At 53.6% G+C, this 70244-nt stretch overlaps 3 long non-coding RNA genes across 4 annotated transcripts; 2 read left to right on the forward strand and 1 right to left on the reverse strand.

Annotated features, from left to right (window-relative positions):
• Positions 1–4877: 4877 nt before the first annotated feature.
• On the forward strand, positions 4878–8604 carry LOC116664407. Its single transcript, XR_004320942.1, has 3 exons — positions 4878–5910; positions 6293–6408; positions 7820–8604. It is a non-coding gene; the product is annotated as an uncharacterized LOC116664407 (long non-coding RNA).
• A 12948-nt stretch (positions 8605–21552) lies between these two features.
• Positions 21553–29638, reverse strand: LOC116664408. Its single transcript, XR_004320943.1, has 3 exons — positions 29506–29638; positions 23663–23667; positions 21553–21563 (listed from the first exon to the last, which is right to left on the reverse strand). It is a non-coding gene; the product is annotated as an uncharacterized LOC116664408 (long non-coding RNA).
• A 9188-nt stretch (positions 29639–38826) lies between these two features.
• On the forward strand, positions 38827–44982 carry LOC106729542. Of its 2 annotated transcripts, XR_004320941.1 has the most exons (4): positions 38827–40683; positions 42578–42900; positions 43287–43471; positions 44540–44982. It is a non-coding gene; the product is annotated as an uncharacterized LOC106729542 (long non-coding RNA). The 2 variants fall into 2 exon arrangements; XR_001365966.2 differs by having other exon boundaries at positions 38832–42900.
• The last annotated feature ends 25262 nt before the right edge of the window (positions 44983–70244 follow it).

A 70244-nucleotide genomic window follows, 5' to 3' on the forward strand; every position in this document is an offset into this window, starting at 1 on the left:
TGCATGTGTTTTATTAACAGCGTCTGTAATGTGGTCTACTTCTTTCCAGTGTAGAATCCAGCCTTCGAGGTCTCTGGGGAGGTCGCGTCAGCCCCTGGAGACCCAGTACCCATTCTGGCCCCGGGACTGCTCAGAGATGTTCAGTAGAGGCTGACTACGCTGCTCACGTCTTACTGACAACGCATGTCCCTTGGGCCACCTTTTCATAACAGCAGAAGCACCTTGGGGGGCTTCTTGTAGGCAATACTGAGTATCAGGCCTAGCGCTCGTTCCGGCATCATCTCCACTCCGGGTCCTTGAGGGGTTTCTCTGCTGCGTCCGCTGCGCCTGTAGCAGACGGTGCTTGGTGGCCTCTTCTCAGTAATGCATCCAGCCTCGAGGGCTTCCTGAAGGCGATGCTAACGAGCGGAAAGAGACGCCGGTTCTGACATCAGCCCTTTCCACGGTACCTGAAAAGATGGTTGACCATAGAACATGCGCTGGCTCTGTGTCGTATGTAATATGGTCCACGTCTTCTCAATATCAAATTCAGTCGCAGAGGGCTTCCCAGAGGCAGAGCCAACTTCGTGGGAGACACATTGGTCTGGCCTCAGCACCATCCCACAGTGTGTGGAGAGATGGTCGACCATAAAACGTACGTGTTGTTTATGACGTATGTCACATGGTCCACTAATTCTCAGCATCAGTCAGCCTGAGGGGACATCCTGGAGGCCATGCCAACTTGAGAGCAGGGCCCACGTGGTCGGCGCCATCCAGCACAGATCACGTGCTTTCTTTCTGACCACTCGTTCCTCCAACCGATGGTCACCACTCAGTCCCAGACTTCCCGGGCATCCTGGCGGTGGCAGCGGCTCTGGGCATGGGTTTTTAGTTATTGCCACATTTGCCGTTGGCTGGTAATTCACGAGGCATCTTGCAAGGGCCCCCTCGAGGTGACCCCAAGTTAAGGGAAGAGAGGCGGGGCCAGTGTCACTTCCTGGTATTCGTGGATGCGGTCGACCATGGTGTGCACGCTTTGTTTGCGACGTAGGACACATGGTCTACTTCTTCTCGATATCACACCTCACCTTGGAAGACGCCCAGGAGGTGACGCCGCTTTGAGGAAGAGCTGCTGCCCTGGTGTCAGCACTGCTGCCGGGTACTTGGAGAGAGGTGGTCCGTGGCGCGTTCGCTTCATTTATGGCGCACATTACACGGTCGACCTCTTTGCAGTATCTAATCCCGCCTTGCCAGCTTTCCTGGAGCTAACCTCAACTGGGGGGGGGGACGCTAGGTCTACACTCAGTGCCACTCAGCGAGGTTTGTTCGTGATGCGTTTGCCTCTGTGTGTGACGATCGCCCACGGGTGGCAGCCCTTCTCAGCAGAGCGCCCTGGCTCGGCGGCTTCAAGGGCAGGGCTAGCTGGCGGATGAGGGGAGTGGCGTCAGCACATGCCTGGGTACATGAGATGGTTGACCAGAGAGCACACGCTTTATTTGTGCCGTTTGTGACCTGGTCCACTAACCCTCAGTATCTAATCCCCCCTTGGAGACCTCCCGGAAGAAATGCCAACTCTGGGAGAGGAAACGCTAAAGCAGAGCCAGCAGGGCTCCGCCAGCCGTGGAGGAGGGAGCGTCCACGAGGCGCTCGCTGCACCTGTGCGGGGTGCGGCACACTTAGACCTGTTTTCAGTAGGACCTCTTTCTTTGGAGGGCTTCCCAGATCTGAGGCCATCCAAATTCAGGGGAAGGGGCATGCTGTCTGCACCACCCCAACGTACTCAAGTGATCAGCTGACCAGCGTATTTGCACTTTCTTTATGACCAGGTCCCCAGGCCCCACACACCTCAGTACCCAGGGAGTCCTTGGGAGGGTCTTCGGGGGAGCCTGCCTTGGCTTGGGGGCATCTCTGCCTCTGTGGTAGCCGAGAAGAGTTTGCCCTGGGGGTTAACCAAAAATGTGACAGCTCTTCTGAGCAGGGTTGCTGTAGTATCACTACCCTCTGGCCATGGTGCCAAATTCAGGAAGATCAGGAAGCCACCGGGGTCTGCCCCACTGGGGTACTTGGACGGATGGTTAACGGACAGCATGCATTCAACTAATGGCTTCCACCAGCAAAGCGACTAATGCACGGTGTCCAATTCCATATTAACAGGACTTCAGGACTGAATGTCAAGTCTGGGGAAGAATCACTGGTGTTTTTGTCAGTCTTACTCCGTGGTACCTGAAGAGAGGTTTTCTGGGTTTCTGTTTCTTTAATGAGGATGAAACACACCTGGTTAACCTCTTTTCCAGTATCAAATCCCATCTTGAAGGCCTTCTGGTCCAGACCTCAGCTTCAGGGAAAGGCGTTACTGTCAGCTCCCGTCCAGTGGACAGAAATAAGTGGCCACAAAGCCTGTGCCTAACACTGATGATTGATGTCACCTGCTCTCCTAACCGCCCGTGTCCAATCCGTGTAAACAGGACTTCCAGGACTGGATGTCAAGTCTGAGGAAGCATCAGTGGTGTTCCTATCAGTGTAATTGGTGGTACCTGAAGAGAGGTTTTCTAGGTCTCTGTTTCTTCAATGAGGATGAAACACACCTGGTTAACCTGTTTTCCAGTATCAGATTCCACCTTGGAGGCCTTCTGGTCCAGATCTCAGCCTCAGGAAAGGGGTGCTGTGGACATGAGTAACTGGTTGACCACAAAGCCTGACCCGTGTTTCTGACTTTCATCATCTCTTCCACTAATCATCAGTATCTTATCCATTCTTAGGAGTACTTCCAAGGTGATGCCCACCTGGAGGAAGACAGTGGTCCCCATGACAGCTCCATGCCCAGAACACGCAGGTGGGCTATCTGTGGTTGCATCTATCTTGGAGTAACCCATGTTGGTGAATGCCTATTGCATGGAGAACATGCACTGAGCAGACAACGTAGGTGGCCTGGACCACTGCCCCCCAGCCCCTGGTTTATTCTGAAAAGCTGTTCTGGACATAATGACATCTTTGGGAAGAAAAGCTTGTTCTGAGATCAAGATGGGGCTTTGCGGGGGGTCCCTAGAATTGGTCTGGGGTAGGACCAGTTTATTTCCAACCGGAATTCTAGGCTGAACTGTTTTAAATCTGAGGGAATGTTTGATATTATGCCAATTTAGGGGAGAGGACTTTGTCATCACCCTGGGTCCGGGAGAAATGAGCAGATAGCTTGCTACAGGCCACGTGCTTTACTGGGGACACCCCTGGTCCACTGACCATTGTATCTAATTCATCCTTTAGGAGGCGATGGCGTGTTTCTGTAGGCAGAGCTTCTCTGCACTCCTCACGGAGAGATCTCCTTCGTGTGTTTGATTCTTTTATGACAAATGGTTCACGCTGACCCCTCTTCAGTGTCAGATACCAGCTTGGAAGACTCCCTGGATGAGACGGAAGTTGTCAGCGCTGGTCCAGGGTGAGTGGCCGAGACGCTTGCTTCTCTTGTGCCTGTTGTGTCTGATACTGATGCTGCTTGCCCATCCTTTTCAGGAGGACTTCCTGGAGGCGACGACAACCATTGGGAAAGGAAGTGGTTCTTGCTGGCCCTAAAGTGAGGGCACAGAGGTAGGTCGTTGGCAGTGCACTTGTTTTGACGGGAGTTGGCTATGATGCTGGGTTCTGGGCTTTCCCGTGGCATTTGGGGAAGGGGCATCAGGTTCTTAAGAAGGACGAGGTCTTCCCACTTCATTCCCACTTGATTTGATTAGAGCCAGAGCAGAAGGGGTGGCAGCCATGACCGACACAACTGTTCTTTCATTTTAACTGAGGCCCAGACATCATTCCTTCCACCCAAAGAGCCCTGAGCGAAAAGAGAGAGAAAGGCGAGGAAATGGGATGGCGGGGAGGTGCCATCACCTCTGATGTCCCCGGGGCCAGTGACTGCTGTGTTCATGCAGACCGCTGGGCGCTCTGGTAGGTAAGCAGGGGTCAAAAGATAGATCATAAGGGTGTAGGGAAGCCGCATGGCCCAGTGACTCTCGTTGTCCCCTGCTCTAGAGGCCAGCTTAGGAGAAAACCTGGAGTTTTCTTTCCTTTGACGTTTGACACCTATCTCTCCAGTGCTGCCGGGGTTGGCCTCCTTCCCCACGGAAATGAAAAAGAGGCTGGAGATACCAGTATTCCTCTGACAGTGACAAAATTAGGGTCAAAGGAGCTTTGCAGCAAAACAGAAAAGCCAAGCCAGATTTGGCACAAACGTTTGGCAAACTGGCTTCAGGAAATGAAAATTGTTTTTATTCCTTAATTCTACTGAATTAAATGGAAGGCAGCGGAAGGCATTCAGCAGTGTTCATCTGGAGGATGGAGGCCTGGCCCTCTTCCCAGCTTTCCCTGCCCCACCTCGGCGGGAGGTTGTAGAGGGCACTTACTTTATGCACAACTAACCTGACACCTACATCTGTTTTCAGAACCACCTCTTGCCTGGAAGACTGCTTGGACCCACAGCCAATTCCATGCGGGGGCCTGGGTGGCAGTCCAGTGCAGACCACAGATCCGTGAACTCTCTCCTGAGGCACTGACCTGGGGATGCACAGCATTGCTGGGACACTTCCTGAGGCCTGATGGACTTCCAGAAGGAGACTGTGGTTCCACATCAGGAAAGCCCCAGCCCCTGGAGAGAGGTTACACACTGAGTGTTCTCTGTGTTGGTGAAAAACATTTCACAGTGACCTCTTTTCAGTATCAAGTCTTAAAAAAGTGTCTTGGCTGACCTCCAGAAACCGCTCCAGGACACTGATTCAGACTGTCCACTCGCAAATGCCATGTGTGTCTGGTCTGCCCAGGGCCAGGTGGACTTGTGAGAATTCCCTGGAGGGGACACCGACATCGGTGAAGATTCGGCGGTTTTGGTTTTGGTTTCTGGTTTCGTTTTGGTGTTTGATCCGTGCTAATCTTCGATACTCGAAGGAGAGGTTGTCCGTGTTGTCTTCTCTTTATTTATGATGAAACATACACGGGAAACCTCTTTTTTAGTATCAATTCCTGCCCTGGAGGCACTTCCCGTTCCTGATGCGGCCTTCAGGGAAGGGACGTGGCCAGCTCAAGGAAGGCGGACTGTGTGTCGCGCGTCCCGGGGTGGGGTGGAGGATGGGTACCAGGGTCCAGCCCTCCGTGGACAGCTCCTTGGAAGGGAAGCTGAGTTTGGAGAAAGGCCCGTCTTCCTGCGGTGGAGGGAGGTTGCTCCTTGTGGTTGGCACCTGGCTGATGGCTCATGGTGGGTGGTAACTTCCTCGTGAGGCCCTGCTCCGATGGCTTTCTGGACACAGCAGCCGCTCGCCAGGGTAGCTGAGGGGATGGCAGACCGGTGACGTGCACTTGGTTTATGATGTAGGTCACCCGTTTGACTATCCATCAGCACCCGGTCCACCTGCGGGGTGACGTCCCGGTGCACGTGGCGGCTGTGGAGAAGACATAGGAGGATTTGGGGCCAGGGTGGATCTGCAGCATTTAAAGAGGGGTCACCCTCTTTGGGGCTCCCCCTCCTGCCTTTTAAAAATGAATAGAAGCAATTGTCCGTGAATACTCTCTTTCAGTGTCGAATCCTTCTCAGGAAAACGGTTAGCCTGCACAGAAAATGCTAAGGAAGTGGCCTGGGTATCAGGGCCTCTACCAGGGGAATGCCCACCCCGCTGCACAAGTTGGTTGCAGGATGTGTGTATTGCCTGGTTCAGGGGTCTAACTATCCTCAGGAAGGGGTGTGTGTGTGTGTGTGTGCGCGCACGTGCGCAGTGGTGCTTCTGTGGCTGTGACGTCAACTATTCTGTGGGATCTGGAGACAGACTGTCTGGTGACCTTGTGATGTAGAAGATGAATGTCACATGGCCCATCTCTTTTCAGTAGTAAATACTGCCTGGAGGGTTTCCTGGATGTGAAGCCGGATTCCAGGCAAGGCCACTGGTATCTGCACCACTCCTGGTGAGTGAGTGGGTGGGGGCTGGTCCTCAGTGTCCTTGCAGAGTGGCTTTGATGTGCCCCTTCTGGGTCATTCCCACTTAGAATCCAGCCTCTCCGTGGGCGGGTTTCAAGTCCATGATCATTCCTTGGGGAAGGAGGCTTTGTTGTCCTCACTCGTCTCTGTGTCTGTTGGCCAACTTTGCCTGACTTGGGAAGACCCACGGGCTGGGTGCTGGGCGGTGTCCGATCCTGCTGAAGATGCATTCTGGGAGTGATACCAGCTTCAGGGAGGGGGCGCTGGACTCACCATCAGTGAAGGTGTGGGTGTAGGCGTTTCACACACATCCTGCTTAGCACACGTGTCTCCTGGTTCACTAATGCCTGGTATCCCCTCCACATCTAGGACGACTTCCGGAGATGAGGTCTTCTCTGGGGGTGAAGGTGGGACTTCGTATCCAGCACCCTCCTCTCGGACTGGCCAGCGTGGTGGTCTCACAGTGATGGCTGGGGCACAGGAAAGTAAGTGGAAACCCAGAGGCTGCTTAACACTGAAACCTGGAACTGGCACATCTCACTGGCAAGTCATGCGGCCAAGGCCAAAGACAGGGGGTGGGAGGTACCCGCCACTGACAAGGAGGCTGTGGTGAAGATGCGGAGCCACTGAGTCAGTCGTCCACACAGGTCACCAAAGACTTGAATTCCATTCATTATTCCTCAGTGAATCATTAGCCTTCAGTGTCCTGTCCACCATGGGAGCACTTCTGTATGCTAGGGCTGGTCAGCCACGGTGACACTGTCAGGGCCGAGGTCATTGCGTTTCATTTGCGGTGTTGTCCATCAGCCAGCTGCTGTGCTTTGGCAATCGTGAAACGTCCCTCTGGTACTCGTTTCGTGAAGACGTGTTGCCTGGTGCAGGAACAGGACCCTGTGGCCCTCAGGAAGTCCACCACCGTGACGCCACCGTGGAGAAGCGGAGCTGCTCGAAGGCCCTGACGTGCGGTACTTAGGGAGAAGTTGCCCGTGTCTTTTTCGCTGTATTTGTGACGAAACATTCGCGGTGCACTTCTTTTTCAGTATCCAATTCGGCCTCAAGGACATCTTGGTTCTGGCGCCAACTTTAAGGAAGGCATGTTGGCACTTGTAGTGGACTTTGGGCAAGCTTGTTGCCACCCTGCATCCCCAGTTTCCCCTGATTTCTCTCATGAATGCTCCCCTCTTTCTGCCACGTGGCTTAGGTTGTGTTGAGCTCCCCCCCACCCTCCTCACACACACACACACACACACACACACACACACACACCAGCTGAGGGTTTAGATGTCTCTTTTATCTCTGAGCCAATGAGATGCAAGGAGATGTTTGCTGAGGCGTCTGGGAAAGGAAATACTTCTCCCTTTCCCTGAGAGCTGCCCCAATAGACTATCTGTGTTCCCTTCAGCCTTGAAGCTCCCACAACTATTTAAAGACCAAGAAAAGAGAGTGCCTGGGGCTATGTGTGTGGGAGATACAGACCCACTAGGGGAAGCCTGTCCCATGAAAGTGATATTGGGGAATAGAAAGGACCTGGGTGATACTGTGTGAGCCCCTGGATCAAACCCTACCTGAAGCTTACCCTGCTTCTGCACTTTTCAGTTGTATAAGTCTAACAGTTATATAAAGCTTATAAATCCCTTTATTGTTCAAGCCAGTTTGAGTTGGGTTTTATCTTACTTGGGCCATGGACAGATGATACCATACCGCTGTGGTAACTGGGAAACCTGCATTTTTTTTCAGTGATATGTCTCTTCAGTGAGCTGTCCTCAGTATCCTAACACAGGTTTTTGGTGAAAGGTGACTTTTTATTGTGGATTTACAGTGTTCTTCAAAAATGTTGTCCTCGTGGTTTAAGTTACGAATCATAAATAATACCTAATGAATGTGCTTTATGTCCAGGGAAGAGCCATTGGCGTGGGCCCCTCTCCAGGAGACCTGAAGGACAATGGACCCTAGAGCATCTGCCCTGCCTCATTTCCTCCGAGACCCTGCCCCTGGGAGGACTTCCCGGAAACGATGCTGACTTTGGAGAAGAGATCGCTCCTCGTTGCTGCTGCTCTCTGGCTCTGTGACAGGCTTGCTGTATTTGTCACGAGTCATCCCAAACTACCAGCGACTTAGAACCACACCACGCCTCGAAGGAGTCAGGAGTGCCGTGAGGAGGGGGTGCTGGGGCTGGAACTACGCAAGGCACGCAAGTGGATGGGGCCACAGAGCCTGGGTGCTGCTTTGTTGGCCGGTTTCACGTAATTCAGTGCTCTCTGTTTCCTGTCTCAAGAGGAGGCCTTACCAGAACCGCTGACTCACAGAGGAGATTTTATTTCAGTGTCCAAGGCTGTCCATCCCATTTTCTCTGAAATGATGCTCTCCATGAGCATTTGTGGAGTTGATAGCAAACATTCCAGAACACGTCTGCCCTGATTATTGAATTCTGCCCATGAGCACTTCCCAGAATCCAGAAGCAGAGGGAGTCTGGGATCGGTCAGCTTCGTCCTGACAATGCCCACAGGATCCATCTCTGCGCCATGTCAGCCTCGCCTGCGAGGGCGTCCCGGACAGGAGGCTGCAGGCAAAGAGCGACCGCCCACCTCCTCCAGGGTCAGCAGATGCCTGCTGCTTTCGAGCTCACACTTCACATTTGGTGCTTGCCGCGGCCTCAGCACCGTGCCCTGAGGCTCAGTGTCCCTCCCACCCAGGTGGGCTGGCTGGCGGCGAGCAGCTGCCATCGCCTGGCCGTCAGTGCTGATCTCTGGTACCTGAAAAGAAGTCGCCCATGTTATTTTCGCTTGATACGTGACGAAACAAACATGGTGCACTTCTTTTCCGGCATCAAATCTCACCTCCCAGAGCTCCCTGGCCCCAGTGGAAGTTTGGGGAAGGGGCCTGGGCGTCACTGCCTCTCTTGGTACGTACGTGGGGCAGTGTCCCTTGTCAACTGTGTGCTGGCGGGCTCGGGGACACTTGGGGTCCAGCCATCAGTCCAACCTCAGGCAATGCCCACCTCTAAGGGCAGGCGTTGGGGGCGAGGCCTGGGTCCCATGCCCACTCCCCCTGCAAGGGAGGCTGGGGAGACACGTTTCTATGACCTGTAGTAAAGAATTTCCCCCACATTTGAAAGGAGTTCAGGTGAGAGCAGTACCCCCCCCCCCAAATATGGCTAAGCAGCAGCCTGGCTGCCAGGCGCGTGGGTGTCGTCTCTGGTTGTCTCCTGGCGCACTGTCACCCTCACATCCGTGGTAGAAGTGACAGAGGACAGCAGCTGTGGTGGAGGGTCCCGTAGGTTCTGGGAGAGGGCTTTTCCTGGGGCAGTCACGCATTGGGACTGATCCCACTCAGCTTGCCTCTTCCCAGGGTCCAGTCCTGCCCCGGAGGGACACATGTCCGGATGCCATCGACAGAGAAGGGACGCTGGTGTCAGCTGCCGGTCCGGATCAGTGAGTGGATGTGACTCATGAAAGACTCCGCTGTCCCGTCTCCGCCCTCCCCGTCCCGTCCATCCTGAGGCCATCTTCCCGCTGGAGGTGCCGTGGGCCCCGTGGACGGTTCCGTTCTGTGGTACTCGAGGAGAGGTTTTCCCGGGTGGATTCGTTTTATTTATGACAAATCATTCTTGGCCGACCTCTTTTCAGTATCAAACCCGACTTGGAGGAGAGGCTGTGAGAGCTGGGGCTCCATGGCGTCGGCAGCTCTGCAGGGTGAGTGGCCCTTGCCGTCTAGAGAACACGCGAGGAACGCCCTGGTCGCCCCATCGCTAACGGCAGCGTCTCTCTTCCCTAGGAGGTGTGCGGAGCTCCGCCGGCCAGGACCGGAGGCCGTGGGGTTGCTCCCGGTGCTGCATTTTGGTACTAGAAAAGAGGTTATCCGTGTTTCTTCGCTTTATTTATGACGAAAAATACGGGTGCACTTCTATTTGAGTATCATACCCCATCTCCGGAGCCCAGCACTGACTTCCGGGAAGAGATGCTGACGGCAGCCCCGACTGCAGCGTGCGGGCTGTGCTGGCCTCAGTGAACGCCTGCATAGTGGCTGGCTCCTGCCCCCGGCCATCCTCGCCCTTCAGAGACCTTCCTGGAGACAAAAACACCTTCGGAGAAGAAGCAGCCACCACGTGAGGTCCATCGAGAATGGCTTTCCGAGATGAGGGTCCGCACGGCTTACCTGCATCGCTCAGTCAAGTACTGCTCCTTTTAGACGACGGGGCGCCTCCCTGAGGTTCCTAGAGAGAGGCCGTGCATCCTGTGTCAGGCACCTGCCACCTGGCCACGGAGCCTCAGCATCACCCCAGCCCCGGAGGACTTCCTGGAGGGGGTTCCAGTTCTGCATCTCCTGTGGAAGGGGCAGGACTATAGTCCAGTGACGCCTTAGTCTTATGCCCAGGGAGACGTGAAAGGTACGGTTCTCTTTCAGAACCGAGCCTCCGTTCCCACCTTGGAGGCCATCAGCGTCATGCTGCTGACGTCAGGGAGGACCACAGTCACCTGCACACCCAGGCACGTCCAAAGAAGGCTCCCAGGGAGCGTCGCGCCTCTGATGGTGGCTGTTCTCCATCCCTTAACGCTCACCATCCGTTTCCTTTGCAGGAGGACGCGTGGCGGCTGGAGGAGAAGCGTGTCGCAGAAACTGGTCTGAGATGTTCGAAAGGAGGTTGTCCGTGATGTATTTGCTTTATTTGTGGCAGATATTGCACGGTTGATCTCTTTTCATCATCAAATGCCTTCTTGAAGGACTCTCTGCGTGCGGTGTCAGGTTCGGGCGCGGAGCGTGTGTGTGCGTGAGCCCCTCTCCGAGGCAGTGTGAACAGATGGCTAGCCAGATGGCGAGTGTTTTCCTTTGTTTATTTTTTGTTTGGAGAATGGAGAATTTATTGAATGAATTACCACATAATCCTGTTTCTTAAGCTAAATCTCTAAATGTGAAAAGTTAGGTTGTATAATGCCAATTTTTTTTTTAAATTGACAAATAAATGTGAACAAAAACATGTTTAACAAGGTTTTCAGATTTTTAGAAGAATCCTGGAATGTACGCTCTCCCAGCCCTTGGCTTCCACAGCTTAACCTCTAAAAGAGTAGATAAGACATGGATACACACTGAACAAATTATGATAAATGTGCAATGATTGTGGGAGTTTTTATGAGTATGCATCGGCAGGTGTACCAATGTTTTAGTACATAACTTACTTAAATATTTTATTTTAATAATAATTTGATTTTATTAATATTTATTTTTAATCACTTTTTATTTTAATAACTTCATTTTAATAGTAACTTTTTAAAGGGAAAATGTTCTTTTGGGGAAAGTTACAGAGACTCTAAGACTTTATACATTTTTCAAATGTCCCTACATCTTGTCTACTTGTCTCTGATTTATCTTTCTATGGTTTCCCTGGAGGCCAGACTGCTCTTGTTAAGACATACTTTTGTCTTAGACTTGGAAGGGGTTCCTCAAAGTTTGTGGGCAGGTGGTTTATTCAGGAAGAGCTGTCCGGGAAGGCCGGTCCAGGAGGAAATGTGGGCAGTGGGGGAAGAAAGGGGGTGATGCCAGGCAGTGAGCAGACACAGTTACCAGCTCCCTGGCCCTGGTGCCTGAGCTTGCCATTTGGCCTTAGCAGGACACAGAGTGATGCCAGCTTCTTGGAAGAGACAACAGGCAGGTTGACGTTGCTCTCCCAGGATCCCTGAAGAGGAGTTCCTTGCTAGTCACTACGTCTGTGCCAGAACTTGCCTGGCTGCCCGCATTTCAATTAAAATTGGAAACCCAGCTGGGACTTTTTCCTTGCTAGCATACTCCCCTCATTCATGGCCATGCTTGTAAGAACGACTCATGGGTACGTGAATGATGCTGGCCACAGGCTTAGACCCTCTGATCCCCAAACCAGCCACGTCTCATTTCTTAGGGGCAAGGCTTCATGGGGAAAATACCAACCTGGGGGGCGTGGCACTGCTCCCACTGGTACGTGAGAAACACTGGGCCCAGTGTGTTTGCTTTATTTATGACAGATTGTGCTTGGGGGAACTGGGGGGTCAGGGTAGCTTCCTTGCTGAGCTGTGGCTGTGGGGCAGGGGCTCTGGCTCTGTAGGAGACAGGGTGACCTGGTCCACTCCCCTTGGGGTCCATTCATCTCTAGGAGGGGTGCTTGACTCCACCCTTGTGACAGCCATTGCTCTTGCAGGATAAGGCTTTTTTGATCAATTCCAGCTTCAGAAAAGCAGGATTGGTGTTGGTGCCTCTTTGTGGGCTGTGGGTGGAGGGTGGGCCACAGGACATATGCCTTGTTTCTGAAGAATGCTGCTGGGCCCATTTGTCTTCAGTGTTGAATCTGTGTTTAGGATCCTGGAGGTGGTGGCAACCTTGCAGATCAGGGGCTGAGTCAGGATTATTGCTGAGTCACTGTTTGCTTTGGAGGCACGCCTTAGCAGGGACTCACAGCACCTATTTCAGTAAGCACACCCCCCGTCCACCTGAAAAATGACTTTTCTGGAGGTTGTGTAGTTTTTAGTGGTTGGTGGGGGGGTGCTGCTGGTGAACATCCTGCCTTTCTGCCCCTCATTGTGTTTGAAGGAATATTGTTTGTGATCTGTTGTCTCATATATCCCAACAGCCAATCGCATCAGACTCATTGATTCCTGCCTGTTGAGACCTTCCAAACACAAGTCTCATTCTCTGGAAGGTTCTTTGATGTCTTCATCCCTCCAAGGTATGTGAAAGGATGCTTGACTGTCCTGCACACTTTTCTGTGCCCTGTGCCATCGGTGCTTCAGGAGGGCTTCACAGACTTGCCATTGATTTAGGAACTTCACAGAGTTTTCTCTCTGTCTGTGGCATTTGTGTAACTTCAAGGGTGACTATTCCTGCTGCACTTGCTTTATTTATGGTGAAGTTTTGAAGTACATCCACTTCTCCAGAATCAGATTCTGCTTTGGAAGTACTCCTGGCCATGAAATCCCCAGTGGGGAGGAGACATGAGGGTTCCCCTGAGCAGGGGAGTGACTGCAGACAGACCCCAAACCGTGTGCCTTTGAATCCGGTCCATCATCTGGACCCAACAAGGCCGGGATGTGACGTCAGGGTTCCTTCATGGGACTTAGACAGGGCTCGACTGCCCTGAGTGGCTTTGATTCTTGCTGAGTCGTGTTCTGGCTTGGGCTCCCCACGGCTGCTCAGTGTTTAGATATTCAAAAGGTGGATATTCCTTCTATGTTTACAGGATTTATGGTTAATCATAGAGGAAAATCCACATTTTCAGTATCTAAAGTTGCTTTTAAAACATCTCTGAACACAAAATCCCCTACTGGGAAGACAGAGAAAGATTAACACCCCACCGCCAATACACACACACACACACACACACACACACACATACACAGACACATACACACACATACACACACACACACACACACACACACAGGGAGAGAAGGGAAGGTGATCCCAGCCCACATCTCCCTTGGTGAGGGGACAGGTGTCCTCCTGGAGCTGACAGTCCCCGCCGCCCCCCGCCCCCACCCCACCGGAGGCCCACGCTCAGGGCGCCTGTCCTGTGTTACCAGTATTTCTGACGGATTGTGTTCAGGTTCATGCTTTCCGGGACTAAATCCTTCTTTGGTATTTAAAAGGTGGATATTCCTTCTATGTTTATGTCATTTATGGTTAAACATAGAGGAAATTCCACGTTTTCAGTATCAAATGCTGCTTGGAAACATTCCTGGACTGAAACCACCGTCCGGGGAGCCAGGTTGGGGGAAGCCCCTCCAGGGTAAGTGGAAGACGGTGGACCCCAGCTCATGTGCCCCCTTTGTGCCATATGTCTGTGGACCGCCCCTCACCCCATCTTGGGGAGACCCTCCCACCGAGCTGCCGACTCAGGGCGGAGGCTGGGGTCCGACATCGCAGTGTCTCCGGGGCAGCTCCGCAGGGCTTTGTGCTGTGTGGAGGGACTCGTTTCCGACGCACTGTGCGTCGGGTCCACCTTTGGTATTCAAAAGGTAGATTTTCCTTCTGTGGTTACATGCTTGCTAGCTAATCACAGAGGAGAATCCGCATTTTCAGTATCAAATGCTGCCCAGGAAGCCTTCTGGGGACTGACCCCGTGGTCTAGGGAGCGAGGCGGGCCGAGCCCCGGGCGCGGGGGCCGCAGGACACGAGCTTCATTCCCGCCGCAGCCCTGCCGCGCATCTCCCTCAGCGGCCCCTCTCCCGCTGAGGAGCCGGCCGGGCCGGGAGGCTGAGCCGTGTGGTCACAGTGGCGCCCGGGAGTGGGCGCCGCTGGCTCTGCTGTCTTGCTTCCGTGTTTGGTGAATTGTGGGTAGTTTTGTCCTTTCCAGAATTCAGACTTTCTTTGGTATTTAAAAGGTGGATATTCCTTCTATGTTTACGTGATTCAGAGATAATCATAGAGGAAAATCCATGTTTTCAGTATCAAATGCTGCTTGGGAAGTATTTTGGGGAGAGACTGTAGGGCTAGCCCCACCCCTGGGCCCCGGGGCCCGGGCAGGTGAGTGCATGTTGGGTGGACCACATGCCGTGTCTTAATGAAGGACGGAGGCCTGGAGCTCACCCACACTTGAGAGCCACGTCTGGCCGAGCAGCCCTCTCAGTGAAGACCACGTTGTGGGTCTGTTGTCTGCATATCTGTGGAGGTGTGTCTGTCCTACGTGACTTTCATTTTTGGTGACTCACGCGCAGGTTCGAGTTCTCCTGGACAGAATCCTTCTTTGGTATTTAAAAGGTAGATTCTCCTTCTATGAGTACATTATTTACGATTAATCATAGAGGAAAATCCACGTTTTCAGTATCAAATGCTGCTTGGAAACCTCCGAGGATGGGACGTCACCATCAAAGAAGAGAGGGAGCAGGGACAGACAGTGACAGAGCTCGCGCTTTGCAGGGGATGAGTCTGGCTGACTTGCGCTCGGCCTGTGCTGGGTGGTTACGAGGTTGTGGTCTCAGGTTACGTCATCGGCCTTGAGTGACTCCTGTTCTCCGTGTGCTCGCCATGTTGATAACGCATTTTCCAGAATGCCCTCTGCAGTCATCTTAGAGGATGCCTGGGCAGGCGGTCAGTTTTAGGAAGGGGCACTGGTCGGGGGACTGCTCCCTGGGATGTGGAAGGAAGAGATGTGTGATCCACCCACGGGTGCGAACTCCGCACGCAGCGGTGCGTCACTTGCCCGCTAACCCCGCGTATCGGATCTGTTTATCTTAGGCTTGCTCCTGGAGCTGAGGCCAACTTTGTCCCCGTGAGAGTGGCTCTCCCACCAGTGGGGTTGTTTGCTACTTGAAGAGAGATTTCCCTGCCTGTGTTTGCATCATTTGTAACGCATGGATAAGGGCGGGCTCTCTCCAAGGAGCAAATCCCGCCTGGGAAAGCATCTGGAAAACAAGGCGGACTTCAGGGAGCATCAGAGGCCAGGACTGCCATGGGGTAGGCAAGCGCATGGTTGACCGTGGGGCACGTAGCTCTCTCTTACTGTTTGTGACCTGGCCTCTCGCCCTCCTCATCCCCTGCATCCTTCAGAGAACTTTCGGGACGAGATGCTGACTTTGGCGAGGGCAGTGTTTCCTTTTCCAAGCTGCTGTTGTGTGGAGAACGTTGATGCTTAACTTGATGACGAAGTGTCCCCGAGCTGCTACTCTGGCACATCTTCCCAGACGGGGTGCCAGGCCCAGGGAGGAGACCTCACGGTCAGCGTACGTCCCAGATATGAGAAAGAAGGGTCAACAGCAAGTCAGTGTCTAGTTTGTCCTGGATGTGTTGGGGTCCCAGGCCTCCATCCCCAGGGCATCCTCGGGCTGGCTTCTGGGCTGTAACATCCACTTGAGAGAAGGGAAGTAAGGGACCGGGGTGGCCCCAGGGTGCCGTGTTTTTATGGCACTTGCCCTGGGACTGTAAGCCCTGGTTCTCGGCCCACGGGCCTCCCCTTGGCCTTGTTGCCAACAGTGACGGGAGGACCCGGGGCTACTGATGCCATGATCTGTTTGATGAGAGCTGGCCCGTGGGGATTCCACTTTCCTTTGGTGAACTTTGCTCTAGATGAGTGCTTTTGAGTACCAGCTCGGTGGTCTTCTGGACAGAATGCCAAGTTCGGGAGAAAGGACATTCGTCTTAACACTGCTATGCAAATTGTGAGCGGGCAGTGGATCCAGAGTGTGTTGGTTTTCGCTTATACTGCTTTTCTTTAACAATGCATGCTCTTGTGTCTTCTAACTCCCAGCAGCCACTGTGTCACCAGGGGGACTTCCTGGAGGGAGAGGCTTTGGGCAGAGGCAGTGGTTTTGCAGGCCAGGAAGGGTTGTCAGCATTGGACATTTACTTTGTATGTCTGGGAGACAGTCCTGTCTTGGAGAGATGCTGGGAAGCCCAGCCCAGTGCGGGCCGGGGCGCCGTGTGCAGGGTCAGTGTTGTCACCGGCCCCTCCCCCTTGGTCTCAGGCCCGGCAGGAGGCGAGCCCCCTCTGGGGAAGATGCGGCAGTGGTGCTCCCTGAAGCTGCTCTTTGGTACTTGAAGAGAGGATACCCTTTGTATGTTCACTTTATTAATGGCGAATATACAGGGGGAGACTCTTATTTGCGTATCAAACTCTGACCGGGAAGGCACTTGGACTCAGCTCCGTCTTCGGGACAGTGATGCTGTTGTCAGCCCCTCTCAGGTACGTCCTAGCCTCCCAGGCCCCAGCGTGGGCTTCAGCTGTAATGCAGGCCCTGGTCCTCCTCTGGGGGACAGCCCAGAGGCCAGGCCGTGCCGGCAGGGCCGGGGGCAGGGGCGGCTTTTGTGTGTGCTGTCTGTTGTCCACACTGACTGTGGTGGTGATTTGCTTTTTCAAAGGTGATTCGTATGTGGACCTGCCCTTTGTCACCACCAAGTCATACCCAGGAGGCTTCCCAGGACAGCGTCAAACTCAGGAGAGAGACCCTGATGTCAGACCCTTACAAGGGTGACGGATGAGGGAAGGTGGACCACAGAGCTCTGTGTTAGTGATGGTTCTAAGTCAGATGGACCAACCCCTGCGAGTTCACCCTGGAGGGCTTCCTGGAGGTAGCATCCACTTTGGAGAAGAGGCTGAGCTTTGCCTGACAGTGCTCCTCTCCGGTGTTTGGGAGAACACTCTCCTGCTCAGGGTCCCTGAGACGAATCTGTAAGAACTATTCTCTCTGTGATTTGCGGTTCGAGCCTTGCCTGGACGGCGTCCTCCACGAGAACCGCACGGCTCTGGGAAGGAGGCCCGGGAGTCGTCACCCCGGGCCAGGTACGTGGATGCGGGAAGGTCAGAGGGAAGTATTCCTGTCTCAGCGTTCGTCCTCTGGTCCTCTGACCTTCCTGCATTCCGTTCATCTCTAGGACGGCTGGAAGAAGACGGCTTTGGTTCTGTATGAGGACATTTCTTGGGCTGTGTGACCATCTGCCTCGCACAGCCTGACCGCCGTGGGGTCCTCTGGCCCTGAGGCCAGCATCAGGGAAGGGGTATTGCAGCGGCCCCCCGGAGGAGAGCAACTGTCGTCTGGGAGAGGTGAGCACCTCACCTGGGGGGTGAGTTAGGTCACCTGCTCACCTGTGGCCTCTAGTTTCTGCTTCTTCACAGGGGCCCTCTTGAGGGCAGAGGCCGCCACAGGGAACTGGTCGTGGGTCTGCTGTCTCCGTTCCTGGGTGGTCCATGGAGTTTGACTCCTTTTCAGTATGAACTCTTTCCTAGCATGGCTTCCTGGGGGTAGGGAGGAGGCTGGTGCTGGGGCTGGACGTTGACAGCTATGCCCCTGTGGGAGGAATGGTGGGATGGTGACCACAGGGCATTTGCTTTATCTGCGATGAAAATTCATCCAGTCCCCTTCCCTCTGTGCATTACCAGGAGGACTTCCTGGAGGAGGTGCCCATGTGGGTCCACCCCCAGGGTTGTTCTGCAGAAAGTGAGAAGCTGAGTGCTGGGCGTGCCCTTGAAGGCCATGGGGTCGAGCTCCTTTTCAGGAACAGATCCTAATTGGGAGTGATTCCTGGAAATGATGCCGATTTTAGTGAAGGAGCACTGGCTTCCGTCCCTCCTTGGGCTCCGTGGGATGGAGAGCAGGCGGGTGGGCACACACCTGGCAGGAAGTGTTTGCCCCCTGGTCTGCCGATCCTGCATCTCCCACCCCCTAGGATGCTTCCCGGGAGACAAGGCCAGCTCTGTGAGCGGTAGCGATGGACCTGCCCAATGCTATTGTTTGGTACTTAAAGCGAGGTTGCCCTTTGTATATTCGGTTTTTTGGCATAGAATATACAAGGGCAAGCTCTCTGTGAGTATCAAACCTTGGACCCAGTCCACGCAAGGGATTCGGTATGTGTGTGCATGACCGTGTGTGTCCATTGGTGTGTGGCATGTTGCTTCAGGGTTACCACTTTGCAGAGGTGCCTTCTCGGGCGCACGGCTGACTTGAGAGAAGGCGGTGGTCCTGGGAACAGCACCTCTCCCGTTTCTGCGGCGGGGCGGGGGGCCGTCAGGAGGCATGCACCGTGTGTGCGGTCTGGGTCTGGAGACCCCTAGGTCGGGGTGGGTGTGGGCGGCGGTTACGCCATCACTGCACGTGTCTACACGGCGCAGGTGGACTGATCCACTAACCCTCAGCGTCTAATTCGTCTGCAGGACTGCGCCTTGAAGACCTGCCCCGTCCCTCCAAGGCAGCGGCTTTTTCCGTGCTAACCTTTGGTACTTGGAGAGTGGTTATCCCTGTCCTGTTCGTTTTGCTCGTGTCGAATCGTACAGGGTCATCCACTTTTTCAGTATCAAGAGCGCAGACCGAGGAGTCCGGCTTCCTGCGCTTGGGCCCCGCCTCTGACGCTGACTGACCCGCCCCCTCGGGCAAGGATTTCGCCGAGCGGTGCCCGCGGGCTCTCGCGCGGACTGGGGACCAGAGGGCTGCTGGGGGCTGGAGGACTTGAGACTTGTACGTGGCTTAGAGCAGAGCCTGGCGCTCGGCCCCTCCCAGGTCGTAGCCGGGATGCTCTGTGCTAGGGGACTGTTGTAATGGCGGTCTTGTTAAACTCTCTCCTTGGTGTTTTGGAGCTATGTTGGGGTGTGGGCGGCAAACCCTCCCTCAGGTATGTGAGTGGATTACCAAGCCCAGAGCTGGCGCTGGGGTTCCCAGGGGGTGGCGAGGCTCTTGAAGATCAGCAGGACAGCCTTCCCGTGATGGCTTTCGGAAACTAGGCCAAGTGCAGTGGGGGCAGGAGGCCCATGACAGCGGGGCCACTGAGAGCATTTGTTTGCTCCGGGTAAGGGGGACAGTCCTCGGATTCCTGGCCTCAGCAGCCGTCCGCCCTCTGCGGGACCCTCGGGCGAGGTCGCCGAGCAGAGCGAGGGGCAGCGCCGTGCCGCCTCCCTGGTGCTCAGAGACACGTCGTCCGTGATGCATGCGTTGTGTCTGCTGTGCACGTGGTGAGTGTGCACGTGGTGTGTGTGCACACATGCGTGGTGCGTGTGCGTGCACCTGGCTTTGCTGAGTTGTAGTCACTGTGCAACCTTGAGCCAGAGACCTGGAGGTGCCGGTGTTCCTGCCACGCTGCTGTTTCATACTCGAGGAGAAATTATCCTTGGTGTGTTCGCTTTCTTTGTGATGCATCATACAAGGACAGTTTCTTTTTGAGTATCAAATCCTGGCTCGTCGGCCTTCTTGGACCCCATGACAAGCTCTGTAAAGAGACGCGTGTGTCGCCCCTCCTGGGGCTCGCGCCTGGCCGTGGTGCGGACACCAGCGCGCTAGCCTCGGGGCCCTGGAGGCGGGGCCAAGCTTGGCAAGGGGCCAGTGGGCTCCCTGGTGCTGCCACTAACCTGCATTGGTCACGAGTGTGCTCTGTGGGTGACCCAGCATTCAAGGCTCATCGAATCCTGTTCCTTGAAGGTGCTGCTTGGACAGGAAGCCAACTTTAGGGTCAGGTCATTGGTATCGGTTCCCCTTCCCCTGCCCGAGGACATGCCTGACCCCCGAGCATGTGGCTGAATCTCGCTGTGTGACGCTGACCCGCTAACCTGCCTTGTTCAGACTGCCTGTGGAGAACTTTCTGGAAGGGACGCTGACTTGGAGAAGACGCCACGCTCTTCTGGAGGGCACAGCCTTGTGGTGTGTAAAGAACAGCTGTCCGTAGTATGGCCTCTCTACTTATGGTGATTCATCCCAGACAACCACTGTTTCAGTATCCAGATTCACTTCACAAGCTTCCTCAAGCACGGTGCCTACTTCAGCAAGAGGACCTGGGCGCCTGCCGCACCACGGAGCGCAAGTGAAGGGCTGTAAGAACTAATTCAGTGACCTCAGGATGCAAGCCGTCAGTGTGACTTCCCTGAGCGAATCCCAGCCTCGGGAGGGGACACAATTCCGGTGCTCAGAGCTGTTTGGAAGAGCTCGTTTGTTACTTGTCCGTCTTTCTCTTCTTGTTAGTGAATCTCAGCCACGAGGAGCTCCTTGGAGATGCTATTGTCAAGTGTCTCTGGGCGGCTAGACAGTGGACTGGGGCATCTGGGTCCCACACCCCCTGATCTTTGGCGTAAATTCTGAGCATGGAAGACTTCCTTGAGGAGATGCAAAATTAAGGAAAGCACAGTCCATTTCCTGCAGCCACTACCGTTTGGTCCCTCTGAGGAGCTGTCTGTTGACTATTTCTTGTATTCCTGATGGACACGGCACGGTAACACGCTTCTTTTGGACTCATTTCATCATAGAGACTCTCACATGGAACACAGACCCTGGGAATCAGACACTGGGGTCAACGGCATCTCTGGGTTGGTGCGTGCACGCGTGTGTGCGTGGATGTGTATGTGTGTGCGTGTGTGTGTGTCTGTGTATGAATTGTTGGCTAAAGCAGTGTTTCTCAAACTTTAACATGCTTCTAAGATTTTCATCACCTAGGGATCTTGTTAAAAGGCAGATTCTGATTCAGGGACCAAGATTCTGCATTTTTAGCAAGTTCCCAAGTGATGCTAATGCTACTGGCCAGTGGACAACGCTCAAAACAGTTTGGGGCTGGAGATGGTGTGCTTGATTTGTGATGTGTGTCCCCTGCTCCCCCTCTTCCACACGCCGCCCATCGCGAGAACACTTCCCAAACCGACACCCTGCTTTTCAGTTCGTGAACAATGGTTTTCTGCGATGAGCTCACTTATGCATAAACGTCATGGGATCACTCTCCCTTATAATCAAATCCTGCCTCCGAGGGCTTTCCAGATACAAGGCCTGCATCAGGGAGAGGCCACCTGTGTCAGCCCCGTGCAAGACTGAGTTGCCAGGTGCCGGGTCAACAGCTGGAGCCATCGCATCTGTGATCCTCCATTTCCAGTCAGTCCGAAGCAGTGTTCCTGGAACTGAGGCCATCTTTTGGGGAGCCCCTGTCTCGGGGACCTGTGATGCACTCTGTTTTATCAAAAAAGGTATTATCATGACGGCTGTGCTTACCTGTAACACGAATTTATCTGTTGGCCTCTTCCAGCCATCAGACCCCACCTCCTAGGAATGCCCGGAGGAGGCTTTGGTGTGTGTGTGTGTGTGTGGGGTTGCATCTGTTCTGGGAGGCTTTCTGTGCACGGTGGTTCCAGTCTGGGTGTTTGGACTTTGGGGTCGGGGCCAAGCCAAGGCCCGGGGCCCAGGGTATGGGAACGGACGACTGATGCTGGCACGTGGGCTCTCTTCGCAGGATGTGGGCACCTGGCTCCCTGGCCCTGAGATTCAGCTCATGCGGGGAAGAAGCTTCCGGAGGCAAAGACGACGGTGGGGAAGAGGCCGTGGTTTTCGTTTCAGAACTATTCAGGGATATTTGAGGAGAGGTTATCCGTGTCATGTTCGCTTCGTTCATCATGAATAATACATGGTTAACCTCTTTTTGAATATCAAACTCTGCCTCGGAGGGCCGCCCGCACAGGAGACGTGAGAGCGTGTGCCTTGTGTGAGCTGGGAGCCCGGGGCCCGGCTGGTGGTGGGAGGGGCCCGGTGCTGCTTTGCTGTGGTTTTGCAGTGACCTGGATGTGTTTGGATGATTTGTACAAAGCCACCCCCCTCTCCGCCCTGTTCCGTCCGGCCTGCCTTGGAGTGCGGGTGTGATGTGGGGTTGGGGGGTGGTGCTTTGCGGATCTGTGGTTGGAACTTTCTGAGTCCACATCACTGCATGGCCGGCCAGTCAGTGGGGCCTGACCGGTGAGCCCCACCCCGGGGCTGGAGCTCTCCTGGCTCTGGTCCTCCAGTCCCAGTCCTTTGCAGGGTGGCTCCAGCCTGGTGGGGAGAATGTGGTTTCCGCCCTGTGGGACACTCGAGGAGAGATCACTTCCTTCACAAAGACTTCTCTGAGGACAATCTACTTCCGAGGGTCAAGCCCCATCGGGGGCAGCTCCCCGGGCACAGAGCCACCATCTTCCCAGGTGGGTGAAAGGCACTCTGATTTCTGCTCTGCCTCCCTGTTTGTCTCCGGGGTCACTGACCCCCGGGTCCACTTCTTCCCATAGGTTTCCACAAGGTTCTGCCAGCAGAGCCAGCGGGGTTTCCTGTCCCACCACCGGGCCCTTGAAGAGACTGGCCCCGACCCGCATTCCCTCCCTCGCTCGTAAGGAAGACTGCTCAGCCTCTACACCCGACAGCGCCTCCCGCGCAGAGCTGGCTTTGGGATCAGCCCTGGTTACGGGGACAGGATCCCAAGCTTGGTGAAGGGTGGCGCCCCTGGGCCCTGCCCCTTCCAGGATCCTCTCCATGTTGACACCTGGGGGTGGCTGCAAAGCCCCGCAACTCCCCATCTTCGTGGCTCTGTTCTCTTTGTGGTGACAAGCCCAGCAGACGAGTCCTTTTGTAGAATCAGTTCAGGACAGACGCCTGTTGGGGACGCCAGCTTCACAGTAAGAGCCCTGTCCACAGGTATGTGACTGCACAGTGGGCCCTGGGCATGCACTAGATCGGTGGACGTGCCCCTGGTCCACCAACACGGGAATTTCCTCCGTCCTCAGGTGATTGCGCAGAAGTGACCCGAGCTTTGGAGACGGGACGCAGGTGTGCTTGTCGGCGTTGGCACGTGAGGTCTTGGGGATGCTCTTCGTAACCGTGTGGTGGATGTTCTGGCACCGTGGAAGACTGAGAGGAGGTGTCCCGCCTTCAGGGCAGGGTTCTGTGCCCCCCTCACTGGGTCCACGGGGAGAGGGTCAGCGTGTGAGGATCCCCGGGACCTCAGAACACAATCAGTCGTCTGTAGGGACTTTGGGGGCCAGGTCCGCCCCATCTCTCTCCCTCGAAGAGAGAGGTTCGGTCCGGGGATGCTGTATGTATGGCTGTATCACTGGTCATTCAGCTCCTGCTCTTCTTCTGCCCATGAGGACCGCCTGGGGAAGAAGGCAGCTCTCTTCCAGGGAAAGGTTACTGCTCTCTGTGTCCATCCAAAGTCTAGGGAGGGCTGGTGTGACCCCTGACCATCAGCATCTGCTCTGCCCCACCCAAAGGCACCATCCATGGCGGGGTGCCTCTGCCGCTCTTGCTCTGTTACAGACGCAGTGCCGTAGTGCGTTCTTCCTGGGCATCATCCCACCTTCAGGAGGAATGGCCTTCCCTAGTGCTTGAGAGAATGGCGCATCTCAGAGCCTGTGCTCAGTGAGGGTGAAGCCACAGGGTCCCCAGCAGTGGCATCGAGGCCTTGAATGCTTAGCTTCCCAGGCTGAGCGTGTCAGGGCTGGCTGTTGGGGCTTCACTGTGTTTGCAGCTGATCACATCAGAGCCGCTGTTTTGCAGGACAAACTCCCACATGGAGATGCACTCCGACTGGAACTCTAACCGGAGGACAGGGTGTGGCCCATGATAGGGGAATGGATGGTTGATCAGAGAACATACATTTTATCAATGATGTATGTCAACTGATCCACAGTCCCTGCCTATCCAGTGACTTCTCAGGACAGACTCCGGGAGAAGAGGCGGTGATTCCTTGTCCAGGCTAGTACCTGGCCCTTCAAAAGACCTTCTTGCCGGGTTGGCTCTATTTATGCTGAGTCATAGAAGGGAAAGTTTGTGTTTTTAAGTCTTGATCGTGCCTCAGAAGCTTCCTGGGAAGACCTGTTGGCATCAGCCGCTTCCCAGGGGAAGGAATGCATGGTTGGCCAGAGAGCACTGACACACGTGGTTGGCCAGTGGGCTTTATCTACAACGGGCAACGTCCAATTCTCCTAACCCTCAGTCCCCAGTTCGTCCTCAGGAGGACTAGCTGGAGGCAAGGCCAGCTCTGGTGAAGACTTGGTTCCTCAGCATAAGCCTTCGGTACTTGAAGAGCGGTTATCCCTGCTGTGTTCGCTGTATTTATGACGAATCATACAGGGACATCCAGTTTTTCAGTATCAAATACTGCTGTGGAGGGCATCCTGGGCAGCGTCCAGCCTTCAGAGAGGAGGTCTTGGTTTGTGTACCCACCCAAGGTATGTACGTGGAAGGCAGAGCCCAGCGCACACGCGTCCTTCATGACACATGGCACTCCCTGGTGGTACCCATGACTAGAAGCTGATCTATGTGGAAGGTGATTGCCCAGGAGGGCTGGGATCTTCTGGAAGGAATGCCGGTATCTGCCTCACACCGTCCTGAGGGGCTGACCAGTGAGAGCCCCGCGCACACAGACTGCCCGCTGCCTGTTGCGAGTGAAGCCCCTCCTTTCGAAGAAGGAGCCCCGGAGAGCGTGCGAACGCGAGGGCCCAGTGGCGACGCCGGCCGACACCGAGTTGGTCGTCCCTACTGCGTTTGCTCCAGGAAGGACTTTCTGCTTGTCCACTCTTGCCCAGGAAGGCTTTCTGGAAGCACTGCCAACCTCAGGGAGACCTGTGGGCATCGCATCTTCCCAGGGTGCGTGGAGAGTTTTAGCGGAGCAGAGTCTACTCTGTGTCTCTGACGAGCCTCACTTGGCTCCCGGCCCCGCAAGACCTGGCCCCGCAAGACCCAGCCGCTTTGAGAACTGCTGTGGGGAAGGAACAACTGCTTTGCACCTGATGCTCTTTCAACAGGGCTCTTTCTTGACATTATCAGATCATCTTGTTACTGGTGTGACCACACTGCTAATGAACTGTCCCTGAATTGATCAATCAACGAGGAGTGACTCAGTCATTTCACAAACAATGATCGAGTGTGTACTATGTTCTAGATGCTTCTAGACCTTAGCTGTTTCCTCTAAACTGAGGATGGAGCAGTGAGCAAGGTCAAGTCCTTGCCCACGTAGACTTGACAATCTGGTGGGAGAGATGGATAAGAAAACCAAACCGTGAAGCAGTCTGGCCCACTGTTAGGCACTCTGAAGCGCAGGACAGCAGAGCAGCGTGTGAGGAAGACGCCCCCGCAGAGCGGGCGCTTCTGTTCAGCGCGGGCCTGCAAAGGTCCCTCTGGGAAGGGGACATGGGAGCCACGTGGGGGCTGGGTCAGCTGGAGCGTTTCAGGAGGGTGTGGCACACGAAAGCCACCTGGCGTCCTTGAGAAAAAGCGAGAAGCTCTGCGGGTGTGGACTGAGCTACGGGGTGAGAGAGGCCCCCTCAGAGGTGGGGCGCACGCGGACTTTATTCGGAGGGAGGGAGGCGGGGCCTGTGTTGAAGAGGTCTCTCTCTGAGCACAAGGGTGACAATCAAGAGCCCGCGTGGGGGCTGTTGCATAGATGTAGGGAGCTCAGGCTAGGATGGGGGCCCCCGCAGAGGCAGGAGCCACGGAGCACGTGGGATGTCCCAAAGGTGGAGGCAGCACCCATCCAGGGCTGGACTGGATGAGCCTGGCCCGGGTCAGGAGGGAGAAGGTGGGGCAGGCGCTGAACCAGAGGTTCTGCAGGTGTGATCATCGCTGAGTGGGGATTCTAGAGAGTCGAACTTTGGGAGAAGGTGTCATGACCAGTATTGCCAAGATCCAAGCTGAGGCCGTGACCGTGGGGCTGAAGGGCCAGGTAGGATGCAGGCAGACGTAACTGGAGGTGAGGCCGTCCCCAAGCCTACGTGGGGGAGCTGGGTCCAGTGTTGATAAGTGGTCATTGCCAAGGTGGAAAGCAGGAGATGTTCCAGGAGGAAGATGGTGACCCAGAGCTGTCAGGGACGACCAATGTGGCCGTGACCAGGGAGTGGGCAGTGAGGTCTGATGAATATGCTGGAAAGAACTGACATTTTGAAAGGAAAAGAGAGGGAAAACGGTCTGGAGCGATGAGCAGGGACGCCGTCTACCCTCTGCCAGGCTTTGGTGCAGGAAATGAGAGGACAGCCGTCCCTCCGGGAGTGGAAGGTGGAGCACATGGTGACGGCCCTGGGCCAGATGTGCCGTGGAGGGGCTGTGCGGCACGGAGGCAGGGTGGGGGATGGGCTCTGACATTGAGCCTTGGGGTGTGAGGCTCAGAGCCTTCCAGTGGTGAATGCAGGAAGTGGAATGTGGTCCTGCTGGTCTGAGGTTGTAGGGGAGAAGGTGGGTGAGTGACTTGTGATGCCACCCTTCTTGGAATTGCTTTCTTGGGGGCTTCCCCATGGGAGATGGGTGGTGAAAAGGAGAGGGTGGGGAGGGATTGGGGTCTCCCGGGATTGTGAAGGGTTTGGGGGAGCCTCCCTCAGATCACCCTGAGGGCCTGGGCTGGGCTGACTCTCCGTGAGTACCCCGGGTCTGGTGGATCCCACCAGTCACAGAGGCGCTTGGCCAGTGCCTCACTGTGCCTGATGGAGGTGCAAGTGTGCCCCGTCGGGAAGTCTGAGGTCCCCGCTCAGAAACCTTGGGGTCCATGCACACATGGAGAGTTCCTGACCTGTGACGAGTTCATCTTGTGATGTGCAGCACATGGCCCCCTCTTCCTGTTCCTAATCCCTGGCCTTGAGGACTCAGGAATGCAATTGCATCTCCAGGAAAGGGGCTCTGTGTCAGCACCACTCCAGGGGAGGTGAGTGGACAGTCCCCCACATTCCAGCGTGTTCTCAGGACACACGTCCATCTCACTAATGCTCGGTGTCCAATCTGCCCACAGGACGGAGGCGGGAGGAGACTGCAGCCGTCGGCCAAGTGGAAGAGGACCCCCTGTCTGTCTTGTCTCTGCTTGTCTGTGGTACTTGAAGAGAAGTTGTTCGTGGTGGATTCGCTTTACTTATGACGAATCATTCACGGACAACAATTTTTTCAGTACCAAATACTGCCTCTAAGCACTTCCCAGACACAATGGCAGCTTCAGGGAAGAAGTCTTTGTGTTCAGAGCCACGTGGAGAAGACGAGAAGGGTGGCTGGCCAGGGCCACGGGCTTGACCTAGCTGTAAGTCATCCGGTCCACTGACCTGAGCACCCTCCTCCTGGAGGAGGCCTTGCTGTGGGCCACGCCACCTCTGGGGAATGGCTGTGGTTCTGTCACCAGGGTCACCTGACAAGACTTTGGACAGAGACCAACTTCCGGAAGAGATGCTGGTGTCAGCACCATCCAGGGTGTGTGACAGGTTGACCAGAGGGGCAAGCACTCTGTTCACCCTATGGGCCACCTAGTCACCAACCCTCAGCACCCACCCCACCTGCCCGGAAGACTTGGAAGCAGTCCTGCCAACTTTGGGAGGCGGCAATGGACTTGGGGCGGCGGCCGCTCTGTGGATGCGGACAGTTGGGGTCGGGGGGCGGAGTGGGGCGTGTTTGCTTAAAATGTGATGACTCATCGTCGGGCGGTCCACCCTTCTCACTACCGCAGCCTCCTTGAAGTGTTCCTGAGACAGGTCGTTGCCTTCCAGGGAGGAACCTGAAGCCAGAGGGCCAGCTCCCCTCCAAGGGGTGTGCCTGGTCTCTGAGTAGGTTCTTATTGATCAGACACGACCCCCCGTCCTCTAACCCCCCGCATCCGTCTCTCCACAGGAGGGTCCATGGAGAGGATTCCCGCCTTGGGAAGCAGCCACGGTCCTCGGGGCAGGGCTGCTCTGTCGTAGGACCCGAGGGGCGACACGATGCGCCCACGTGATGAAGGCTCTAGGATGGCACCCCTCCTGACCCAGGAGGGCCAGCGGGACCCGCCCCCCCAACTTAGGGTAAGTGCGTCTCGGGTGAGCATGCAATGAATGTGCTAGTATGTCACTCGGCCCACTACCCAATATTGCTCCACCCCTTCTTACAGGGCGGCCGCCTTGCAGGACAGGCAGTGGACTTCCCACAAGTGTTCACTTATGGTACTTGGAGAGAGGCTGGCCGTGATGAATTCGATTCATCAAAGCGAGTCATACACGGCTCTCCTCTCTTTTAGTGTCAAATTCTGCCTCGGAGGGCTTCCTGGGCTGATGCTGCTGCCAAGGTAGGTGCCTGGATGGCTGAGCCCACAGCCAGCACTTTCCTGAGGATGCTTGTTACTGACGCACTAACCCCGGGGTCCAAGCTGAGCCTAAGGCGACCTCCTGGCACACTGCCAACCGCAGGGCACGCGAGAGCGGCTGTCAGAGCGCCCCGGCTTTAAAACATTAACACTGAAATACATGTGGCTAGCTTTTCTTTTCTATTTATTTTTTCTTTTTAACTATGGAATCCAACCTAGAAGGGGCATCTAGAAGCCTCTCTTATCAGTCAGCTCGTGGGATGTAGGAAAGAACAGTAGGCGGGACCCGTATGACCCCTGGTTTACTAACCCACCTCCGCCTCACAGCCTCCAGGGAACTCCTCCAGGGTGAGCCCAGGTTTACCCAGGAGCGAGTGCTTTACCTGCAAACGTGTGGTCTGTCAAGAGCTCTTTGCTTTGTGTATGATGACTCAGTGTGGCCGACTCCCTTGCGTTAGCGAGCGGTGCTTGCATGGCCAGCCTCGTGCAGGAAGTGGCATTCCTGTCCGCGCTGTTCTGGGTTGGTGAACCAGGGAGCATGGGTTTGACATGGGGACTGATGCAGTCAGTCCACTCATCCTCAGTGTCCCGTCCACCTCAGAGGCCACTCTCAAGCTGCCCAGACTGCGGATGCAGGGAAACCACAAGCGGTGCCACTGCATGGTACTCGGAGGGAGGTTGTCCGTGGTGAGTTCGCATTATTTAATGATGCCCAATACACGGTCGATCTCTTTTCGGTATCACATCTCACCAGGCGTCTTCTTGGAGCTGATGGGGATTTCGGGGAAGACACGCCCATGTTGGTTCCAGGCCAATGGATTTGAATCTGTGGTTGGCCCTGGAACTCACGGACAGGTGCCACTGGCACCTGTTCACTCTGTTCACGGAAGACCTTGCCAGTCTGGGGGAGGAAGCATATGATTTAGGTTTAAGACCCTAAGTGACTGGGGAAATAGGGGTGTCTATGTTGCAACTGGGGTTTTTGTTTTTCTCAAAAAAAAAAATAGACAGTTCACTTCTCCATCAGCATTATCTCCTAGCTTGGAGGGAGGGCTTCGTGACATGCTGGCAGTCAGGGAAGGGGCAACGGTTTCAGCTTCTCTTCTGCGCCAAGTGAATGGGGGACTCACCGCATCTGTCAGCCTGGAAGCCCTACCAAGTTGGAAGACAGAGGGCAGTTCTATTTTCGATTTCTCTTTTTCTTGTAAAGAAAAATAATTATTTTACTTTATTACCAGATTTATAAAAATGACACACACGTACGATAAAAATTCAAGCAATATAAGAAAATGTAAATAAAAGGGGAAACAATTACCCAGTCTCTGAGCACCCAGAAATACCCATCAGGGTTTCAGAAATTTCCAAATAAGTGTCTGAGCATATATCCAAGTAGAAAGGTAGAGAGACAGAGTGAGACAGATATTTTACAAACGTGGAATCACGTTGTACTTAATCTTTTTGTTAAAAATGTTAACTGTAGTTTTATTTGAATGTAACGTGAAGAGTGAGCTGAAGAAGCCTGGGAAGAACGGATAGCTGTTTTCTGCTCTTCTGCAAGAAGTACTATTTCTTAAAAGACTCCTGTCAAATTAAGAAAAATTATTGTGTAAAACACGAGGTGGTTGGGATCATTACGTATCTTAACCTGTTTTCATTTCACGTGAGGTTCTGAGAGATAAGGAAATCAGCGCCACCTCCTGCCTGTTTCTTAGTTCTACTGTACAATACAATTTTTTCATTATAAATACTTGCATTTTGGTCTATAACCACAAGTCTTGCAGGCGATTCATCACAGGTGGATATTTAAATGGATCCGTTACTGACTGCTAGGTTGGTTTTTTTTCCCCGTTAAACTAAACTGTCTCTGTTCCTGAGCTTTCCATTTATAATTGTTTCTTCAAGAATGGCTCATGGACGCTTGTACCTGTGGGACTACCTGCCTCTTGTTTTTAAACATGAGACAGCTTAGCTAGGTATAAAATTCTCAGCCTGCTTTTTCCCCCCTAGGACTTTGTAGCTGCGGCTCCATTGTCTCCTGCGTTGAATGTTTCATCAGCTGTTTGATGTGGCTCATCCACATGCCTCTCGCTTAGCTGGACTCCATCGTCTAGTGGACCGCCACAGACCTTGTTGGAAAGATTTGGGGCACTGTATTCCTTGAGATCTTCCATCTCTGAGAACATCTGAGCAGTGCTCTTGCACGCCTCCTCATCTGCCTATTGTTTTTTGTACTCTTTTATTTGGCTGTATGATTTCCAGTTCTTTTTAATGAGTCACTTTAATGGTACTCATTGCTAGTTTCCCTCAGTTCTGGGGGCATACGAGCTAATCCTGACTGAGTCTTTTGGCTCACGATGGTGCTTCCCTTCATGGGGTTTGTCACCTTCATTGTGAGGGTATCACCAGCGAGGGCTGAAGGGTTGGTGTTCTGCTGTTCCCTTCGCAACATGCGGTTCCACATGTGGTTCTGTCTGGCGCCCCAAGGCTTTCATCCGTCGGGACCAGCTCTCCTATTCGTCTGTTGGCCTAAGGATTCTTATGCCTTTTGACAAGTATTAATCCTCACCGCATCCTGGAGCTTGGTTTCTCCCAGGGGAACTCATCTACCGACATCCTGGGCAGAAACAAACGCTCTTGTCATTTCTCTGGGCCCATATAGAGTTTTCCCGTTCTGTCCTTTCCAGTTTCCCACCTCTCTTGGGCCCAATGTCACATCTCCTGTTCCTGTTTAGACATTGAGGCCACAGACTCTCAAAGTCTCTAGTTCAGCATCCCTTATGTCCCCTGGTGGCCGCTGGCAAACTTGTTGCCATGAGTTCAATTCTCTCTTCGTTGGCAGCCGAGGGTCTTCCTTTCTTTCATTCCCTGCAGCCATGTGTTTGTTTATCAGCCGATTCTGGCTGTGGTTGCAGTTCGTCCCTGGCTTCCCTGTGTTTGTGGAGGAGGGGGTTCTCTGGTAGCTCTTTACCAGGATCTGGCTCAGTCATTGCTTTTCTTTATCCGTTTTTCTGAATCATATTATCCCATCTTGATCACTCAAGTTAGTTGTTCTTTCATTCCAAGAATGTCTTCTTCTATTATTTCTATGTGTTGGTCTTGGCTTGGCTTAAATGGTCATTTATTATTTCATAAGATACTGGAGGAGAAAAAAATCTGTGACCTGGCCCCACGCTGCCATCTTTGTATGGAAGACTCTCCATTGTCGTCTGTATTCTGCATTTGTCTCTTTAACATGAATCGTACCCACATTCCGCCTTCTCAGTGTCATCTCCCATCTTGGCAGGATGCCTCATTGTTGTGTCTCCTTCTGGGACAGGCGTGGAGTTGGTACCATTTGCTAGGTATGTAAATTTTTTTAACAATGGAGAATTTATTTTAAGCATATGTCTACTGGACTACTAACCCAAAGTGTGCAATTTATCCTTAGGGAGACTTCTTGGATGTTATGCCTACCTTTGGAGATGAAGCCACAGTTCTGAGGTCAGTGCCACACCATGAGATAATGAAGTTTCAGTTCCCTGCTGGCATTTTCTTTATGAGCAGTATTGCAAAGCCAGCTTTAGAGTGAACTCCAGCTTCAGAGCGTTTCCTGGACACAAGACATAAGTGAGGAAAGGATCACTGCCATTAGCTTTGCTGCTAATATGAAATGAAGAAATGTTCCCTGCTATGATAAATAACGAATTCTTACGCATTTGACCTCTCCACATGGAACCTCCTTGGAAGTGCTTCTTAGATATTCTGCCAAGCAGGCAAAGGCGTTGACATTAGGCTGCTTGAGGGTCTAGGATGGGATGGTTGAACTTGCTAGGTATGTACTTTCACTCTCAGCCCTCTCTGTCAGTCTGCTAACACTCAGTGTTCCTTCTGTCCTTAGGGAGACTTCCGGGAGGAGGCAGCTTTGAAGACGAGGCACTGGCACGTGGTCAGTGCTCATCTAGGGGACTTGAAGATAGGTTATCCGTGTAGCCTTCGCTTTGTTTGTAATGAATCATACACGGCTCACCTATTTTTCAGTACCAAATCCCACCTTGGGAGATGAAGGGGACTCCCGGGGGCGGAGGCCCACTTCAGGGCAGAACCTTGGTGTTGGCTCCTTTGCGGGGTGAGTGGGGGGACTGTGGACCAAGCTGGACGGCAGAGCACTCGTCTTCCTGATGCTCTGTGTCGTGTCCTCACCCTCCGTGTGTGACCATCCATGGGAAGGTTCCTGGAGGCGGTGCCGACGTGAAGGAAGAAGTGGGGCTTTTCTTACCAGAGCTACTTGGTGGTACTTGAAGAGAGGTCTCCCATGGTGCATTCGCTTGATTTTTTGGACGAATCATACATGGTTGACCTTTTTTTAGGTATCAGATCTGGCCCTACAGCACCCAGGAGCCAGTCATTGAATGCACACCTGGACGGATGGCTGAGCTGAGCATGTGCATGCCTCCCCATGTGTGTGTCACCTATGTTCACTCACCTCCGTGTGTAAGCCACCTCGAGGGGTACCACTGGCCCGTGATGCCAGCCTCCCTGAAGAGGCAGTCCTTTCACTGTAGATCCACGACATGTTTGACGGGAGGTCATCCCGGCGGCGCTCTCTTTGTGTAGAACACGATGCCCTGTTCCTCTTGGTTGCAGCGTGTCCCCCTTGAATGGCTTCCTGGAAGGGACACCAGGGTCCACACTTGTTTCACTGCCTGTGTGTGTTGCCAGCACCTTCACTCTCGGTATCCCATCCGTCCCTAGGCCTGATGTCTGGGACACGCCAGAAGCCAGCACCCTGGTCGGGTACTTGAATGGAGGTTGTCCATGGTGTGTTCATTTTATTTATGATGAGTATTACATGGCCAATCTCCTTTCAGTACTAAATTCTTCTTGGGAAAACGTCACAAGGGAAGGTCTTGGCCGGCGCCCATCCAGGGTAAGGAAATGGATCGTAAGTGCTTGGTATGTGGCCCGCGCCGCCCGGCCCAGAGCTCCCGGGGGCAATGCTGACCTTTTAGGTGACCGTCGTTTTCCTCCCTTCCTTGAAGACCCACTGGGGAGGAAGCGTGCCGGCCGGCCTCTGCTTAAGGAGGAGTCCTCTTGGGTATGAGGCACTTTGTAGGGGAAGGGACTTTTTTTTCGCATGTATGTGGTTACTGAAGTGTAGTCAGGGACGTCTGTGCCATCCCAACAGCCTGGTCAAATGGAAGGCACACACTTATGTGTGTGTTACCACTCAGGGTGACCTCTGGGAATGAAAGCCAGCAAAGGGGAGGCAGTGGTGCATTGTGGGGTGGGGAGAGGGTTTCCTCGGCAGGGAGAATCTATGGCCTTTGAAGACAGGTTTCCATGGTGATGGCTTTTATTATTACATTATGTCTGCTAGCTGTGTGACCTTGGGCAGGTGACTTAACCTGCCACCTCTCTGTGCCTCAGTTTATTCGTCCTTAAAATGGGGTTAATGCTGACTCAGGGTAGGTCTAAAAACTCAGTAACATGCCAAGCGTTTGGACAGAATCAGGCACATAGTGAAGCAGAAATGCATCGGCTTTTGAGGCGACTGGTGATGTTACGACATTGCTGTCACATCACAGACCCTCCTTGCTCGCTCCCCTCCACTAGACTGTGAGATCCCTTGGGGCAGAGTCTTTGTCTGGTCTGCCTACTGTGTCCCTAGCTATGCAGGTGGATGAGATGCTGAATGAATAGAGGCTGGTGACATCCTTTCTTTATCGAATGCCCTCTTTGAGGCCTCCTGGCAGGAAGAGTGAATGAAGGACCAGCTGTGTCTTCCCGATGACGCAGACCCCCCCACCTCGGAAGAGGAGTCACTGGTCTTCAGGTCAGGGACCCCGCAGGCTTGGAGCTGGTGGACACTGCTGTGGTCAGAACACTTACGTTAACGGCCGCTCCCTTCTCTGCGCTGAATCCAGCTCAGGGACTCCCCGGAGGAGACACCCGCCTTGGGATGGGACCTCAGTGTCTGCACGCCTCCAGGGTAAGGGAGCATTCGCTGCCCTAAGCATGAACTTGACTTGTGATGTGTGTGCTCGTGACCCCACCCAACCAGCCACGTCTGGCCAGCTCAGGGGACAATCCCAGGTGCCACTCGAGCTGGCGCATGATTCCCTCCCTTATGAAAAAGAACGTGTTCCAATCACACACAAGGGGCTCCTTGGATGTAGTGCCAGCCTCTCCAGAGACAGGAGTTGGCGTCAGCACCCCTGCCCCCGCCCAGGGCCACATGCGCAGCTAGATCCTGGAGGTAATGCCGCCTTTGGTGAAGAGGCATCTTGTCCGTGCTCTTGCCCTGCTGACGTTTGAGCCTTGAGCAGAGGTTGCCCTTGGTGAATTCGCTTTATTTATGTTGAATCACACAAAGGCAACTTTTGTTTGAGTATCAAATCCTGCCTGGGATGGCTTCCGGGACCCAGTGGCAAGCTCAGGGTCTACGCCTCTCCCATGATCAAGACCGGATGGCGTAGCTGTGGGTGTCTACACCTCTCCAGTGGACGAGGATGGATGCTGAGCAGAGAACCCCAGCTCGATTTGTGATGTGGGTCACCTGGGCACTTGAAGGCAGGTGTCCGTGCTGAGCTGCTTTAGTTCTGACCTTGGACCCTCTTCAGTCACCTTTCCGTTTGACCATTGATTCCAAAGGCATTCTGCCTCTACCACTTTTTCCCTGAAGGTCCTCTGACCTTGCGGAGAAGGAAAGAGTTTGCCCTCGACTGTTTGAAAGGCTGCAGTTTCTCATTCTCTCTTTGTTTACCCCTGTCTCTCCATCTTCCCATCCCCCTGCCCAACAGTGTTCTCAATATCCTTGTGGGTTATCCAGTGAAGACAGGCTATCAGTGATCCATCCCATCTGTATTAAATAAGAGCAGTAAAAATAATCAACGCAAAATAAAACAAAAAACAACTGAAATGGCACAGAGCAAAGCAAAGCGTGTTCCACTGACTACAAATTGGCAGGAGAATCCAATTTTCTTGACAACGTGTCAGCTGCCACATTTGACCTGGGGAAAGAGAACACTGTAGACATGGCGGCCGTGGGATGAAATTGACAGTGGCAGCCGCTCCAGACAGTGAGATCTGATGGAGACAGACCGTGTTGAGGAATCAAATCTTCATTCAGATTTTTAAATGGAAAAGAATTGATCCTAATGAAAATGATTTGGAGAAAATAACAAGGGAAATAAAAGAAATGAAAACAGCTCAATGGCGCAGCCAGGAAAGCTAAGCAGGGAATTGGATTAGTTTAATGGAATTCACCCTGAAAAACACGTTTTTATGAAAATCAATGTTGATGCAATTCTCATTAAGTTTTAAAATTCATGTGTGTTCGGAGTGGAGCCAATGGGTCAGTAGGAAGATGGTGTCAAAGCACGCTGGCCTTCTCTTTCCCAAATCTTCCCAGAGAGCTTTCCAGAGGGACGTGCTGACTTTAGGGGTGACATGCTGGCAAACCAGGTGCATGCTGTCACCAGAGCAGGTGCCATCCTGGTGCCGTGCATCACTCAGTGCCCCCTCTTGGTCTCCTGTCCCCTTGTGGGGCTCTGGGTGGCAGGCTGACCCTGGAAGTGAGGCAGAGGCTCCTTGGTCAGCAGGGTCTGGTCTTTCAGGACAGTCATCTCCAGTAGTATCACTGAGGAGCACGGAGGCTGGGACAGCCCCAGCTCCCAGTGCTGGCACCGGCAGGGCTCCCTGCTGGCCCCGTACACGTGCACCTCGTCGGGGCTAGACGTCACTCGGTCATGGAGGTTGGCTGGGCCTTGTTTATGAGGTGCTCCTGGAGGTGGTGCTTCTGGGATCAAAACCACTACTTGGGATGTGAAAAGAGCTTGTCCTTTGCTGGTGTGTTTGATTTATGACCAACCCTGCATGATGGGTCTCTTTCCAGATCCACCCCGCCCTGGAGGATTTCCAGAAGCCATGTAACCCTCAGGAGGTGGCAGGCAGCCGGCGCCGTCTCAAGGTTAGGTGCATAGGTGCAGCCCCAGGACCTGCCCTGAACAGACTGATGATGTATGTCATCTGGCCCCCTGGTGTCACTGTCCAGCCCGTTCTCATGAGCACTTCTGGGAGGCCGTGCCAGCTCTGGGAATGTCTCAGAACCGGAGGTCAGAATCCATGGTTCCTGAAGGGAAGCGGTCCATATTACGTTTTCTCTCTTCAGGACCGACCGTAGGTGGCTGGCCTCTTGCTCTGACTGTAACGAGACCCCCAGGCCTTTCTAAACTCATGCCAACGTCAGGGAAAGGATTCTGTTGTCGGTCCCGCGCCCAGGTTCACAAAATGGTGGACGCAGAATCTGCTTGTGGCATGTCGCCTGCTCCCCAGCCCTCACTGGCCGGTCCATTATTTGGGGCCTCTTCTGGTCACATGTGCAATTCTGAGCAAGGCTGGTGTTCTGACACCAGGGCTGTTTTGCCTTTTTTTTTTTTTTTTTTGGAAAAGAGGTCATCTGCCATTCATTTGCTTTTTTTCTTCCCCTTCCCCCAACTCCTTTATTTTTGGCGTACCACTTGGCTTTGTGTATGAGGCTAATCAAACGGTCAACCAGTCTCTTCCTGATAAATCGCCCGTCGAAGAATGCTGGGGTGGCGACGCCCACGTGGGGCCAGAGGCGGTGTTGGTGGGACCTCGGAGAGCGCAGCTGTGGGCGTCGGCATCATGCACACGCACAGCACCTCACTGAGCTCCCTCCAAAGGCTCATCTTCTGGAGGGAGGCCTGGGCCTGTGTGGGGTTCAGGGGGGCCTGGAGTCGCCCTTTCTGGGGTCAGAGGATGAAGGGTTGACCTCGCCTTCATCGACTCTGCGTCAGAGTCAGCTCCGTCTGCTATCAGATGGCCCACGGATAGGACAGTTGGGGGAAGGGGGCACTGCGGATGTCCATGGACTCCTGCGGGCGGGCAGCTATCCGGGGCACTGTGCCCAAGCGTGGGCATCTCTCTGCAGTATAAGATCTCACCTAGGTCTCGCGCTTAACTTCTGGGAATGGTCTCTAGATTTGGCTCACTGCAGGGAGGTGATGGGACATTGGCTGACTAGGGGGTGGGGGGGATCCCTGTCGAGGGTGACATCCCTGAATGTCTGGCATTCAAGCTGCCCTGGGGGAGGGTCTTCCGGAAGCACGGCCACCTTGAAGCATCTGCCTTAGCCCAAGCGTCCGAGCCTCTCCATGGTACACGGGGAGAGGTTACCCGAGCAACTTTGCATCTGGACGACGAATGTTGCTCGGTGAACCCCTTTTCGGTATCAAATTCCACCAGAGAGGCCATCTCGGAGGCCGAGGCACCCCGGGAAGGACGTCGGTATCAGCACCGCTCTGGGGTGCAGGATGGATGGTCGACCAGTTGGAAAGTAATTGTTTCTAATGCACTTCACCTGGTCCACTAGCCGTCCGTGCCCGCTGCAGCCTGCGGGGCCCGCGGGCAAGGCGCTGGCTCCTCAGCTCCGCACCTCTCCTGGTACCTGAAGGGAGATCGACCGTGTTATATTCGCTTTATTGACTTCGAATAATACATGGTTGATCTTTTCTCAGTATCAAATGTCACCTTGGAGGACCTCTTGGAGACGAAGGACTTGTTGGGGTGGGGGGACTGGGGACGGCAGTGGGGTGGGGGCTCTCCTGTCACTGGCCGGGTGGGGTGCCCGGATGGAGGCCTGGTCCCCAAGGCGGGGCGGGGCGGGGGGGGCGGGACGGGGGTCGGGGCGTGCGCTGCCTGCGCTTGCGGCCTCTCACCTGTGGTATCTGATCCATCCTCAGGACGGCTCCCGGAGGTGACCTGTGTTGATGCACGACTGTGGTCCTCGGAGTAGGCGCCCTGCTAGGTACTTGAGGAGAGGTTGTCTGTGATGAGTTCGCTTTATTAATGACGAATATAACACAGATGGCCTGTTTTCAATACCACCTACCTCTTGTGGGCAGGGCCAGGCCCGAGGCCGGCCCCCTCCAGGGTACGTGAATGCATGGGCTCCACGTGTGACACTTGTCATCCTCTCCGCTGACCCTCAACGTCTCATCCATCCTGGAAGAACTTTCTGGAGGGCACATTGCCTTTGAGGAAGAGGCGGGGGTTCCACTGGGAGGCCAGTCATCAGCAGTCCCTCAGTGTGGGATGAGTGGTCTGAGCTCAGTCTGTTGTCCATGCCCAGTGCCAAGGAGTCGGAGGGCTCCCTGGAGGCCCCCCCGCTAGGCGGGCACCTGCCCGTCTGCAGGATGTCCCGCCGAGGGCTGACCTTGTGCATGGCCTGTGCCTGAAGGTGTGTCTCGGCTGCCTTCCCTCCCATCCCAATGCCCGGAGATCCTGCGGGGGGGGGGGGGAGGGGAGGGGAAAATGACCCCCGTCGGGGAAGAGCCGAAGGCCTGCCTGCTGTGCGTGCTGCTCCCTGTGGTGCTTGAGGAGAGGCTGCCCGTGGCCCGTTCGCTTTCTTCATGACGCACAATACACGGTCGGCCTCTCTTCAGTATCAAATCCCGCCTTGCATGCTTCCCCGCACGCTCGCCAGTGTCCAGTGTCCAGTGTCCAGTGCCCAGGGAGGACGGCGGGCCCACTGAGTCCGCAGGGGTCGCGGGGCGGGGCCAGGGGCATGGCTGTGGGGCGGGGCGGGGCGGGGCTGGGGCATGGCTGTGGGGCGGGCCAGGGGCGTGGCCGCGGGGCGGGGCGGGGCCGGGCCGGGGAGGGGCGTCTGAGGAAGAAGCCGCCTTCTGCAGTCAGCCGGCTCAGTGGTACCTGAGATAGGTTGCCTGTGAGGTGTTCACTTTCTATACGATGAATATTATACAGTCAACCTCTTTCCGGTATCGAATCCCGCCTTGGACGACTTCTGCTCGGGGTGCCGACTCTGGGCGGCAGGAGCCTCCCCGCGAGTTGACCCGTGGACTTGGTGTAGGACCCGTGCCACAGGCCTATTGACTTTCCAGCTGCATCAGTTCTGGATGGCTCCCAAAAGCACCACGGAGCAGGCCCGCGGTTCCGTGCATCAGTGGTTCCCGACGGCCCTGCTACCGAGGTGCTGGGCTAAGCCCTTACCTGCGGATTCTCCTGTCACGTTGGCACCACCCCGGCCCTGCCCAGACCACGGCAGGATCGCCCAGAGCATGGGCAGGGTCCAGGACCCCTGGAAAAGTGAACTCCAAGAGCGCCTCCAAAGGATGACCTAGGGCTGTTTGGTATTTGTTAATTTTCTCCTGGGCTGCAGGAAGCTCTTTCTGAGCTGGGCTTGCGTGGCGCTTGCGTCGTAATCGATCTCCGTGCCTTGGAAGTCTCAGTTTTGTGCATGCCTTTCCCTCACGGGCTCCTCTTCACGCCTGTGGCTTCTCTGTGTCCAGCTTGGGGGAGGGTGCCCTGGCTCCAGAGAGACCACCAGTGACCATGCCAGTGGAGCCTCTGGTCCCCAAGTTCTGCAGATACTCTTTCTTCTGCTGCTGTCCCCATCTCTCCTTTCCAGACCCTCAACCACAGCTCTGCCAGAGGGACCACCCTTTCTGGTCCAGGCCCTCCTCCTCCTGCCAGGGACAAGTCTCGCTCTCTCTGCCCTGCCCAGGGCCCCTCCTGTGGCACCCTGCCCTTGTGCTCAGCTACAAAATAGCAACTAGTGTCGCAAGGTCCCCAGACTAGCCAGCTTCATTCCCTGCGGCTCCCTGCCTACAACACTTTACAGTATATCCCCCTTTGCGTCCATCCATCTGTCTGCCGGGAGCTGAGTCCTGGGCAGCCTCCTCTGTGCAGCCTGTCCTCAGCCCTCACCCCCACCCCCCATTCAGGGTCTCCTCACTGTCCCCTCTTCCCACTCCCACCAATAGTTGTCCCTTGACTGGAGCAGGAGTTTGGGATTCTGGAGGGGATAAAATGGTCCTTGCTCAACAAGGCTGTCCCTGGTCATCTAGCCTAGTGCCCCATCTCTTCCCAGCTACCTTCTCTGAGTCGTACTGTTACCATTTTCTGCCTAGCTTATCCAGAATTACCTGATGTTAATATTTACTTTCTCTCTCCCCCTTAGACTCTTTAAGATTTCTCTGGGTAGGAATTTTTTTCCATCTTGTTCCCTGCTATGTCCCCAGCCCTGGGATCCAGACCAGGCCCATAGTAGAGGAATGGCAAGTGTTTGTTGATTGACTAATCGACTCCCTAAGGGCAGGGACCTTACAGGTTAGTTCCCAGGAAAGTGCCAAGCACAAAGGAGGCACTCAAGAAGATGTGGTGATGAGCACATGAATATGGTAATCGGTTTTCAGAATTTCTTCACATTTGTTAAAAGCTGTTTGATTTTTTATCTTTTTCTGCCCCTTTCAGGATGTCATTTGAGAGTCTGAGGTTTGCTGCTGGGTCTCGGCTCTTCTCTCCACTTTTCAGGGGGCCCACGGGCCCAGAAAGGAGTGACAAGACCCAGTATAACCCCTCAGGCAGCAATTGAGTGCCGCCCACCTTGCCCACCTTCCAGCAAACTCTACAGCGCTCAGAGCCCGGTGCTCTGGGGAACTCCATCTGCAACAGGCTGGATCGTGGTGTCAGGGCTGATCTTTTATGCATGGAACTCGGTAAATGGGGACATTTGGAGATGAAAATTGTTGTTAATGCATCCACACATCTTTGGAATACATTAAATGTGTGTGCGGGGGGTGGGAGGCGACATTAGCCTTATTTAATAACTCCAATGTAACCATGCCCACGCCGCGGCACAGCACCAACGGGCGCGGGCGCCCCAGCCCCCCGCCCCCCGCACCACCGTGCACGAGGCGCACCGGCTGCGTCTTCACCACTTGAGAATTATGCATGAGACAAAACGTCAGCTCAGGGTCCCAGGCACTGGGCAGCGTGCACGTTCCCAACTCATTCCAGACCCAGAGATGGTGGCCCCCTGCTGCTCTGTGCAGGATTTCATTAAAAGCCAAATTACTGGTTTATGTATTGTTTGAGGAAAAGAGAAAATAAACAAAGGGCCTTTTTTCATCTGACAAGCAGAATGAAAATGGCAGTCCCCACAGCGGCCAGGACGTCACCATGGACCCCTGAACCGAACCGGAGGGTCAGTGACTCAGGGCCATCGCTTAGGTGCACATAAGTAAACCCAGTCCCAGGTCCAAATTCGGGGATGCATGCCGTTTTCTGGCATCTGCCTGGGCAAGGGCCCTGTCTCCACTCCTGGAGATGATTCTAAAGAGCCATTTTTAAAATTGGGAAGTTGTTGTACAAACTGGACCCTGTTCCCATTACCTGACCATTTTCCAGGGCAGGTAAGAGAAATGAGTTGCCCTAATGGGCTTCTGCTTTGCTCTGGGCTCATTTCCACTCTTGGGTGTTTACTCACTGCTCCTCTTCAGCCCTGGTGGGGAGGCAGGGTCTGTTGTACAGATGAAGGAATGGGGCACAGAGAGGTTGTGTGACTGGTCCAAGGTCACCCAGCTGGGCAATGGGGCAGTAGTGGGTCTGGCTCCAGGCTGCTTGGTCTTAATCACTCCAACTTCTGCAGGCAACCGGGCTTCAGGAAGAGTCCTTTGAGTCCTAGAAGGTGGCAGATCCATCCAGTCAGCCCCCAGATTCTCTTTGCATGATGAGGTCGGCTCACTTTTCCCAACACTTAGCTTGCCATCCTTTTCATGGTTTTTCCCTGCACCCACCTGGTGCCTCCAGTTTGGCACCATCACTCACGGAGCAGAGTGCTCTCAGCTGGGTACAGTCCTGAGGCCCCTTGGAGAGCTAGATACCAAAAAGCCCACGCTGTCCCAGATCTTTTGCTGCCATATTTGAGTGCAGTTGAGGGCTTTATTCACCCCCTTGGTGGGTGCAGAGCTGGTTAGGGCAGCTGGCGAGCAAGGGAGCTCAGACCTCTGCAGGGCGGGCCTGGCATCCCTCCCTTACCTCCCCCCGGCTCCCCAGCCCTCTTCTCTCCCCTGCCCTTGCTTGTACCACCCAGCACAGAGTCAGTGGCTGGAACGGTCCTGGGGACCCCACAGAGATCAGTCCTCACGGGTCCTTGAGGATGCAAAGACCCCCTAAATCTCAGTGCTGAGTGGGACCCCTGAGTTTATTCCCCTCCTGTCCCGCCCCTCTACTCACACCTTCATACAGGTAAGAGAACCAAGGTCCAAGGGAGTAGAACGCTTTGCCAGATTTTTTCCCAAGGGTTATCTCACACTTTGGAGTGAGACCCACCTCTGGCAAATCAGCAGCCTCCCTCTTGGTAGCAATGGGGGTGACCCAGCACCCCAGGGCTGCGGGAATGCCAAGCAGGACTCAGTACGTCAGTTCTCAAGGCGGGGGTGACGTCGCCACACTGCTGCTGAGCTCTAGAAGCCAGGGCCTTCACCCTGCAGTGCCAGCTCATAATAGGTGCTCAGCTAATGCCCGAATCAAAGCCGGCCACAGACACCAGCACAAAGTAGGTGTTTGTGCTTAGCGTGGGAGTGTACTGAATCAGGTCTCTGTTGCCAGGAGGGAGCTAACAGGAGGCACTGGGAGGACATTTGTGGAATGAATAAATAAAAGCGTGCTCTTTGAGGAAATAAAGCAGCAGAGAAACTAAGAAGAATCTGGAGAAGATGGACATAAATCTCCACCAAGCGCCGCCAAGTCTCTGCAGTTGAGGCCTCTGAAAAGACCCTGCAGAGGCAGGGGGGCCGTTTGTCACTGCGGGACAGACTTGAGGGCCAGGAAGCAAGGGCTTGATGGAGCCTCATTCATCATTTTCGCATTTTCCCTGTGGTGGCGCCGGAGGGGAGCTCATGTATGTGCAGCCACACCGCCCACCTGGCGAGGTGAGCACCGGCGGGGGTGGGTGGGAAGGGACCCTGAGGAAGCAGGCGCACATCCCAGAGCCTACCTGGTGCCCTTGGTGCAATTGTTTTCATACCTACGAGTCTGTAGCTGTACCTGTACCTGGAATGGCTGCCCCTTTTTATCTTCCAGAGCACTGCTCCAATGCCACTGCCTACAGGAAGCCCTCCCTGAGACCCCTCCACACCAAATCTCAACTGGCAGTCAGATATCAGTCCTCTGATCCTTTGATCTACAGATACCTCCTTGCTCAGCCTGCAGGCTCCACGGGGGCAGGGGCTATGTCTGGTGTAGTCACTGTGGGGCCCCTCTGCCTGGTACTAGGGAAGGCACCGTATGATGCTTATTGGCCTTGTCTTTTTTGCAGGCAGGTTGTACTGGACACTCGGCAGGTGCCCAGTGCGTGGACATCCCACAGGCAGAGCCTTGTGTTGAACCCAGCCAGGAGTCAAGGACTGGGCCAGAGGCATATGCACCGACCGCTTAGCCTGGAGAGATGTGGCCTTTGAGCTGGTGAGCCTGGCCCAACCCTGGCAGCCTTCCTTGGGTCTGGTAAGTGCCCATTGGAAGGACCACTAGTTGTCCCATCTGGGCCTGGAGCAGAGGAGGGGTTTGTCCAGGGTACACAGTGTCTAGGGAAGCCCACGCCTGTTACGAGGATAGGAGCCACTTTCCCCAGTGTAGCTCCCCTGGGCTTCAAACAGTTTGTTGAGTGAGTGAATGAAACAGGGCCTCCTGACTCCTGCTCAGAGCTCCCTCTACACCCGCCCGCAGCCTTGCTCCAAGGAGAGGCCAGCTGCGCCCATCTGGCTGTGGAGAAGGGAGTGATGCCACAGGGCAGTGCTGCGGTGAGCGCGGGGGAGGCTAGGACTGCTGGGCCCTCGCTGGGGTCCTGCTAATCTCTGCTCCCAGGGTCTCTGTCTGCCCCGGGGCAGGACACTGCTGAGAAGGTGCACAGAGCTGGGGTGTGGGAAACCGTCCAGGATGCTGCGTCCCATCATCTGTGAGAGCTGCGTTTTCTCTCACACTCAAAAATAGACGTTTCTGTTATACTCGCTCATTGGCAGGGGAGCGGCGGGGCCTGCCAAGGCCTGGGGGAGCCCGCCAGCCTGCTGAGTTTTACTGTACAAACAGTTGGGGAGGGGGGCGTCTCTGTTAACGTGAAATCCCCGATCAGTAAACATGCCAATTCCAAGTGTAATTAACTCAGGCCGGGAAACATGCAGCTTTGGACTGCCTTTCACAGTTGACGTTGTTTTCCTTTTATTTATTTATCTCCTTCCGGGTGTGGTGGTGTCTGTGGCAGGTTTCAGCCAGGAAAAATAGAGGGGGGCTTGAGTGGGGAGGGGGCCTGGTTGGGAGAGGAAACGATGGAAGGAAAGGCGGGCAGGTGGGTCCAACACCCTGACAGGCCAGTGTCTCTATCTGCTTTCTGTCTGGGGTGGAGGGTGCCCAGGGCGGGAAACGGAGGCAGAGGGAAGGAGGGGGCAGACCCCTGTGCCAGCTGGGCCTAGGGATTCAGAATCGTGGGCGCTGTTGGGGACCCCAGGACAACACTGGGCTTGTGGAGGGGGCTCTGGGTCCTCCCTCCTGACTCCCTTCTGTCTTGCCTCCCCTCAGTGGCCAGCCTGCCTTTGCTCTGCTTTCTCTGAAACCGCCTTGGAGTCTCAGCCCTTTCCTCTCCTGATCCAGTCCCCTGCACTGTGGGCCCCGCTGTTGGAGAAGGCCAAGGGCACCCATGGCCCAGCAGATGGATGCACGGCTCCCTCACCTGCCTCGCCAGGGAAGTGGAGAGGAGACCCCTGCACCCTGCCCCCTCCCAACCGTTTGAAAGACCCTGACTGAGGACCGGCGGGCAAATCCTGCAGCAGAACCACACCAGCCTTCGTGTGGACTGTGGGGAGGACTGGGTGGGCTCTGACAGAAGTCCTGAGTGAGAGAAACTCAAAGCAAATGACCCCAGATGGTGGAGCTGGGGAGGTGAAAACGCCGGTTAGAAGGACGTAGGATGTCCTGCTCTTCCTTTTCAAACACTTAGAATGTTGTCAGGCCATTTGAGTAATAAAAACACATCATAAAAATCTTAATACTTTTGTGTGTCTGTGTGTTTAGAGATGATGTTTGTTAAGTGCAAGGTTTAAAAACAAAGGCTATCTGCCTCTGGGAGGGCTGCCCACATCGAGCCCCTGGCCTTTGCCCAAGGAGCACTGCGCAGGGAGCATCTTCCTGCAGACCAGCCAGGGGCTTGCTCAGGACCCACTCCCCTGCCTTTGAGCTCACATGTCCGGCTGAGAGCCAGGGCCGTCTGAGGTCTGAGATGCCCCCCAGCCCCAGCTGCCGGTCCCTGTGAGGGGCAGAGCGGCCGGGGCCCAGGGGCAGAGCCGGTGCCCACGCCTCGCTCTGCCAGCCTCCGCCTGGTCACGACACAGCCGGGCTGACTCAGACGCAGCCCCGAGCGGGAGCCTCATAAATTACATAATTACCTAAGAAACCTGCCACCGCCGGTTCTCAGCCGGGAAGGACACGCTCCGGCCGGCGGGTGACTCATGCTGTTTTCCCCAGAGCCTCTCGCCCGCGCTCTGCCCGCCGCCTCTGTCTGGGCTGGCTGGGCAGGGGGAGGGGGCACCAGCTTGGCTTCCTCCTTGGCTCTGCAGCAAAGGAAAGGCAGGCAGCCACCGTCTTGCCATGGTTTGGGGTCGGGGGCGTCTGCTCCAGCCCCTCTGCACCCCGCTGCATCCCTCCAGATGGACGGTCTCCATCTGATGAAGGAGGAAACAGGGCTTGTTTCTTGGCCCCCTCCATCCATGGCCAGAAGGTGGCTCTGACTAGTGTCAGTGATCTCCCCCATCACAGACCCTTGGGTGAGCCCAGCCACTCAGCTGACCCCCAGACCGCCACCCCTCCCCTTAGGCATCTCTCCAGAGCCCCTTGGTGTGGGCAAACCCTACCTTTTGAGACGCCTTCTCTTGAAAGTGACTCTGAGTCTGGGAAAGAGGCATAAGCTTGTCTTTCCAGCCCGAGCTGGGGGTGTAAAACTGGTACATGCCTGCTAGGGGGTGCAGTGGGGAGCGGGCTACTCCTGTAAATGAAAAACCTGGTAGAACGGGGTCTGGTGGATGTAGACGAGGACTGAGATGTGAATCCAGCTTCTGTCACTTATTGACCCTGAGCCTCAGTTTCCTCATCTACAAAATGGGCACAGTACCCATGAGATGAGAATGAAATGGGTTTCGAGTATGAACAAAGTGCTGCCCAGGTCAGGTTCTCATTCAAGTGGGGGCTCCCTTCTGCTGACCCATGGCTGCTTAGGGTCCCCACAGATCCTGAAGTCACACCATACCTGCAGCCCAGAGACTACCCACTCCTGACGGTCCAGACCACCCCTCGTGGCTGGCTGCAGCATCCAGGGGCCGTGCCCTCTCGATCTGCCCCCCAGCTTCTGAAGGCACCCCCAAACAAAACCATGAGCAACAGAGCCCATTACGTTCAGAGCCCCATTCAGGTCCCAAGCAGTGTTGTAGCAGGTCATGAGGGTGCAGAGGGTCCCAGACCCAGGGCAAGACTTTCAAGAGCCCCATGCCCCCCACTCCCCTCCTCGGCTCCACGTCCGGGGAGAAGGCTGCACGTGTGAGCAACTCTGTTGTGTGGGGGGTCTGTGGCCTGCTCAGGTCACCTCCTAGAGGAGGTGGTGGTTGTAGAGGTATGGACAGGGTGGTCCAAAGCCAGCCACCTTCCCAGTCCCACAAGCCAGCCTGGCTCACCCTGTAAGCCCACCTCTCATTCTCATTTCCGCACTTTGTGTACAGACTCCAGACAGATGTGCCAAGGGGCTGGCTTCATGGGGGAAATCTCAGGGCAGGTACTTTTCCTACCATGACCCAAGCCCATCCTTCCTTCCTTATCATGATCCCTCTGGAGCTGGCCCTTTGTTCCAGTAATGCTACAACAGCCACTCTCTCCAACTGTGCACCTACTGTGTGCCAGGCAGGAGTAGACTGCTGCATCCAAGACCATGGGAGAAGGTCCTGGTGAACAGCACAAATCCGGATGCAGATCTTGTCAGATCCCAGCTCCTGGGAAACCACTTGCCTGCACCGGGACTCAGTCTCCTCATCTGTAAAATGGGTGTAATTGAATCAGCATATGTGACCCTGAAGTCCCTTCCTGTGCAATCACCTTGTGTGTCGAGCCCTCCAGGCTCCTGGGCCACTGAACCCTCAACCATCAAAACACCCCACCGCTATCTTTGCTCCCTGCCATCATCCAAGGGAGCCCAGCCCCTCCGCAGTTCTCCTCCCAGGGGGGTGGAGCAGGGCGGGACTCACATCCGCTCCCTTCCCAGGGCTCCTCACCCCCTCCCAGAGCCCCCTTCCTCACCTCCCTCTGCTCTGTGTCCCCTGGCTCTTCCCTCCCCATGCATCGTCAAGCCAGAACTATACATGGAAGTTTCTAGGAGTTACCCGGGGGAGTTGCAGCTCCCTAGAAGGAACAATGGGAATCTGAGCATCAGGCCTCATTGCTCTCGCAGCTTCCATCCGGCCACAGGCCTCCCCTCATCCCCACTGCACACAACCTTCACCATCCCTTCCTGCAGCCCTTGTCTCTGAGCATGCTGCCCCTCCATGGGACTCTTGTCCTGTCGGGGATGCTGGGGCCTCAGAGGGGTCTGCCGGTCCCCTAGAATGCAGAGCATAGCCATTCAAGGGCAGTGTGGCAAGTACCCTAGGGCACAGGCTCTGCACCCTGACTCGAGTTCTCATCCCAGTACAACATTGCGGGTGCTACTTCATCTTTGTGGGTCTCAGGCTTCCAATCTGTCGAATGGGGCTGCAGTGAGAATTACAGGAGTTAATCCGTGCAAGGAGGTGAACATTAGCTGTGAGACGACTCACTGCCCATCGTCTTTGAGACCCTGCGAGGTCTCTAAGGTGTCCCCGTTTTTGTGGTTCCACACTGTTTATTTGTTCCTTTGCCACAGTCACTGACAACTTTGGTCCCTGGAGCACAGGGTCACAATACAATTCTTGCAGAGGTTAGCTTCTCAGCAGCCTCCAGACCTGACCCTGTCCTCCTGGGGACCCTCCTGCCCTGGCTTCTGGGCTGTGGGGGCTGGAGGTGGGGAGAGGTAGGCCAGATGTTTGGATGGGAGGGTCCAGAGATAGAAATTCAAGTCAGGGGCATGGAGTTAGGTGCTGGAGGACAAAGCCAGAAAGCCTAGGGCCTGGCACCTGGGAGGAGTCCTAAGCTCAGGGACCCTCGGATACATCTCATGCAAATGAGCTTGGGGTCAGGGGTCAGGGCAGACAGGGCCAGGCAATGCTGGCCAGTGGTGTGACTTAGGCCTGTTCTGGGTACAGTGGGGACATCTGAGCTGGCAGCCCCAAACCTCAGCAAAGGGCCTTGTGACACACGCCCCCCTTCCCCAGGCAGCTGTCTTCTGTTTCCCCACCGTCCCTTGATTCACATGACCTCTGCATGGACTGTCAGAGAGTTGAGGAATGTGTGTGTGCACGTGTAAAAATGACCGCGTACACTGTGCATGTACACCCCATGTGCACGTTCAAACATGCAGATATGAACCTGAGGATGAAGGAGCTTTCTGGGTGTTTGCCAAGGTCAGGGACACTGGATGGGGTGCCAAGGGGTCAAGGGAGTCAGGAAGCTGAAGAGATGGCGAGGAGCGGTGGGCATTGGTGGTAGGTGAGTACTGGATCAGAATCTGGTCTAGAAGAAAAGTCTGGGGTCAGAGTGGACCTGGCCTTCTCTGAAGTATGGTTTCTCACTGGTTCTTTCTGAGACTACAGTAACTGACAGCCTGTGCGCTGTCCCTGGGTCACTCTGTCTGATGCTGTGGAGCTCAAAGGACTCTGGCATCCTCTCCCGGTCACTAATGAAGCTGACCCTACTCTGACCTCCTGGTGATCAGCCCCCTCTTCTCACGGTGGGCAGTTGCTCCCACTAACACCCAGTGCCCCTAATGGCCTGCTCATTTGCTTCCTGGGGCAGGGGGGCACTGTGTCTGCTCTGAGGACTGTTCCGCAGCCACGCCCCCCCCTCTGACGGGTGGCACCTCTGACAGAGCAGGGCTGAGGTCACGCGCTGCCCAAGAACACCATCACATTTTCTCACAGAAGGAGAGTTTGTTTCCCAGAATATAAGTACATGTCCGGCCCTCCGGACAGGGATGGGGGGCTGGGGCGCGGGGTGAGCAAGAGGCTGATGCACTGAAGATGCCTCACTCGGCACCTAGGAGGCCTTAACCCTGAAGCTAGGGATGGGGGAAATGTGTCATCGGCTATGCAAGCACCACAGGCTCGCACACCTGAGAAACCAGCCCGGCTCTGCTACGGACTTGCTGTGTGGCCTTGAGGGAGTCACTCAAACCCTCTGAGCTTCCGTTTCCTTATTGCAGGACCTGGGTATTTTGGAGAGAGCCCTGCGACCACGCCTGGCGCCGTGTGGAGAGCTGGTGCTCTGTCACCCTGAGGTCTCTCTGCCAGCCTTCGCTGCTTCTCCCACCCCCTCCCCACTCCTGCTGGGAGCGTGGAACAGACCACGTGAGCTTGTGGCATGGCCGCTGTGCCCCGGCCTCTCCCATACAGGGAAGAGATGCGGGCGGAGCCCGCAGAGGGGCCCCGGGCCATTGCAGGGCGCAGGGGTCTCTCTGTCCCCAGGAAGTGGGGCCGAGGCCCCTGCCTGCGGAGTCATTGCTGGGCCGGCAGTGCTGCCATTTGTGCCCTGCCTGCTGCCATCTTCCCTCTGGCATCTCCCTCCAAGTGCCGACCTTTTCCTGCGGCAGGTCCAGGAGGACGGGGGCTGCTGGCTGCTTGGTACACATGAAGGGGCATGGGTGGGTGGTCCTGGCCTTTACTAAGGCCTCCTCTTCCCTAAACTTGTGGTAAAGAGATGGTGCAGACCCCTCTCCGGGGGGGGGGGGGGTCGGGTCACTGCATCAGTCCCCCAGACCCCAACAGCCCTGGGTTTCCAGCTGCCCCGCCTCACTGTGCACAGCGGAGTGGCTCTCTGGTAGCTCTCCTAGCCTGAAATTCGGCAGCTGCCCGGTGCCTCCCACATCACCCTTCCCCGCAGTTCTGAGTACCTTGTTTGCAGCAAAAGGAGTCTCAGCTGGGGGCTCACTGGCCTTTCCAAGCTCCCTGGCACTTTATGACCTATAACAAGACAATAACCATTAGTGTGGATTAATATTTCATGCATATAGGTTCCACTTAACTATAGTTTCTGAACACTCATGCCCTGGACGGAGACTCAGTGGTGCCCAGTCTCTTTCAACCAAGTGCAAGGCCAAGAGACAAAAGTGTGGGACTCCAGGAGGCCTGGGGCAGCTAACTGGACTGGGTGCCCGCCTCAGGGTCAGGGAGAAAGACCCCTGGCTCATCCCCTCAGCACGGAGGCATGAACCCGTGACCCCAGGGGACCGTCCCAGGCCCCGGAGGATGCCTGGCTACAAAGCACCTCTCTAGCTCTCAACTCCAGGAGCGCCCCTGCCTCCCTTCCGGCTGCTTTTAACACCGCCTTTCCCCTTGTCAGCTGGGAGAAAAGCCAGCTCAGGCCCAGGAAGCCGTCTGCTGAGGTCCAGTGCCAGCAGGTGAAGGGCGGCTGCTACTCCGAGCTGGGGTCCCCATGGGAAGGCAGAAGTGGGGACGTTAGTGCGGGGCCGGAGGTGGGGGGCAGGCACAGCCCCTGATGGCAAACCCTCGGGAAAGGCAGGTGCTGGCTGTCACTGTCCCAACTGACATCCTTGTACTGGGGTAGCTGGTGGCCAGGTCTGCTAGGCTGGGGAGACCCCTGGGAGAAAGCCAACTGGGGGACCCAGGGAGGCAGAGTTTGAGGGGTGCCAGAAGTGCACAGAGAGGTAAAGCCAGGAAAGGCAGAGAAAAGACCAGAACAGGGCTCATGGGCAGGGGGAGGGGTCTGGAGCCCAGGGGGACCTGCCCTTTGAGCCGTGACTAAGCCCGTTTTACCGACTCCACAAAGAAAAGTTGATGCTCTTCTAGGGGGAGGTGGGGGCGGCTTTGGAACAAAGCCCCCTCCCGGCCAGCCAGGGTGGTTCAGCGGAATTACTGAGAATGAGGCTGCTGGTTGCTAATGGGCTTGGGGAAAATGGGATGCAATTTAGCCGGTGTTTTTCAGGCCCAGAGCTATTGAATAAATGAAGTGCGCTAGGTCTGAGTCACCAACTGACGCATCACCCGGCTCCCGGCGTCCTGGCCCGCGGGGGCGGGGGCGGGGGCAGGGGGCTGCTGCTGGAACTGGGGGACCCGAGGGGGGATAGCGAGGGTCTGTGGGGGTGGGGGCTGCAGAGCACAACCCTGGCCAGTGCCGAGCAGGGCTGGGGTGGGGAGGGGCTGGGGTGGGGGGCCACAGAGCTCCACTTGCCTAGTGAGGGTGGGAGGTGGCAAGTGGTGGCCTGAGCTGGGGGGGTGGGCGAGGGACGCAGGGCAGACCTCGCCTAGCACAGGGGACAGCGGGGCAGGATGAAGGCAAGAGGCGGGGGTCTGGTAGGGTAGAGGGTGGTAGGCAATGAGGGGCTTGTGAGAGAGCTCGACCTTGCGGTGGGTGGGGGGTGCTGCCACTGGGGGACTGTGCGCCATTGTCACTCACAATTAGGGGCCTCCCTGGGCTTGGGGACTTGTGAAAACGTGGCAGCAAGCAGATAAGAACTGCTTGGGGGAGGGGTGATCAATCTGTCTGAGCCCAGACCCCCACCCCGGAGGTGGGGAGGAGGGCTGCCTGGGGCTGGTGCTGGGGTTACTTCAGGAGCTGCCAGACACCAGCCTGTGGGGGAGGGGGCTGCCCTGGGGGCGGGGCTGCAGCTGGCTGACCCCTGCTCAGCCGTGGAAAAGATAAAACCCAGCCTCGGGGGTTGTGGTGTGGGAAAAGTGGGGAAGACTCCAAATAGCCCCTACAGGAGGTCAGCTCCAGGCCTGGGTTGGGGCGTCCAGAGCCCCCATACCTGTAGAAAGCCCCTGGGATGGAGGGGGAAGACCTGAGCTGCCTCTGGTTCCTCTGAAAATCTGCTGTGTGACCCTGGGTGGGCCTCAGGCCTCTCTGAGCCTTTAATTTCCAGGTGATAGAATGAAACAGGCAGACAGTGGGCATTCCTACCGAGTCCACACATCGGGGCCCACGCAAACATGCTCTCTGCTCCGTCGGCCTGCCATGATGGTCAAAGCCCACAGGGCCCGTTGTGGACCCCAGCTGAGCCGCTGGATTCTTCTCACACTTTCTAGAACACCCAGCCAGGCCATGAAGGGGCAGATGCTCCCACAGAGACCCACCTCCTAGCCCCAGTGAGGCTTTCACATGGGGGCCTCCTCCTCTCTCCTGCTACCCCGTCCTCCTCTCCTATGTCACCCAGTAGAGCCCCCTCCTTCCAGCCCCTTCCAGGAAGCCTGCGGGACAACATGGTGAGCTGTGAGCCTGGACCAACAGACTGTCAAAGAGAGGCTGCAAAATTCAGACCTCTGGGTCCAGGGGTCTGACCAGTGGAATAAGAGTGGCAACTTGGCACCGAGCACCCTGGGATGGATGGCTGTCCCCAAGAGTCACCAAGCCTACCCTCTTACCCTTAGGTCCCAAATATCTCTGGAGGACTCCTCCTCCCCTACCTAGCACCGTCAAGCTCTGGGGGCCCCTGGGGAAGGTGCTTCTGAAACTCGGGAGGAAAGGTGGGCAAGGTGGCTGCGCACTGGGCTCCTTGGTGGGCGGGTCCTCTGTCCTGGACGCTCACCCCCTTGTATTCCTGACAGCAGGTGAGGGCACCACGAGCTGCCTGCCTAAGGCTCTTCCTGCGGGAGGGATGGACGGCCAGGGTCAGCCAAGGGCGTCCCTGCTGGCGGTGGAGAGCCTGGTGCTCCACTGGCCTCGCGTCCCTGAATGCTCACCTTTATTCCTCTAACTTCCAGGTGAGCCCAGCAGGTGACACACAGCTGTGTCTGTGCCCTCAGCCCAAGGCCAGCGGGATCCCACCCGCAGGTGAACAGGTAGGCGTATTCCACGTTGCACTGGAGAAGAGCACACACCGTGGGGAGCCCAGGGGCGTCTCTCTGAGAAGGTGCTGGAATGTGTACGTTCTGACGTGGCTTGGTTGAGGGGCTTGGGGAGGGTCTAAGGAAGCAGGGATTCGCTCTAGATTGATTGGATTCTATCAGAAAGCGGGATTTTCCATGATCAGGCTTCTCAATAAACCTCCTCTGCAGGCTGGAACGAGGAGGCGGCGCTCGGTACAGGCTCAGCTGTCACTCATTCTAGTCAAGCTGGGGGCTGTGTGGTGTTCGGGGGGTGATGCAGAGACCTTGTTTCTGTCTGTGCTGAGCTGAAGTTAGGAAGCGGCCTTGCTTTGTCTCATCCATGGTCCCAGAGGAGCCTAGGGTGAGGCTGGTGTCTGGGAGATGGTTTACGTCCAGCAGGAGACTAACACCGCCCAGCTGGGAGCGTGGGGCCCGCTTCCGGCAGGCAGGGCCCGCTCTGGTCTCTTCTTCTCTGGGAAGGAGCGAGGCCGGGCTCAGCCAGGCAGGGAAGGGTAAGAACGCGCGTCCCTGCAGGGCACGATTCCACGCACCGGCTCCTAGGTTAGAATTTCTTTCTTTTCTCTCCCGAGCTTTACTGAGGTGTAATTGGCAAAACTGTACACATTTCAACTGCACAATGCAATGATTTGATATACCTTTACATTATGAAACGATTACCATAATCAAGCTATTTAATACATCCATCACCTGACAGTTACTTTTTCATGTGTCATGAGAACGCTTAAGATCTACTCTCCCAGTAACTTTCAAGCACGCACGTTATATTTAACTACAGTCATCAGGCTGTGCATTAGAGCTCAGAACTTTCTCGCTTTATTCACCTTATAACTGGAAGTTTGCACCTTTTAACCAACCTCTTCCCTTCCTGAACCCTGGTAACAACCATTCTACTCTCAGTTCCTATGGACTTGATCTTTGCTTTTTTCTTTTTCTTTCTTTTTTTTTTCGGATTCCACATATAAGTGATACCAGATGAGAGTAATTGTCTTTCTTTCTTTGTCCAACTCATTTCACTTAGCATAATATCCTCCAAGCTCATTCATGTTGTCCCATATGGCAGAATTTCATTCTCTTTTATGGCTGCATAATATTCCATTATACATACAAACCACATCTTCTTTTACCCATTCCTCCATCGATGGGCACCTAGGTTGTTTCCATATCTTGACCACGGCGTGTAATGTTGCAATGAACGTGGGCTGCAGATACCTTTTTCAGTTAGTGTTTTATTTTGTTTGGATAAACACCTACAAGTGGAGTTGCTGGATCATGCAGTAGTTCTATTTTTACTGTCTGAGGAACCCCAGACTGTCTTCCACAGTGGTGGCACCAATTTACATCCCCACCAGCAGGGCACACGAGTTCCCCCTTCTCCACGTCCTCCCCAGCACTTGCTAATTCTCGTGGGTTTGACAGTGGCCATCCTGACAGGTGAAATGTGTTATCTCCTGGTGGTTTTGATTTCCATTTCCCTGATGCTTAGTGATGTTGAGCATCTTTTCATGTACCCATTGGCCATCTGTATGTCTTCTTTGGAAGAATGTCTATTCAGGTCCTCTGCCCATTTTTTGATCAGACTGTTTGTTTTTTGGCTATTGAGTTGTGTGAGTTCCTTGTATATTTTGGGTATTACCCCCTTATCAGATCCACAGTTTGCAGATATTTTCCCCCATTCCATAGGTGGCTTTTTCAATTTGTCAATTGTTTCCTTTGCTGTTCAGAGGCTTTTTGGTTTGAAATAGGCCCACTTATTTATTTTTGCTTTTATTGCCTGTGATTTTGGGGTCACGTCCAGGAAATCACTGGCAAGACCAATGTCAAGGAGCTTTCCTCCTGAGTTTTCTTCTAGGACTTCTGGTTACAGGCCTTACATTTAAGTCTTTGATCTATCTTGAATTAATTTTTGTTATTTCATTTTTCCAGTTTCGTACAGTTTCATTCTTCTGCGTGTGGTTACTCAGTTTTCCCAACCCCACTTACTGAAGAGTCTGTCCTTTCCCCACTGTGTGTTTTTGGTGTCTTTGTCAAAGATGAGTTGACTGAATATACATGGGTTTATTTCTGGACTCTCCATTCTGCTCCATTGGTCAGTGTGCCTGGTTTTATGCTGGTGCCACTGTTTTGATTACTATACCTTTGTCATATAGTTTGAAATAAATTTGCATGATGGCTCCAGCTTTGTCTTTCTTTCTCAAGGTCGCTATTTTGGGGTCTTTCGTGGTCCCATGTGAGTATTAGGATTTTTTTCTTTTTCTGTGAAAAACGCCATTGGAATTCGGACAGGGGTTCCATTGATTCTATAGATGGCTCTGGGTAGCAGGGACGTTTAACAATATTAATTCTTCCAATCCAACGCTGTGGGACAGCTTTCCATTCATTTGTATCTGCTTCAGTCTCTTTCACTGACATTTTATAGATGTCAGTGTACAGGTGTTTCACCTCCTTGGTTAAATTTATTCCTAACTTTTTAGATGGTTTTGATAGTATTGTAATAAGACTGGTTTCTTAATTTTTCTTTCAGATAGTTTGTTGTTAGTGTATAAAAACACGATTGATTTTCAATGTTGATTTTGTATTCTATCAATTTATTGAATTCATTCTAACAGTTTTTGGTGGAGCCCTTAGGGTGTTCTATACGTAAGGTCACATCATCTGTAAACAGGTGAGTTCACTTCTTCCTTTGTGATTCAGATCTCTTTTACTTCCTTTTCTCGTCTGATTATTCTGGGGAGGGTTTCTAGTACTATACTGGATAGAAGTAATGAGAGTGGGCATTGTTGTGCTGTTTCTGATCTTGGAGGGAGAACTTGTAGCTTTCACCACTGAGTAGGATGTTCGCCATGGCTTGTCATGTGTGGCCTCTATTATGCTCAGATACAATCCTTCTATACCGAGTTTGTTGAGAGTTTTTGTCATAAAAGAATGTTGAATTTTGTCAGGTGCTTTTTCTGCATCTATTGAGGTGATCATATGGTTTTAGCCTTTATTCTCTTGACGTAGTACATCGCGTTTATTAATCTGAATATGTTGAACCATCATTGCATCCTAGGGACGCATCCCGCTTGATCATGGTGTGTGGTCTTTCTGATGTGCTGTTGAATCCAGTTTGCTAGTATTTTGTGGAAGACTTTTGCATATATGTTCATCAGAGATATTGGCCTGCAATTTTCTTTCCTTGCAGTGTCCTTATCTGGCTCTGATATCAGGATAATTTTGGCCTCATAAAATTATTTTGGGAAAACTCCCTCCTCTTCAGTTTTTGGAGAGACTTGAGAAGGACTGGCCCTGATTGTTTAAACGCCTGATGGACGTCGCCAGGGAAGTCACCTGGTTCTGGGCTTTTCTTTGTCGGGAAGGTCTGGTTGCGGATTCAGCCACCCTGTCAGCTGTAGGTCTATTCGGGTTTCCTGTTTCTTCACGGCTTAGACCTCGTCGGGTTTGTACTTCCGGGAGCTCGCCCACTGCTGCTCGGTTACGCAGCGAGCTGGTGCACAGTTATGCACAGGCGGTTTCTGTTTTTGTTTTTAACGCAGACGTTATACTTCTACAAGCTTCTGGTAAATTTTAATTCCTTAGGTACTACTGGGAAGAACATGTGTTATTTTTCATTAATTCATTTATTTAGTCAGTCAGCAAGTCCGTGGTGGGCGCCTTTGTGAGGGGTCATGCTGTATGTTAGGGATAAAGGTGGAGAAAATGTATCCTTTGCTGTTGGGAAGCTCTGAGTCTAACAAAGAGATGGAGGTACAATTACTCTTCAAAAAGGTAAGATTTATAATGAAAAATGGACAAGGGGTTCACTTATTTTCCTGTTTTTCTTCTCTGACTATTTTTCCGTCTCCTCTTCCTACTCCTTACAAGTAGGGGCTGTGTTGACGTTGACCTTTATTCTCATCTCATTCTGTAGTCTCCTGGCAACCTTATGGCTCCAACTCTCAAATGCTTGCCAGCTCTTAAATACCTGCTCAGGGTCTATGTTTTCACTTCATGGCTTGCTCGTGTCACTCCTTCTCTGTGTATGGAATACCCTTCCTTTGATCTTTGTCTGTCTTGACCTTCCCATACCCTCCAGATGCTCCTCCTTTGTGAAGCCCACCTTGCTGCCTTCCACAGCTTCTGCCGAGTTCCTCTAGGACTGGAGAAGCGGTCCAGCATTACTGCTAATGGCTTGAGCTCTGGTGAGAGATTCTGTTGGGTTTGCATTCTCATTTTCTTTATCAACAAAATGGGGATTAAAATGGTTTTATCTTTAAAATGAAAAAAAAAATTTAAACTTTGGACCCCATTCACCCATTTCTTTTACCCACCAACCTTTTCTCTGTCTCTATTTTGGTTTTGTTTTTAGATTTCACCTATGAAAGATATCATAAGGTATTTGTCTTTCTCTGTCTGACTTATTTCACTTAGCAGAACACTGTCCTGGTTTATGCATGTTGCGGCAAATGGCAAGGTTTCATTCTTTTCTATGGTGAAATAATATTCCGTATATATATGAACCCTAACCTAACCCTAATTCTAGCCTTAATAAAATCTTCCGGGCTGACCACGGGAGTTTATTTAATGCTTCATCCACAGATGGACACTTAGGCTGTTTCCGTATCTTGGCTATTTGTGAATAAGATGGGATGAACATAGGGGTATAGGTAACCTTTCTAGCTAATGTTTTTATTTTCTTTGGATAAATGTTAGTAAGTGGGACTGCTGGCTCATATGACAGTTCTATTTTTAATTTTGAGGCACCTCCGTACTGTTTTCTATAGTGGCTGTTCACCTTTTCATATACCTCTTGGCCATCTGTCTGTCTTCTTTGGAGAAATGACTGTTTAAGTCTTCTGTCCATTGTTTGATTGTGTTGTTTGTTTTTTGATATTAAGCTTTATGAGCTGTTTGCCTATTTTGGAAATTAATTCTTTTTCAGTCTCATCATTTGCAAATATTTTCTTCCATTCCATAGGTTGTGTTTTCATTTTGTTTATGGCTTCCTTTGCTGTGCAAAAGCTTGTAAGTTAATCAGGTCCTATTTGCTCATTTTTGCTTTTATTTCCATTACTCTAGGAGAAGGATCAAAAAAATATTGCTGTGATTTATGTCAAAGAGCATCTTGCCTATGTTTTAGGGTGTCTTGTGTTACGTTTAGGTCTTTAATCTATGTTCAGCATTGCTAGCTATTAGAGAAATGCAAATCATAACTACAGTGAGGTATCACCTCACACCGATGAGAGTGACCATCATTAAAAAGTCTACAAATAATAAATGCTGGAGAGGTTGTGGAGAAAAAGAGACTCCTCCTACACTGTTGGTGGGAATGGAAATTGGTGCAGCCACTATGGAGAACAGTATGGAGGGTCCTTAAAAAACAAAAAAAAACAGAGTTACAATAGATCCAACAATACCATTCCTAGGCGTATATCTGGAGGAAACTCCAATTCAAAAAGACACCTGCACCCCGGTGTTCACAGCAGCACTATTCACAACAGCCGAGACGTGGAAGCAGCCCAAATGTCCATCGACAGACGAATATAAAGAAAGTGTGGTATACATATACAATGAAATATTACTTAGCCACAAATAAGAATGAAATAATGCCATTTGCAGCAACATGGATGGATGGAGAAATTATCATATTAAGTGAAGTAAGTCAGACAGAAAAAACATCCTATGACTTCTCTTATACGTGGAATCTAAAAGACATGGTACAAATGAACTTATTTACAAACCAGAGATAGATTCACAGACATAGAAAAGAAACTTACTGTTACCAAAGGGGAAAGAGTTGGGGAAGGATAAATTAGGAGTGTGGATTGAAATAGATACATCACTATATATAAAATAGATAAACAAGGACCTAGTGTATAGCACAAGGAACTACACTTACTATCTTATAATAACCTATAATGGAAAATAGTCTGAAAAATACACATATGTGTATATGTATAATCAAATCACTTTGCTGTACATTGGAAACTAACACAACATTGTAAATCAACTATACTATGATAAAAAATAAAAAAATAAATTCTCACCAACAGTGCACAAGGATTCCCTTCACATCCTTGCCAAGACTTGTCTCTTGTCTTTTGATACTAACCATCCTAACAGGTATGAGGCGATACCTCACAGTGGTTTTGATTTACAAGTCCTAGATGAAGAGTGACGTCGAGCACTTTTTTCACGTGCCTGTCGGTCATCTCTGAGTCTTCTTCGGGAAAAACGTGTATTCAGGTCCTCTGCCTATTTTTGGATCAGGTTATTTGTATTTTGGCTATTGGGTTATATGAATTCTTCATATATTTTGGATATTAACCCTTTATCAGATATATGGTTTCCAAATATTTCCTCCGTTCAGTAGGTTGCTTTCTCATTCTGTGCATGGTTGCCTTTACTGTGAAGGAGCTTTTTAGTTTGATGTAGTCCCACCTGTTTATTTTTGCTTTTCTTGCTTTTGCTTTTGGCATGATTTTTAAAAATCATCACCAACTCCATGTCAAGGAGTCACTGGTTCTATTTTCTTCCAGAAATTTGATGATTGCAGGTCTTAACATTCAGATCTTTAGTCCAATTTGAGTTAATTTTAGTGTCTGTTGTAAGATACTGGTTGAGTTGTACTCTTTTGCATGTGGCTGTCCAGCTTTTCCCAGCACCGTTTATTGAAGAGACTCTCCTTTCCCCGTTGTGTAGTCTTGGCTCCTTTGTCATAAATTAATTGATCACATATATTTGTGCCTATTTCTGGATTCTCTATTCTATTCCATTTATCTATGTGTTTGGGTTTTTTGTTTTTTTTTTTTTTTGGTCTGGTTCTTTCTTGTTGGTTTTTTGTTGTTGTTGTTTTACATTTTTTTAAAAAATTTTAACCTTTTTTTTATTGAGTTATAATCATTTTACAATGTCGTGTCAAATTCCAGCGTAGAGCACAATTTTTCAGTTATACATGAACATAGATATATTCATCGTCACCTTTTTTTTCTCTGTGAGCTACCACAAGATCTTGTATATATTTCCCTGTGCTACACAGTATAATCATGTTTATCTATTCTACATATGCCTGTCAGTATCTACAAATTTTGAACTCCCAGTCTGTCCCTTCCCACCTCCTCCCCCTTGGCAACCCCAAGTTTGTATTCTATGTCTATGAGTCTGTTTCTGTTTTGTATTTATGTTCAATTTTTTTTTAATTCCACATATGAGTGATCTCATATGGCATTTTTCTTTCTCTTTCTGGCTTACTTCACTTAGAATGATATTCTCCAGGAACATCCATGTTGCTGCAAATGGTGTTATGTTGTCGGTTTTTATGGCTGAGTAGTATTCCATTGTATAAATATACCACATCTTCTTTATCCATTCATCTGTTGTTGGACATTTAGGCTGTTTCCATGTCTTGGCTATTGTAAATAGTGCTGCTGTGAACATTGGGGTGCAGGTGTCATTTTGAAGTAGAGTTCCTTCTGGATATATGCCCAGGAGCGGGATTCCTGGGTCATATGGTAAGTCCATTCCTAGTCTTTTGAGGAATCTCTATACTGTTTTCCACAGTGGCTGCACCAATCTGCATTCCTACTAGCAGTGTAGGAGGGTTCCCTTTTCTCCACAGCCTCTCCATCATTTGTCATTTGTGGACTTTTGAATGATGGCCATTCTGACTGGTGTGAGGTGATACCTCCTTGTAGTTTTGATTTGCATTTCTCTGATAATTAGTGATATTGAGCATTTTTGCATGTGCCTATTGATCATTTGTATTTCTTCCTTGGAGAATTGCTTGTTTAGGTCTTCTGCCCATTTTTGGATGGGGTTGTTTCTTTCTTTCTTATTAAGTCATATGAGCTGCTTATATATTCTGGAGATCTAGCCTTTGTCAGTTTCATTTGTAAAAATTTTCTCCCATTTCATAGGTCGTCATTTTACTTTACTTATGGTTTCATTTGCTGTGCAGAAGTTTGTAAGTTTCATTAGTTCCCATTTGTTTATTCTTGCTTTTATTTCTATTGCTTGAGTAGACTGTTCTAGGAGAACATTTTTGAGATGTATGTCAGATAATGTTTTGCCTATATTTTCTTCTAGGAGGTTTATTTTATCCTGTCTTATGTTTAAGTCTTTGATCCATTTTTTTTCTTTGATCCATTTGAGTTTACTTTTGTGTATGGTGTAAGGGAGTGTTCTAGCTTCATTGATTTACATGCTGCTGTCCAGTTTTCCCAACACCATTTGCTGAAGAGACTGTCTTTATTCCATTGTATATTCTTGCCTCCTTTGTCGAAGATGAGTTGACCAAAAGTTTGTGGCTTCATTTCTGGGCTCTCTATTCTGTTCCATTGGTCCATATGTCTGTTTTTGTACCAATACCATGCTGTTTTGATTACCATAGCTCTGTAGTATTGTCTGAAGTCTGGGAGAGTTATTCCTCCAGCCTCTTTCTTTTTCTTCAGTAATGCTTTGGCAATTCTAGGTCTTTTGTGGTTCCATATAAATTTTATTGTGATTTGTTCTAGTTCTGTGTAATATGTCCTGGGTAATTTGATAGGGATTGCATTCAATCTGTAGATTGCCTTGGGCAGTGTGACCATTTTAACAATATTGATTCTTCCAATCCAGGAGCATGGGATATCTTTCCATTTTTTAAAGTCTTCTTTAATTTCTTTAATCAGTGTTTTATAGTTATCCGTGTATAAGCCTTTCACCTCCTTGGTTAGATTTTTTCCTGGGTATTTTATTACTTTGGGTGCTATTTTAAAGGGGATTGTTTCTTTACTTTCTTTTTCTGTTGATTCATCATTTGTGTAAAGAAATGCAACTGATTTTTGAACATTAATCTTGTAACCTGCTACCTTGCTGAATGCTTTGATTATTTCTAGTAGTTTTTGTGTGGACCTTTTAGGGTTTTCTATATATAGTATCGTGTCATCTGCATAGAGTGACACTTTTCCTCTTCTTTTCCAATTTGGATCCCTTTCACTTCTCTCTCTTGCCTGATTGCTGTGGCTAGGACTTCCAAGACTATGTTGAATAGGAGTGGTGAGAGTGGGCAGCCTTGTCTTGTCCCAGATTTTAGTGGGAAGCTTTTGAGGTTTTCACCATTGAGCGCTCGCTGGCTGTAGGTTGGTCATATATAGCTTTTATGATGTTGGGATGTGTTCCGTCTGTGCCCACTGTGGTGAGAGTTTGCATCATAAATGGGTGCTATGCTCTGTGTTTGTTTTCATGCCAATCCTCTACTGTTTCAGTTACTGTCATTTTGTGCTGTAGTGTGAAACCAGCAAGTGTGAGGCCGCCAGCTTTGTCCTTCTTTCTCCAGGTTGAGTTTGGCTATTTGGGGTGTTTTTTGGTGGTTCTGTGTAAATTTTAGGATTTTGTAAAAATTTCAGTGGAATTTTGATGGAAATTGCACTGAATCTATAGATGGCTTTGGGCAATGTGGATATTTAACAATATTGATTCTTCCAATCCAGCACCACAGGATAGGTTTCCATCTATTTTTGTCTTCTTCGACTTCTTTCATAGATGTCTCATACTTTTCAGTACACAGATCTTTCACGTCCAGGGTTAAATTTATTCCCAGGTATTGTATTCTTTTTGGTGCAACTGGAAATGGGATTGTTTTCTTAATTTGTCTTTCTGATCATTTGTTATTAGTGTATAGATATGCAACAGATTTTTGTGTATTGATTTTATATCCTGCAACTTTATTGAATTCATTTATTAGTACAAAGTTTTTTTATGGAGCCTTCAGAGTTTTGCATGTATAATATCCTGCCATCTGCAAAGAGACGACATGTATAGAATGCACATGATCTCTGCGATCCTTCGTATTCCTCTGGTGTCAGTTGTGATGACTTCTCCTTCATTTCCGATTTTATTTATTTGAGTCTCCTCTCTTTTTCTTCTTAGTTTAGCTAAACATTCGTTATTTTTATTTGTATTTTAAAAATCAGCTCTTCATTTGTTGATCTTTTCTTTGTTTTTTTCCTTCTATTTCATTGATTTCTGCTCTGATCTTTATCATTTCCTTCCTAACTAACTAACTTCCAGCTAACTTTGGGCTCCAGAGCTCACCTATGGGGATACAGCTTTCCAGCCCAGAGAGGGTGAGAGAGACCTGAGTGAGTAACAGGGGTCCCAAGGGTCCTGACCCAGTCTAACCTGGGGTATCTGAGGGTGCAGTGTGAGAGGCTGTGATCAGCACAGCTGGGACCTGAGAACCCATGGGTGTGGCCAAACAGTTACCCTCAAGGTGTCCATGGCCTAATCCCTAGCATCTAAAAGCACGTTTCTTTACACGGCAAAAGGGTTTTGCCGTGATGATGAGGAGATGATCCCAGATTACCTGCATGGGCCCAGCATGGATGTAAGTATCTCCATAAGAATGAAGCACGAGGGTCAGAGATGGAAAAGGGGGAAGGAGAAAAGACAATGGAAGAAGAGCCAAATGTGGAGAGACTGGAAAACGCCATGCTTCTGGCTCTGAAGATGGAGGAAGGGGCCCTGATCCAAGGAGTGTAGGCAGCCTCTAGAGCTGGAAAAGGCAAAAAACCAAATTCTACCCCAGAGTCCCCAGAAGGAATGCCTTGATTGTTAGCCAGTGAGTACCATTTTGAGCCTCTGACCTCCAGAAATGTCAGATAAAATCTGCGTGTTGTTGAAGATGCTGAATCCATGGTCATTGGTTGTGGCAGCAGCAGGGAGTGAGTACACAAGGGTTTGAATCCGTGGGGTTGGGATTCACCCAGGGCTCCTTCTTCCGGAGCGAAAGGCAGGATTGGAAGGCCCTCCCGCCCCACTGCCGTGCTGGGCCACCAGGATGATAGGACTGGGGGCTGCACATACACTCCTTGGTCCCATACCCGCAGTGAAGACACAGCAGCGACAGCGATGCTAATGTACAGGACGCCTCGAGCCAGGGGCTGTCTTCACTTATCCTCACCCTAGCTGGGCAGAGGGCTTCGCTGGCATTTCCCAGGTGGCCCAGCTGGCTACTGGCGGAGGCTGGACCAGCCCCAGATCCTCTGATGGGCCTGAGTCTGTGCTGGTAACCATGGCTCCACATGATGCCCTTGAGCTGGGCTTTTGCTCGAGATTGGGGGGAGGGACCTCACCGGCACGTCAGTATCTGCCCGACGCCTCTTTACTCTCCCTCTCGGTGAAGGGCCACTGTCCACCGCCCCCCTTCGGCCTGCTGCCGCCCCTCTGGGCCTGGCTCTCGGCATAAGAAGGCTGGGGGCGGGAGGGAACAGGTAATCTTGGCAGGTGCGGGGGGAAGTGGGGAGAGAGGGAGAGGGCCTAGGGGAAAGATGCTGGGGGAGGGGCAGCCCGAGTCCCAGAGGCTTCACAGACCCCAGAGTGGAGCCCCGGCATCCCAGCAGGAGGGGGATCGGGTGTGAAGGCGCGGAGCCGTGACGCCTCATGGTCCAGGTGAGGACCTGGGATGCACCTGCAAGGACAGGCGCTCGGGCTTCAGGGAGGCAGGTGCTTGAGGCTCAACATGAAGTCAAGGCCATTTATCGTAGACATTTGCAGGCCAACGCTGGGCCCAAGACTTGTCAGGATGACGTGTGGAAACTGGTGACCATCTGACTCATCTGGAAAGCACAGCATGCAGAGACTGAGGCCCAGAAGGACGGTGGGGGTGCAGCGCCTTACTCTGCCCAGGACACTCTCCCAGACCAGCCCCTCCCCGGAGCCTCTCTGTCCCAGGCTGGGGCACAGGGCAGGGGGTGGGGGGGAGGGCTCCTTTTCCCAGGGTCTCACCTGCCAAGGAACAGTGGACAGAACCCCGATGTGGCAGTGAGAGTCAGGCAGCCCTGCCCCCTGTACAGCATGGGGATGTCCTGGGCTCCGGAAGGCCATTAGGGCCAGTGGTCAGCATGGGAGGGGCATGGTTGGTCCCTGGCCTGGTGGACTCACAGCAGGAACTGAGAGGGATTTTCAGGGGACCTGGCACTCACCTGCCCCCTCCAGGGACCATGCCAAAAAGCTGAGTTGGCTGGACAAGCAAGCATCCTTGGTCCAGGGCCCTGGGGCATTTCAGGACGGAGGAATATTGCTCATCAGCTGTGGCTGGAGAGGCAGGCAAGGCTGAGAGAGGAACTGGGAGCCGCGGGCCGTGACATGGTCTGGCTTTCCCACCTGGAGTCCACCCTGGATGGCATTGAGGGTGTTGGGGGTGAAGGGCAGCAGAGAGACCAGGCAGAGGCTCCTGCCTCGTCAGGTGGAGATAGAGGTGACTTGGTCCAGGGAACGGAGAGGAGCTGTTGGGTCCATCGAGATGGTTAAGACCATGGGGGCTAGGGGCATGAAAGGAAGAAATTTGGGGCCCTTGGCTCAAGTCCTAAGTGCACTCTGAAGCTACAGGTAGGAAGAGGGACTGCGGGGAGGGACAGGCAGGAAAGTGACAACTTGGCCAGAGCCCACAGGTTCCTCGTCATCCAGCAGGGAGGTGGTGGGGAGCCCTGAGGGCAGAGCCCCCTCCCCGTGTTGGCCTCTGCAAAGCTAGCCCAGCTCCTGGGATGAAGGCCCCTAGCGGGTCCTGGGCTGGGGGACAGAGGGGACCATTCCTGTAGCACATGGCTCTCAGGCTCGAGTGGTTCCCCAGAGGCAGTGTGGACACCAAGACCCGATCTCAGGCCCAGCCCTGAAGGTGGGAGGCCTGGCCCTGGCACCCCGCACATGTTTTCAGAACAACGGCCTTCCGAGACTTGTTTGGCATCCATCGGAAACCACGAGCAAATTGCCAGCGGTAACACATCACATAAACATCGACTCTTGCAAAATACTGGAAATAACCAAGGCGGCGTCACCCAGCAGTGAGGTCGGGGGAGCCGGGCGCCAGGGCTTGAACGGCGTGTCCCGCCTGGCGGGGGGCTCCCCACCCCTGCGGCCAGATTCCTCAACGGCCACTTGGAAACAGAGATGGGGACTCAGGGAACAGGAGCCTCCTTCCACTCCTGCTGGTAGGAAGTGTTTACAGCCAGGGGTGGCCCAGCCTGGCCACCCCCCGGCCTCTGTGGCCAGCAGGCCGTGGCCTTTGGGCTGGAAGCCCTGCCCAGAGTCTGCTGGGTCAGCAGCGCCAGGCTCGGCGGGCGGCCCGGGCCGGGCAGGCTGGCGGGGCGCGGGGCACGGCCCTCCCGGGCCCCCTGGGCCTTTGTGGGAGAGCGCTCGCCCATGCCTCACACGAGCCGCTTCTCCTTCCTCCGAGCCTGGGAGGACGCTTCCTCCATTCCCAGGGAGGGCCCTGGGCTGGAGCCCCCGGGAGAGCGGGCGCTGCTGTCCTGTGTTCTTGCCTCCCTGGCCCCCACCTCGCCGCAGACACTTAGTGGGTGTGATGGGGGGTGGTTCTGGGAAGCAGGACCTGAAAGTCACTCTCCACCACTGAAACAGTACTGAGAGCGAGGAGGTCATGGCAGAGAAGTTAGGGAGCACACATGAGGGGAATCAGGGAAACTCAACAATTTTATCGTCTTGAAATCTCCCCTAGTCCATCTTCCTTGGTGCACGCGGGCTGTGTTTTCCTTCTTCCAGTCCTGTGTCTGACTGGGTGACTTAAAGGGCTGTCCAGGGCCCAAGACTGCACTGAAGGCCCCAGACGGGCCCTCCTGCCCAAGTTCAGTCCTGGGGCCCCTGTATACCAAGTAAGCAGCGGTTACCACACCACTTCTCTGATTGGCAAACTGAGGCTCAAGCTGTTAAGAAGCCTGAGGTCTCAGGGGGCAGTGAGTGGGGAGCCAGAACTCCACCCTGGGCTGACCACGCAGCACGCAGCCCCCACGTACATGGAACTGAGCTCCTCACTGGCCCCGGCCTGGCTTCTCTGAGGGACCCTTATTTCAGGGCCATCCCTGGCTCCCAGCCCCACTCGGCCTTCTGCTGCTGCCCTGCCCCTGCTGCTGTGAGTTCATTGTGGCCCATGGCACACCTGTGGGCACTGGCCTGCGCTGGGCGCCCCCCTGGGCTATGGCATCCCAGACTCAGACCCAGACTCTGGGTCATCCCATCTGTGGGGAGCATTATGGGCTGAATCGTGCCCCCTCCCCCCAAAAAATACTTGGGAATCCTACCCCCTGATTCCTCAGGATGTGGCTTTATTTGGGGACAAGCTTTCACCGTGGTGATCCAACTGAGGGCAAGCCCTGGCCCTGTGGGACTGACCTCCTTAAAGAAGAGGAAATTTGGACACCAAGGATGTACACAGGAGAACACCATGCAAAGATGAAGGCAAGTCCAAGGGGATGCGTCTACGCACCAAAGGACACCCAAGACGGCCAGCAAACTGCCAGAAGTAGGGGAGAGGTCTGGGAGAGAGCCGTGCTCCCAGCCCTCAGAAGGGAACACTGCTGCCACCTTGGTCCTGCTCCTAGCCCCGGGAACTGTGAAGCCATCACTTCCTGTTGTGTGAGCCCCCTGGCGTGCGGTGCTCTGCTGTGGCAGCCCCGGCAGACCCCCACAGGCCGGCACACCCAGGAGCACTACCCCCTCCCGGCTTTTGCCCAGGCAGAGGCCTCCCCCTGGGATGCGGTCCTCCCCACCTGTGAGGGGCCACACCTGCCAGCCCTGCCCAGGCATGGAGAACCGTGCCTGTGAGGCACGGTGGCCCAGACTGGGGACTGGAGGCTCTGAGTGAGCCAGGAATCTGACCCCTTGGGGTCTGTGGTTTCCACGCAGCCTCTTGCTGCCCCCTCCCTCCACAGGGGGGCTTCCTGCCAGCCTGGAGCTGTCCTTGCAGGAAGGTGAGACTCAGCCTTGGGGCATTTGGGACCTCAGGGTGTTTGGATCCAAGTTCCCCCTTGATGAACAGCCATTCACTCCCAAATGCGCTGTAAATGAATCAGAAACACCCGGATTCAACTTCCCATGAAATATACATGGGTTTATAGATGTTAGGGAGTGAGTTTGGATTATTTTTTTAAGGGCATTTGGGCACTGGCCCATGCTGGCTGTCGAGGACCTGGAGACAGGGAGAGATGAGACTGGCTTCGAAGAAAAGCTGAGCACAGATGCCTGCCTCCCATGAGGCTGGTGGCCCTTCACTAAGGATGCTGCCCACCAACAGTCCTGTAATTGGCTCAACCCATTGTACAGATGGGAAAACAGAGACTGCTCAAGACGCTAGCCTGGAAAGAGGCACAACTAAGCTCCGGACCCTGCTTTCCCTGACTCAGCCCTGAGCCCTCTCCTACACGGTGAGGGTTTCAAGAACCCCTGGGGAGATCAGGGGGCCCCAGAGGGGAGCAGTTCTGGAGCAGGGGCTGGGGCTGGAGGGGCAGCCTCAGCCGTGGCATAAGGACTACTGAGACCCGCCTAAGTAATGTGTTCTGGAGGGTTCAGGCACCCAGATGGGCCCTGGGCTGTGAGCAGGCACAGTGTCTCCCCTGTGGTCCGGACACACTAGGAGGTGGCTTGTGGGGACTTGGGCCATGGCCAGATGGGGTCAATGACCTCAGGTGGGATGACTTGCTCCAGCTCTGGAATCCCAATCACTGCCCCCACCCACAGTGTCCTGGGCTTCTGGCCCAACGCCCCCGGACAGCTCTGTCCTACGGCCCAGTGACTCTCCCTGGAGTCCCAGCTGCCAGGGGGGCCTGCCATGGGTTATTCAGGGCTGCTTCCTCTGGACAGAGTGATATGGAAAGTGGAGGAGGGGAGGAGAGGTTGCGAGCTCTGAGTGCCCCCGGGCCAGCTGAGCTGGGGCGGATGCCAAGGCCAATGGGGCCCTCCCTGCGGGACTTCGGACCACAGGCCCGTCTCTGGCCCACGCCCTGCGGCTCCCTGAAGCCCCAGGCTCAGCCACACCTGTGCGTCTTCACCCCTGCTTCCCCCACCGCCCGGTGTGCCCCCACCTCTGCAGCCCTCCCCCCGCCCAGCTTCTACCCACACGGCGGGGCCTGCCCGGCTCAGCAGCACGGCGCCCATCTCCCGTCCCCTGTCCCCTGTCCCTTGTCCCCACTCAGGCTGCGTGCGGGCATGCAGAGATCATCATCATCCCACAGCTCTGGGGATGACGCCACTGCCCCCTCACCACCGCACCGCAGCCCGGGAGAAGCCTGGCTCCAGCCCCCACCCCCCCCACCCCCCGCGCCCAGCAGAACCTGCGGCGATCCTCGCAGATTTCAGGATGTTCTTCTCCCTGAGCTGATTTGGGGAGCGGCTGATTTCTGGCTCACGGCTGCACGTCTGTCCAGGCGCCCCCTTTGCTGAGAAAGAGGAGAGGGCAGTTTCACCCCAAAATCTGCTACACAGGTAGACACGGCCTCTCACTCCTCCGTTTGCTGCCCCTTCCCCCAGGCCCCAGGCCGCTGTGGCCCAGGGCTTCTCCAGAGCCGAGATGGGTCTGCCTGGGGCAGCAGCAGGCTCAGGGGCTGCAGGGCTGACCTGCCAGCGTCAGCGTCACGCTTGCCCAGGGGGCAGTGACCCCAGAGGCATCAATTATCCAGGAAGAAAAGAATACTGGGCGGTGGGGGAGGGGAATAAATTAAGGGTTTGGGATTAACAGAGACACACTACTATACATAAAATAGATAAACAACAAGATCCTACTGTAGAGCACAGGGAACTAGATTCAATATTTTGTAACTATCTTAATGGAAAGAATCTGAAAAAGAACAGCTATGTGTAGATACCTGTATGACTGAAGCACTTTGCTGCACACCTGAAGCTAACGCAGGCCGGGCACTCCTGGGGATGCGGTGCAGGCTCCCAGGAGAGCTGTCCCTGCTGGCGCCGCCCTCCCTCTTGGTATTCGAAGGCCCAGGGAAGAGGGGCGAGGGGAAGACCGCGTGCCAGGCAGCTGCTCGACCTGAGCAGCTCATGTGCCCCGTCTCACTTCGTCCTTGTAAACCAGGAGACAGGCTGACACTGGAGCCCGTTTAACAGATAAAGTAACTGAGGCTCAAAGATGGAGCCAGGCTTCACCCAGTATGAACTTTGGGAGTGGGCTAGGGTCCGCATGGTGGCAGCTGATCCCGGGGAGCCTCAAGGGACCGCCAATCGCTCCAAGGTCTGATGCCCCTGCTGTGCCCACCCCACACCTGAGCAAAGGCTGGGAGGGCCCTGAGGGTCGGGGAGCACTGTAGAGCTGGGAGAGGTCAAGGTATTTTCAGAAAGCCACATGGCCATCTCCCTGGGGATCATGGCAAAAGGGGAACTGACGGGGTGGACAACGCTGGGGGGACAGAACAGCGGAGCGAGGAAGGTGCTTCTCCGGCAGGAGAAGACAGTCAGCTGTCCCCTGGGGTGCGGCGTCCAGTAGGACGTGGCCTGGGAGGACCTGGATGGGCCTCACAACA

This window comes from Camelus ferus, chromosome 6 (genome assembly GCF_009834535.1).
Source record: "Camelus ferus isolate YT-003-E chromosome 6, BCGSAC_Cfer_1.0, whole genome shotgun sequence".
NCBI classification, from domain to species: domain Eukaryota; kingdom Metazoa; phylum Chordata; class Mammalia; order Artiodactyla; family Camelidae; genus Camelus; species Camelus ferus.